The sequence below is a fragment of the Mya arenaria genome, chromosome 16, assembly GCF_026914265.1.
Source record: "Mya arenaria isolate MELC-2E11 chromosome 16, ASM2691426v1".
In the NCBI taxonomy this organism is placed as follows: Eukaryota; Metazoa; Mollusca; class Bivalvia; order Myida; family Myidae; genus Mya; species Mya arenaria.
Window position 1 is genome coordinate 46,484,416 of NC_069137.1, and position 72,089 is coordinate 46,556,504.

Below are 72,089 nucleotides of genomic sequence, written 5' to 3' on the forward strand. Positions count from 1 at the left end.
TTCTGCTGTAGGCTTGCATCTGTTCTAAAATCACATATTCTGCTGTAGGCTTACATCTGTTCTGAAAGCACATTATCTGCTGTAGGCTTACATCTCTTCTGAAAGCACATATTCTGCTGTAGGCTTGCATCTGTTCTAAAATCACATATTCTGCTGTAGGCTTACATCTGTTCTAAAAGCACATATTCTGCTGTAGGCTTACATCTGTTCTGAAAGCACATATTCTGCTGTAGGCTTACATGTGTTCTGAAAGCACATATTCTGCTGTAGGCTTGCATCTGTTCTAAAATCACATATTCTGCTGTAGGCTTACATGTGTTCTGAAAGCACATATTCTGCTGTAGGCTTGCATCTGTTCTAAAATCACATATTCTGCTGTAGGCTTACATGTGTTATGAAAGCACATATTCTGCTGTAGGCTTGCATCTGTTCTAAAATCACATATTCTGCTGTAGGCTTGCATCTGTTCTAAAATCACAAATTCTGCTGTAGGATTGCATCTGTTCTGAAAGCACATATTCTGCTGTAGGCTTGCATCTGTTCTGAAAGCACATATTCTGCTGTAGGCTTGCATCTGTTCTAAAATCACATATTCTGCTGTAGGCTTGCATCTGTTCTAAAATCACATATTCTGCTGTAGGCTTACATGTGTTCTGAAAGCACATATTCTGCTGTAGGATTGCATCAGTTCTAAAATCACATATTCTGTTGTAGGCTTGCATCTGTTCTAAAATCACATATTCTGCTGTAGGCTTGCATCTGTTCTGAAAGCACATATTCTGCTGTAGGCTTGCATCTGTTCTAAAATCACATATTCTGCTGTAGGCTTGCATCTGTTCTGAAAGCACATATTCTGCTATAGGCTTGCATCTGTTTTAAAATCACATATTCTGTTGTAGGCTTGCATCTGTTATGAAAGCACATATTCTGCTGTAGGCTTACATGTGTTATGAAAGCACATATTCTGCTGTAGGCTTGTATCTGTTCTAAAATCACATTTTCTGCTGTAGGCTTGCATCTGTTCTAAAATCACATATTGTGCTGTAGGCTTGCATCTGTTCTAAAATCACATATTCTGCTGTAGGCTTGCATCTGTTCTGATAGCACACATTATGCTGTAGGCTTACATGTGTTCTGAAAGCACATATTCTGCTGTAGGCTTGCATCTGTTCTAAAATCACATATTCTGCTGTAGGCTTGCATCTGTTCTAAAATCACATATTCTGCTGTAGGCTTGCATCTTTTCTAAAAGCACATATTCTGCTGTAGGCTTGCATCTGTTCTAAAAGCACATGATCTACTGTAGGCTTGCATCTGTTCTAAATGCACATATTCTGTTTTAGGCTTGCATCTGTTCTAAAAGCACATATTCTGTTGTAGGCTTGCATCTGTTCTAAAATCACATATTCTGCTGTAGGCTTGCATCTGTTCTAAAAGCACATATTCTGCTGTAGGCTTGCATCTGTTCTAAAAGCACATGATCTGCTGTAGGCTTGCATCTGTTCTAAATGCACATATTCTGTTTTAGGCTTGCATCTGTTCTAAAAGCACATATTCTGTTGTAGGCTTGCATCTGTTCTAAATGCACATATTCTGTTTTAGGCTTGCATCTGTTCTAAAAGCACATATTCTGTTGTAGGCTTGCATCTGTTCTAAAATCACATATTCTGCTGTAGGCTTGCATCTGTTCTAAATGCACGTATTTTGTTTTAGGCTTGCATCTGTTCTAAAAGCACATATTCTGCTGTGGGCTGGCATATGTTCTAAAAGCACATATTGTCTGCTGTGGGCTTGCATCTGTTCTAAAAGCACATATTGTCTGCTGTGGGCTGGCATATGTTCTAAAAGTACATATTGTCTGCTGTGGGCTTGCATCTGTTCTAAAAGCACATATTGTGCTGTGGGCTGGCATATGTTCTAAAAGCACATATTGTCTGCTGTGGGCTTGCATCTGTTCTAAAAGCACATATTGTCTGCTGTGGGCTTGCATCTGTTCTAAAAGCACATATTGTCTGCTGTGGGCTTACATCTGTTCTAAAAGCACATATTGTCTGCTGTGGGCTTACATCTGTTCTAAAAGCACATATTGTCTGCTGTGGGCTTACATCTGATCTAAAAGCACATATTGTCTGCTGTGGGCTTACATCTGTTCTAAAAGCACATATTGTCTGCTGTGGGCTTGCATCTGTTCTAAAAGCACATATTGTCTGCTGTGGGCTTGCATCTGTTCTAAAAGCACATATTGTCTGCTGTGGGCTTACATCTGTTCTAAAAGCACATATTGTCTGTTGTGGTCTTGCATCTGTTCTAAAAGCACATATTGTCTGCTGTGGGCTTACATCTGTTCTAAAAGCACATATTGTCTGCTGTGGTCTTACATCTGTTCTAAAATCAAATATTGTCTGCTGTGGGCTTACATCTGTTCTAAAAGCACATATTGTCTGCTGTGGGCTTGCATCTGTTCTAAAATCAAATATTGTCTGCTGTCGGCTTGCATCTGTTCTAAAAGCACATATTGTCTGCTGTGGGCTTGCATCTGTTCTAAAAGCACATATTGTCTGCTGTGGGCTTACATCTGTTCTAAAAGCACATATTGTCTGCTGTGGGCTTACATCTGTTCTAAAAGCACATATTGTCTGCTGTGGGCTTACATCTGTTCTAAAAGCACCTAATGTCTGCTGTGGGCTTGCATCTGTTCTAAAAGCACATATTGTCTGTTGTGGGCTTGCATCTGTTCTAAAAGCACATATTGTCTGCTGTTGGCTTACATCTGTTCTAAAAGCACATATTGTCTGCTGTGGGCTTGCATCTGTTCTAAAAGCAAATATTGTCTGCTGTGGGCTTACATCTGTTCTAAAAGCACATATTGTCTGCTGTGGGCTTGCATCTGTTCTAAAAGCACATATTGTCTGCTGTGGGCTTGCATCTGTTCTAAAAGCACATATTGTCTGCTGTGGGCTTGCATCTGTTCTAAAAGCACATATTGTCTGCTGTGGGCTTACATCTGTTCTAAAAGCACATATTGTCTGCTGTGGGCTTGCATCTGTTCTAAAAGCAAATATTGTCTGCTGTGGGCTTGCATCTGTTCTAAAAGCACATATTGTCTGCTGTAGGCCTGCATCTGTTCTAAAAGCACATATTGTCTGCTGTGGGCTTGCATCTGTTCTAAAAGCACATATTGTCTGCTGTGGGCTTACATCTGTTCTAAAAGCACATATTGTCTGCTGTGGGCTTACATCTGTTCTAAAAGCACATATTGTCTGCTATGGACTTACATCTGTTCTAAAAGCACATATTGTCTGCTGTGGGCTTACATCTGTTCTAAAAGCAAATATTGTCTGCTGTAGGCTTGCATCTGTTCTAAAAGCACATATTGTCTGCTGTGGGCTTAAATCTGTTCTAAAAGCACATATTGTCTGCTGTGGGCTTACATCTGTTCTAAATGCACATATTGTCTGCTGTGGACTTACATCTGTTCTAAAAGCACATATTGTCTGCTGTGGGCTTCCATCTGTTCTAAAAGCACATATTGTCTGCTGTGGACTTGCATCTGTTCTAAAAGCACATATTGTCTGCTGTGGGCTTACATCTGTTCTGAGCTTGCATCTGTTCTAAAAGCACATATTGTCTGCTGTGGGCTTGCATCTGTTCTAAAAGCACATATTGTCTGCTGTGGGCTTGCATCTGTTCTAAAAGCACATATTGTCTGCTGTGGGCTTACATCTGTTCTAAAATCAAATATTGTCTGCTGTGGGCTTGCATCTGTTCTAAAAGCACATATTTTGATGTAGGTTTGAATAATATCTGTAATGTGTTTGTTGAAACAGATATTAAGAGTTATGCACATTCTCGATAACTGCATATTCTGTATCTTCGGTATCTTCTTTTGAAAATCAGTTTTAAACTTGTAGTCGTACAGCACACATGTTTTTCTTTTTCCTAATTTTAGTGAAATCTTCCATCAGCATTGAATTTATAACTAACAACGCATTTGAATATTACAATATCTTGTGCTTGTTTAAATGCTTTCAGACACGGCGGGATCTCACTGCACGTTTAAATCAGGCCAAACAAGACTTAGATAACACAGAACAGGTTTGTAAACGACTGATTGTTTACATTTAAGTAACGCACGTACTCTACTTTTTCACAAAGTATTTATAGTATTTAATTTATCTTTTTTAATTTTATAACTGAATTTGTGAAATTATGTTTAGGTTATGACCTTGGAAAATATTGTCACATACTTATTTGTTTTCAGTTATATCGTTGGTACTGTCGAACCTCGTTGGCTCGAACTCGCTTGACTTGAGTTCTCGTTTGCTCGATCTGTATTTAAAGGACCAATATTTAGATACTAAATGTATGCAATTCAGCTTGGCTCGAATTTTTAGAGGCTCGAATTATTTTCGCCGTCCCTAGGAGTTCGAGCCAACGAGTTTCGACTGTATATAGTTCTACTATAATAATCGTCATGTTACATGGCCTCGACATATTTCCAGGCAAGGCAGAAACTGAGTGATGAGCTGAAACAAGTGAACCAAGATCTAGCTCATTCAGAAAAGGTGAGACCTCACACAAACAATTAATTGAATCCCAGGATCAAAGGAAAGAAAAACATCGTGAACCATGAAAATCAGTCTGTAATTAAACACCATACATTGGGCTAGTGCCAAATATGTGACCTGTCACGGGATTTTTTACGCTTTAACTTTGCGCACGTTTTTCTCGAAATCGAGGCTATCGGTTTCGGGCCAAAAGTCTCATGACGCGTCACATATTTAGTAAATTTATATAAATGTGATTCGATAAACGCAGTGTCATAAGTCTATGTGTACTGAAAGTATAATTAAAAATGCTATAAATTTCGCTTTGATGCTTTCAGTTAAGAAAAACGAACGGACAAGAGTTACACAAAGCGAAACAGGACATAGAGAAATCAGAACAGGTAGAGTAAAATGCTATAACAAACTTATGTATAATCTGTTTGAGGTTATATTCAATTAAATGATGCTCAAACCATTTATGATGCCAAAGAATCAGAACAGGTAGAGTAAAATGCTATAACAAACTTATGTATAATCTGTTTGAGGTTATATTCAATTAAATTATGCTCAAACCATTTATGATGCCAAAGAATCAGAACAGGTAGAGTAAAATGCTATAACAAACATATGTATAATCTGTTTGAGGTTATATTCAATTAAATGATGCTTAAACCATTTATGATGCCAAAGAATCAGAACAGGTAGAGTAAAATGCTATAACAAACTTATGTATAATCTGTTTGAGGTTATATTCAATTAAATTATGCTCAAACCATTTATGATGCCAAAGAAACTTTAGTAGAACGGACAATATAAACTCAATTAAATATTAAATAAAGTATTTAAATAATGATCTTATACGAAATTATTGTTTAATCTTAAACATAGGTATGAATGGTTTAGCCAGATAATATCCGTCTTTATTTTAGCGAGTTTAACAGCGAAAAACTATATATGAATAGGCTTAATTGTCATGTATATTATATTCATGTAGGCAATTTCAGCAAATTTGTATATAATCGACTTTTCTAGCACACCGGATAGGTATTTCCGGTGAATTCAGCCGTGCTGAAAAACTCCATCTGGCATTCCCCCATGTCAGATGAGTCAGGCGCTGTGACGTAATAATTTCAATTTCTTTTATAATACAAGTTATGTAATCATAATTATGAAATTTAAATATATGAGTTCCATTAACATTAACTTTACAAAAATAAACTTTAAAAAACAAAACAAAATAACCCTTAAAAGACGTAATGTCAAAGGAACTTATTGACGTATGCAGTGAATACAAATTACTGCGCGTCATGACGTCAGTAAATATCATCGCTCGCGCTTTTTGGTGATATGTACAAAAATGCGCCTTTTTTATATATTTTCTTCACAAAATATGTTATTTAATGTATGCTAGCAAAAAAAAATATATCATGTGTGTCCGTTTCGGATAGAAAAATCCGGCCCTCGGGCACGCTGCGTTGCCGGTTACTCGGCAAGCCTCGTTACCTGGCAACACAGGTGCCCTCGGGTCAGATCTATTCTATCCGGAACGGAAACACATGACAGATATTGTTAGTACTAGGTCTAAATACTGATTCTATGTTTCACAAGCAGTAATTCTTCATTCAGGTTCCTGTTTGAATAGGTTTATGTTATGTTATATAGGACCTAAACAACATAAATATGTGAAGTGTTTTATTTACTTTACATATTAATCAGTACTTAAATCGAACATCCGAACCAAATTTTTAGAATGTTCATAGAAGATCTATTTTACAACATATATCTGGATCGTTTTTGTCAGTTACAGCTATAATGTGAAAACAATTAGACCACCGATGTGCATATAATAAGTATAAGCGTGGGCGGGCAACACTTTAAATGATGAGATATATGTTGCTATGTATTATTGCACGATGCTCCTACCTTAAACATACGCTCTGTGTAAGGTCTAAAAAACATTTGGTTCGGTAACCCAACCCTTTCAACGAAATGGGCGCCGAACCTACCGTTTTTATAGTCAGTTTAAAAAAAAAATGAAATACTAAAAATTAAGTGCCTTTCAATATGTATTTTATACCTTGAATGCATTATACAGAAGATGACTTTAACATTGGTCTCAACAAATAATGAAATCAAAATTCTTTTTTAAAGCCAAATAATAAAACTTAAAGCCTACCCTGCCTACATGTTTTTGAAAAAGATGTAACCCTTACCAAACAATTTGTAAGGCCCAGGCAAAGATTTATTTTCACTGTATGACTTTGTTAACCCTATAATGCTTTGTCTAGATGCTATTGGACACTGAGACGGTCTTAACACAGACGAGTGACGAATTGGGGAGAGTACAAATGGTAGGCAACATTTGCCAAAATACAAAAGATATTTTAAAGAGAAGACAGTTTTATCTGTGTAAATAGTCATTGCTTTCATGTATATACTTTTAAGTATGTTGATGTTTACTTAATGTACTTTGTGATATTCTAATAGGTCACACACATGATATTGGATCCTTGTTATTAGATGTTCCTCCTATATAATGGTCGGTAAATCCAATTTCAATTGCTTGTTTTAGTGTTTCTGGGAGCAAGTATTCAGTCGTTTGTTTTACTTTTTTCTATGGGCTTTTAAAGCAAATCTTATGCTCATTGATGGACGAAAATTGTTTGTGTGGCATATTAGTGTTTAGTTCAGTTGTTGTTGTTGTTGTTGTTGTTTTACCAGTCAGTACCAGTCACATATTTTATAGCAATTCAGTATTTTATTTTGTATTAATATGTTTCGTGTATTTGTCAAAAAGTCTCTTGTAATTCTGTATAGAATGGCCATATTTGTTTTATGTGTTGTATGTAACTTTTAGTATGTATATGGATGAGACTCTAATAAAGATATAAACCACTTATGCTGAATTGAAGGACAATACTTGTTAAATTCCTTAATTGATAGACAATTCTTGTTAAATATATGCTTAATTGAAGGACAATTCTTGTTCAACATATGCTTAATGGAAGGACAATACTTGTTAAATTCCTGAATTAAAGGTCAATACTTGTTAAATATATGCTTAATTGAAGGTCGATATTTATTAAATATATGCTTAATTGAAGGACAATACTTGTTAAACATATGCTTAATTGAAGAACAATACTTGTTAAATATATGCTTAATTGAAGGACAATTCTTGTTAAATATATGCTTAATTGAAGGTCAATATTTGTTAAATATATGCTTAATTAAAGGTCAATACTTGTTAAACAAATGCTTAAATGATGCAAAATACTTGTTAAATATATGTTTAATTAAAGGACAATACTCGTTAAATATATGCTTAATTGAAGGTCAATACTTGTTAAACAAATGCTTAATTGAAGAACTATACTTGTTTATCATATGCTTAATTGAAGGACTATACTTGTTAAATTAATGTTTAATTGAAGGACAATACTTGTTAAACATATTCTTAATTGAATGACAATTTTTGTTAAACATATGCTTAATTGAAGGACAATACTTGTTAAACAAATGCTTAATTGAAGGACTATACTTGTTAAACAAATGCTTAAATGAAGGACAATACTTGTTAAATATATGTTTAATTGAAGGACAATACTTTTTAATGTGTGCTTAATTTAAGGACAATACTTGTTAAATATATGCTTAATTGAAGAACAATACTTGTTAAATATATGCTTACTTGAAGGACAATACTTGTTAAATTCCTTAATTGAAGGACAATTCTTGTTAAATATATGCTTAATTGAAGGACAATACTTGTTAAATATATTCTTAATTGAAGGACAGTACTTGTTAAATTCCTTAATAAAGGACAATACTTGTTAAATATATGCTTAATTGAAGGACACTACTTGTAAAATATATGCTTATTTGAACGACAGTACTAGTTAAAAGTAAATGTTTGCAGACTTTAAAGTAACGATAAACGATAAACGATATATTATTATATATTTACACTGATTATTGTCTTGTTTGAAACGCGTTATGTAGTCCAATCATGAATAATTCTAGTTATTGATATATTGTCTGTTTTCAGGAAAGAGCAAAATTACAGAAACAGTTTCTACACATCCAGCAATACCTCAACTGTATGTTATCCTTACAAACGTATTATACAGAATCATTTATAGACAGCGCATGTTTATGTCCGCATTTTACAGTTATTTTTAATGTTATGAATTACATACCTAGTAATGTTTATGAATATAAATTCGAAAAAACTGCGATTAAAAATTAATTGTAAACTATGCGGTACACTAAAAAGTTTGAATATTTAAGCTGTATACCTAACTTGAAAATATCACGTGATTACATCGACTAGCCAATCACGCAAAAAGAATTAATTATACTAGGTAGACATACCTAGTAATCTTTTTTAATGAAAACATACGAAAAAATGCGATTAATTGTAAACTATGCGGCACTTTATTTAGTTAGTTTCAATGCATTGTTCACTTCAATACCAAGGTTATGTCAGTTTTCGACAATTTTCTTTTTTTCTCGCTTTTTCATCATATGGAGTACAGTCCCTTTAAATTCATATTTTGTATCAAAGGGACTCAGCCAACTGGGACATTTGAGATCAAGACCGAAACACACCCGTCTATCGAGATGGTTTTTACATTCCCGGATGGCATTCAGACGGTAATTATTTGTTGTAAAAATCTTTACTTTCTTACATACGTTTTAAATGACAAATGAAATTCAACAAAAAAATAAAATAATTGGTTTAAATTAACACCGTATGTCGTGAAAATGTTTAGTCAATGTCAGGGTAAATCAATACAACGTAGAGCGTCATGTGATAAATATTGCAATGCACTAGTCAATGCCCATCATGAAAGTAAAGATTTATTGCGATATGCTTTGTTTGTTTATTTGAGATTATCAATGTCTACCTACGCCTTTTGGCTGCATTATGGCTTGATTCCGCCGTGACGTCGTCTGGGCTTATATTGGATCAGTGATCTTAATTAAGTCTAAGAAAAATATAGCTAATTGAATAACTTATTATTAAAAACTTAACTAGTTAATGATTAAATAAACTTAAGTTGCATGTCGAACTCTAACCTAGTAGTTAAATTGTGTTGAAAATGTTATGAGAGTGGAGTGAATGTTATACCTAGTCAAATCCAGAAATAATAAGACTGGTCGAAACATAGTAAAAAAATAGATATCAAGGTGCGATACCCTAGCTGTTTTCGAAGGGACCTCTTTGTTCTCTAACGTGATCGATGTAAATCAGTGATACACGGGATACAACTTTCCTTGGTTAAACCAATACTGAGTTCACATTTTCAAGACCACTATTCTTTTAATGCCGAGCGCTAGACATAGGAGCTAATGGTAAGATTATTCAAACATCTTTTGGTTTGACGTGGCCGGTTTTTGACTCCATGGTCTATATCGCACACAAAACAAACATCTTAGCTTTCATTTTTTTGCAATCATTTATGCAATACGCTTGTTAAATATTCAATAGATTGCATTTAAATGCCATTTAGCTACTATTCTAATGTGTTAATTTAGACGTAAACGATACGCCCGAAGACATTTCGCAATTTAAATAAAAATATAAATGTATTTTGACATATTGAGATATGTAGCATTGTGTTCTTTGACGTTTCTTTTACCAATGTGTATATTCTATATTAAAGGGGCTGTACACCAGCTTGGCACCATTTTTTTCTGGATCGAATCTCAGTGTGAAGAAACCTACCGAAGCTTATCCCATGATGCAATTTGTCAATCTTAAGACCATTTATTTCAATATGTGAGCAAAGCTATGTTCGATCAAGACTAAAAACAGTTACATAAAAAAATCTGCGCTTAAATGACCCTTGCCATTTCGTGTTAATTATTTAAATTTCTCTGCAGAATAAATGATTAATTAAACTCGAATAATGGTTGTAAACTTCACGTTTAAGATTACATGTAACAAGTATTTACACGATATTTAAACGGAATGATGCATTATATAAGAGTACATTAATTTGTTCATGATCAAATCAATTAATGGATTTCACAATTTATTATTAAAATTAGAATGGTGTTTTTCATTGCTGTTATTAAAGCTTTAAAACCAATGTTTCAAGGGGATTTATTGTCGTGTTGATTCGTTATAAGATGCCATGAAAGAGCTGTTTAACATCTTGAACAGCTTGCTTTGTGTAATCATGAAACTTGGTAAGCAAAAACAAAATCAATTTAACAATGTATTTGCTGTGTAAAAACATATTCACTTGACTGTTACAAAAGGGATGTGGGATTTATTAAAATAGTTTGTATTGGTAATTCGGCTTTTACATGCAGTTCCAAACCAGCAAAACAAACAGAGCCCTTCGTTTCCACGAAAAGCCAACAAACTCATCCTGAATCTTCAAATCAAGAGTTTGATAACTTTTCCCTACTCCTGATCTAATACAGTCGCATCTACGTGACTCCATTGTTACATTAGGAAACATGTTGATCGTGTCAGGTGTAAACCACACACACACACACACACACGCACACACGCACACACACACGCACTCACACGCACACACACAGACGAATACACACCCAACCCCAACACACAAATACACACACACAGGCGAACACGAAATTATGCACGCACAAATACATGCACGTACGCACTACAACTTATATGTGATGTTAAATGGCAATGGAAAATGTCCAATATAATGCATGGTATTTTTATACAAAGTTGTTATATCCATGTCATCATGTTCGACATCGCGCTTCTGTACCCTAATTGCAGAGACACCATCCTTCACACGGTAAACCGTACAAAGGCGGCACATTCGTAGGAAATTTGGACGGCGGCAAGGAGGGTATGGCCTTATGTATGATGTTGAAGGCGGCGTTCAAGGGTGGACAGATGTTCGCTGTGGGGATAAACGGGAACGTTGTTCTGAATGGCATCTCGCTGTATAAGGATCGAACGTGTAAACGTTATGGGTTCGTATTACTAATTAGTCTTTAATCAGAAATGATTTGCAGCATGTTCAAAGAATGTTAAAAGCGATAGTCAGAAGAAGGAATGTATAGTGTATAGACATGGAAAAGAATTCGTATTTCTGGTTAGTCTACAGTAATAATATGCAGCATCTATACAGCCAGTTAAGGGCGGTAGTAAATAGAAACATTTATGAATGGCGTATAACATGGTACTATAGTTTTGGTAAACATGTTTAGTTTTACATGATGTATATATTCATATTTTAGTAGAGTTAGTGTTAACACTTGAAGTAAACGGGAAATAATATTTTCTCTTTTACAATTTGGCAGCCGTGATTGCTGTCCTTGTTTTGTGTTTCATTCGAATATTACAGTCCTTATTTACTCCTAGTGTAACGGTGATTTGTTGGAGGATGAAAGATAAATCCAGGCAATGTTATTTTTTAATTATTCAAAGTTTTTTTGTAAATGAGGTCCATATTTGTAACGTTACCGCCATTTGGACTAAGTTCACAAACGTCAGTTGAAACATTTACCGTCTTGATTTTCCTGCACTGCCCGTCATGACGTGCTTCTCGCCAGATTATTTTTATGTGACAGAAAAAAAAACAGTACCATACATAGGTTAGTTTATGCATGTTTAACAACACAGACACTGACATTCCATACATCGCCTTTTACCTCCATAGCTGTTGATGTTGAGAAATAAGGCATATGAGATATAAATGATTTGTTATTAAAGTTCGATGAATTATTCTAATTTTCGTTTCTTGATTATTGTCTAGTATACATTGATAGGAAAGCCTTATCAGAATCATGTCAGAAATACATATTGGGCTAAATATTGATTGTCCAAATATATAAAAAAAATAATCACAGGGTCTGGTACCCGATCTTATAACACAAGATGTGGGCACAGTGTATTTTTAAGACATGAGGACAAAGCAACATCACTGGGTCGAACTTAAGTATTCCATCCTATGATCCTCTATGGCACACTGTTGTTTTTTATGCTTAAAATTAATATTTATTGCAATGTAATGTTCACACTATCATATTTTCTTAACCAACGTTTGGCTGAAATGTTTTCGTTTAAATTTCAAATGCCTTAATGATATGTTGTAAGTATCAGCAGTTAGTTTTATTTGTACATTATTAACGAAAATATTCAGTAAATGTGGCCCGCGAGTCATCCATTTGGCGGCCACAATTAGGTTACCACAGAAGTTAACTGTTCATGACTATACGCTACCTGTAAAGTTGTACTTCAACTTTTATTTTTTGAAGGCTGCCAACTCCTTTGGCTTACCTTGAATACAAAGAGAAGGTGAAAGCCGAACTGGCAGCCAAAGGCATCACAGAGGCGAACATAGATCAGACGGGGACACTAGAAGAGACTTTCACTATCGATGGTTAGTAACTTGCATACGTCTTATGCTATAGATATTCTATCCCCAAAGGGTACTGTTCTATATTCAGATAATATGCATTTTGGTGTTGTAAATTACATGACATACCAGCCTGTGGTTTTTCTCCCTACCAGCTATTTCACCTTTGTGCCTTTATTGAGTTAAGTTTTGGACTGCTTGTTTACTAGGGGAATATAAAAGGTTATATTTAACTATTTATATAGGCATGTATTGGTTTCATTACGAATGATGAACTAATGGACCAGTTTACATCTATATAGGATAATTTAATATCTTGAAATCATTTTAAATTATAATGACTTAACTTACCTTAACATACCAACAATTCCCATTATATTGCATCTTTGAGATATCAAATAAAAACATCCTTGAAAATACAATTTACATGTAAAAAGAGCTGATTTAGCTGATTTTAGGGCCTTTAACAGTGCAAAAATGGGTTCGGAATGCCACTGTTAAATCGTATCAAATGTTTGCGCAAAAAAGATTGACAAACATCTACGAAAAATATTTTTTCACATTATGGACCAATAAGTTATTGCATCTCTTTTTGAAAAAAAGACGACAATTTAACTAAGACTACCATATTAACAATGTATGGTTCTTGGTGATATCTTTTGAAAACTAGAATTAGCAAGTTATACAATACAATAACGAAAACTAGTGGATATTATGCATATCTTGGTTACATAAATGCAAATATATTTCTGAATTGCTGAAATCACCAAAAAACCAATGTACATTGTAGACTCTTTTGTCACAATATAAGATTCAGTTTGTACACATTCATATTCGGAATAATGCAAATGCTTTTTGATTTGATATCTGATAAAATCTTCTTTCGTTATATTTGCTCAACTCCTAACTACAGATACATTATGTTGCAACGGATATATAATTATGCTTGCTAAATATTGAACCTCATAACTAAATAACAATGATTTGTTTTTTTTAGTATATTTATAAGTTGTGTTGATATATATTTATTTTTTCTCAATAATTATTAAAATCTTGATTCGATTTTGTAGTCCTGGTTGGTTTTGTTTGTGTCGCCAACAAAGTTGTATACTGCCATGTAACAGTATTTCATAACAGATGTAGAAACTTTGTTTTATAACGTTTGGCAGTTTAAGAGAATGCCATGTAATAGTCATTAAGTGGATGATATAATGTTTATTTAACTCTATTTCATAGTCATGATTGCAGTACATAAAACATGGTTGATAACTTCAGGTTTGTCTTCGCTCGAAGCTGAATTTGGGGTCTTCCATGAGTTGACAGTGGATTTATATGTCAGACAATGACATTACAGTGGCGAATGAAGAACCTTAATGTATATTACAAACAGACATACGTATATTGTCCGTGGAACACTGCTTTTGATATATGTCCCAATGATCTTTTGCTAGATCAAAATAAGCGTGTTGTATACGATGTTTTACGTTGTTGTTTTACTTATACTAAGAACATATGTTACAGTCGTTTATGGCTTTGGCACATATATTGAATTATTGTTCATCACCTCCATCCCTTAATTGAACTGACTTTCGGCAATGGCGGTTATCATCTGATAAATGTTCGGATCGCAATTCCCGCAAAACAATAATATATAAAAAATGTTCATCTTTTTATTGTTGGTATTGTCTCAGTAAGTCCCGTAAAATCTAAATCAACATTTTAGAAAGTGTTAATTTATGATATGTTAAGTGAAGTGTTGTCATAATTGTTTCAATTTTACGTATACAAGTGATTTCAAGTTTTTGAACTTTTCCCGCGTTATTGTGACGTCACTTGACAAAATGTTTCCGGTAAGAAAGGATTACTGAAGAAATTTCTTAAATGAAATGAAGTAATGCTTTAACAATTCTTGAATGAAATAATGAACTTTTGGTAATAATATAAGTAATGAATTGCGGGTTTTATGTCATTATGGGGAATCATTATTTTATATAATTACAATAGTTTTACGCAATTGGACTGGTCGAGGTACATTTTAGTACTTGGACCAGCCCTTTTTCGTTCATTCCCCGATAATGACATCAATTTCGCAATTAATTCCGCTAATGCATTGCTGTTAACAATCATAGGTCCGATTGTTTAGAAGACTGTTAAAGTTAGCAATGTCGTTAACGTCATCGTTATTAACTTTCTAATCGTGATTGCTCTGGATGCATTTGTGGACTGCAGTATTTCTAACAAAATTTGAGACAACTGTTACATCTGAACTTGATTATATCTAAATACATGAGGACATCATCAATTAGTTAACGTTTAAAATTCACCAACGATGTTGTTAATCACGTTGTTAACTTTAACTAAGTTCTGAACAATCGGCTCATTAATACTTATTACCATTCCCTTATATCTATCCACGTAGAAGATTAATTACACTCAAACATATCGGATATGTTTACATTGTTCTGTTTGCAATGCTCACATTTTGAAAAGTTTTAATGTTTTATAAAAAGAATACAATGGAAACTACTGTCACATGAGAAGCTATCAATACCTCAACTAAGACCTTGTCCGAAGACTCAATACATAAATCTGAAAACATAATCCACGACATAAACATAGCGCCCCAAGACAAGAAATAGAGATGTGTACATACATCATGATGGGGTCACTTCTGATTAAGGTTCAGTGAAAAAATGATTTTATCTTTGCCTTGCACATGACATAAATATGATTATTTTAGGATATATGTTGTCCCAATTGTTTGGTTTTGCGCGCATGAAATAGCTTACATTACCCGTCAGCTCGTTTATCACTGACCGTTTCAGGGTTGTAATCTCGGCATGTGATATAAAAGCTTTTAAGTGCATGAATGGTCGAGCTGTGATGTTTGTACGATTAGTGTATCTCGTTCGATGTATTTTAGGCCTTAGACTTTGTATGTTAAGTAAGCTGTTGCTTAAACGTTTGACTACTTGGCTTGACCCTCAGTTTCTATTGTTTTATCACAATTTTTTAAAAGGCATTTCGTGTTAAGCGCAACCTACTGTAGTAATGCACTACGGGCAAAGTTGTAGATTTTTACGTAACAAAACAGTTTATAGCGATATAAACAACTTCACGGATATTTGTTGTACAATGAGTTGTTTTTAATGATTAAACATTATTTGTTAAACTAAATGCAATGCAGTTATTAACATTTCACCTTTACTGCATACATCATTCTCTAGGTACTTATCACTTATACATTTTGAATGTTTAACTTGTATCTGATACCTGTTTTATATACGTCCAATCATAGTACTGTATTAACCGGTTAAGAAATGATACTAGTATGTAATTGCAAAGAAAATGTAAAGCCAACGTGACAAACCATGTTATTCAAAACAAACATACTTTTATGCTATTTATTACGATATAAGCCAACTGGATATAGGATAAATATTCTGTTTTCTTATCTTAACTTAAATTGTACGAGGTGCAGTCAAAAAGTTCCCGGACTGCCTTTGTACTTTTGTCATTTTTGGGATTTGAAAAAATAAAATTGCATCAAACTAAAGCAGAATTTATATTCTACATGACTGTACATATATTAACTTTTAATCACACATAAAACAATCATTTTTTACATAGCAAATTAACATAACTCACACTGTACGGATCACTTCGTACGGAAATGACGCACTGTTGACGTTCACTAATGAAATTACGTCAATGTAGGCGCTTGTATGCTAGTCAATGTGTTCAAAGTATATTGCCCTTGAAATTCAATACATTTTCTGTGCCAATCTACCCACTTTTAAAAATGTCTGCGTACCACCCCTTTTCGCAGTTGCTTCATAACCGCCGACCTGACGCCAATTTTCATTTCTTCTGCCGATTCAAATCTGATACCTTGTAAGTCGGCCTATAATCTTGGAAATACACAATAGTCCAAAGGCGCTAGGTCGACACGACAAGTCCGATAATGCAGTCTCTCATACACCCAAAAATCTATTGTTAGTAATGAGTCTTCAGCCAGAAGTGCAGGAGCATTGTCTGGATGAAATATCAAATTTCGCAGTCCGGGTGTTTCTTTCCCATGAGTTCGTAAGATGTCTCTACACGTCTTAATTGTCACAAACATATGTTAACTCAATGTGAACCCAAATCATATCATAAGAAATGCCTGGAATCAATTATAAATAAATAATTGTCAAAATGTTGTGTATATTCCCATGGCTAAATCCGACACATCAGCTATATCATTGATCGATTTCCGCCGATCTACGAAAATGACACGCCGCATTGTGTCGAACTGCCACTATCCTGTTCCATTATTGTCAGTTATGTCGTCACGACCGTCCCGAAAATGCTTGTGCCAGTCAAATATGAGTGTCCGGAAACATTTACCAGATTTATAAATTTCCATGCGTCATTTGGTTTCATTCCCGCTCTCGCAAAGTAGTTAATGACTGTTCGTTGCTCCGTTCGCTCGGATGACGTTGACGTTTCCACACCGGCGATATCTTTCATGGCTTCAGACAATGCATACTTATTCAATAATTTGTAAGCGATGATGTTTGTTTTGGACGTATGTTTAGAAAAGACGTTAGTGAGACGTCATGTAAATTTACATGATGAAACGGCGCCAAAATATTGCATTTATAATGTTAATAATAGTGAAAACAATTTCGTAATCGGTGATAATTCAAACTGATCCGTAGCGTAGGTTATATACTACAATGAACATATTTTTCTATCAAAATATGGATGCTATGTAATTAATTCTGCTTACAAAATGTAAAAATGTTGTTAGGATATATGTGTGACAAGTATCGTCATAGTCAGACGTCAAAAGTGTGCAAAATATAACCAGTCCGGGAACATTTTGACTGCACCTCGTACAATATTGTTTCGAAAGCGAGTATTTTTCATCGCAGTCGTATACTTATTATCCTGATATGGTGTTTAATATAGTGTAACTGTTTCAAAATATAATTCCTGAATTAAGTCATTGCAATAATGAGTTTCCAAAAATGGATGTGAATTATAAACATGCTTTGTATTACTCGATATCATGTCTGTATTTTCAAATTTACATATTAATCGGAAAATATATACGAACATATAAAACATGCTTAGCTTCTAACTTGACCTTGAGATATTTTGCCAATGTCTTACTTTATTAATCTGTATCTCAACGGTTTAACATGTCCCCATCGTGTTTCTAATATACAACAATACATGAAAATATAATACCTCAGTTTTAAGGCGTCAAACACCGGAGGTATATGTTTTGATTCCCAACACCAAGCAGGTCATATCAACGACAGTATAACACAACATATTTATAGTGGTGTGGAAGCAACATACTAAATCTGGGCAAACTCAGAACTAGTTAGGACTGAAACAGTATTCACCACTGTTTTGGTGCATTATGCTATAAATGGCAAGGATTAAAAAGAGCTAGTTATCTCCTCCGTTATTCCTGTTGTATCATACTCATTTTGTATCGAGGTGAATCAAATCCAATCACATATGAAGATTTTAAGAGCAGAGGCGGGTCCAAGCATGGATATTACAGAAGGCGTAAATTGGGAACACAGCTCAGAGTGAACGTACAAATAAATAGGCGGATTAACATCCGGCTATATAAAGACAGCTCCATACGGAGCTTGTTATTTAAAAAAATGATACTTGTCTTGTTTCTAAAATCATACTATAATTTCAATACCTGACAATGCTGAACTTCTAAAAAATGAATGTGCTGGTTATAGACGGTCTAAAAGATATCGAACTTTTGACATTTTTGTTTTCAGTTCCGTAGGCAGATGATGCTCTTATCATCTTACTCTAATGCTTTGATTAATTTTGACATAAGCTTTAATTTACCATTACCTCAATTATCTTTTCTCCGAAAGGCCTCAGCAAAAACTAGGTTCAAACTATTAGCTGATGAATGTCCTTTGTATAGAGCGTTCATCAATGTCAATTACCAGATACAACACCAACAATATATATATATATTCATTTGTAAACTGATCAAACTCATCAAGGCATCAAAGTTCAACCTCCTCCATACAAAACTACATTGATACGCGGTACTCGATTAGTATCCACCAATCCAGAGACTGCTGAATCGATTTGAAATGGCAACCGCTTTATTAAACACTCAAGAAAAAGATACTCACCCATTTCAATAAAGCGGTAAACACATTCTCTCGAGTAAAATACCGGACTATGTTACTCTAGCGTGATTGAGAACCTTTGTCTTTATGACTATGATAACCAAAACGATATGGAACACCAATGACAATGTTTAGAACATGTGTTTTTTAGAGTAATAATTCGACTATAATTTGTAGAATTTACCAAACTCATGGTTCAATGACAATAAGATGTTTTATTTTATTTAGATATAAGTTTATTGATTAATTTAAATAGTGTACGAAAGCTAAAAGACAAGAATGTGCCATATAGGCGGTATTACAAGCTTATATAGCCATTAAACGTACATAAATGATCTAGATGTCTCAATTTAGTAAGTCTTATCTTTGATCTTACAGCGACTTAACATAACACACTTGTCAAGGTTTATTTTGACAGGATATTTAAACCAAAACCTGGCGAAACATCATTTTTGTTTCACGAAGTCGAATGCGCTCAGGATAGTTGTAGCTTAAATCGAAAACAGACTGGTCATGTGAATTGGAGTTGTATAATCCGTTCAGATTTTTTGTTACACAATTATTATACCACCAGCCGCCCTTACTAGTTTGTGCACACGAGTATCGACATTCATCCATGTCCTTGTCGCTTGCACTAAACGGCATTCCATTTTCGCCATACGTTTTGTCGACCATGGTAAAGTTTCCAGACACTGAAAAAAGTGCTCATTATCGGTGATGTAAAATCAGTGACAAAATTCTGCTGTTCTTATGATATTTTATTTTAGGTAAACGAATTTCAGATGTATGTTTTTGTATGGGAATGTACATGTATAAGACCCGAATAAAGAATAGTAACAACTGCATTACCTTTGCTTAGTTAGTTTATAAGTGATGACCTATGCATAAAGAAGTCTAAATCGAATTCTTAAACACAATTTGTTACAGGAACGTGACCAATCTGAACGAAATGCCTCCTAAGACAGTAAGCCATTAGTATATTGGCCTATATTGGCAGATAGCCTTAAGTTTCTATCATAATTTCATGCCAACCTTTCCACAAAGATTGGATATATTGATCACAGACACCTTTAAAGAGCAGAGTATAAAAACTAATATAAGTTACAGAAAAAGGGTGTGGATGTCAATGTGTGCTCGTTTAACGTTTATTTGTAATATTTCGCATTACAAAACATCAATGTTTTCACTTGAATTGAATACGAGTTTGAATAAACATCTTAAATGGTGCGAATATGACATTAAAAGAAAATGAAGACACAAAATATACTCGCACTTAATAACTCTATTTGAAGTGTGTATACAAATGGTTTCTAATATATACATACATATACATGTAGTATATATGTATCATGACCAAGCTTCCCACCATATTTGAGGTTCTTGGCTATCAGCATTCTTCATTTATAAATCGAAGACGACAACATGACGACCTTGACCTTTTATCATTTGATTCCAACACAGGCTTCAACGGTGGTCTTGACACCGGGAACGATGTCCCTATGCCTAAATATTTGCAAATGATCAGAAAACGTGAAAACGTACGGACTGCCAGACGGACATACGATCTCATTATTACATGCCGGTCTTCGGGGACATATAACGATTAAGCATAAATACTTACTTGCATTATGTAGCGTCCTAGCTCCTAGATGAAGTGTATAATTTGAGCCCTGTTCAACTAGAAAATCCGAATAAACTTCAAAAGCCTTTGTGCCATTTACATCCATTATATCAATTCGAAGTTCATTCGTTCCAACGGTTGTCAATTCATTAACGTTTATCAAGCCTACAAAGATAGAGTACATGTTATAAAGAGTACATGGTAGATATAGAAAGAATGATTTATAGAGAACATGTTGTTACGACCATCGAACGCAGCAGAGATAGAGACACCAGCAACAAACTTCAACAACATCGTATTTAGTTTTCTAACAGTTCACAAAAGTAAACTAACCGCAGTAGATTCGAGTTTCCAGTGAACTCCTGTTTTACTGACAGCTCCAAGGCGGTAATCCATTCATTTAACAGTAGCAATTTGGATGAAGGTATGGTTTGGTTGTGGTGTTTTTATTTGTGTATTGTTTTTAATGTGTCTTGGTGTTTGTATCTGTGTACATGTTGTTAATATGTTTGAATCTATAGTTCATTGTCGTTTGGGAACATGCCTTGTGCCTTTTACAGAAAATATTTTAAAAAATGAAATCTAGGCTTGTCCTTTTATTTTTCATTGTCTTATTACCTAACCAGTGTTCTCCATCAGCGGATCCAAAGCCATTTTCATAGTCTTGAAATCTTTTGTAGAAATCAAGAGACCCATTGAAACGCCTTTGGAAAACCTAAACAAAAAAACACACAAATGTTTCTATCATGAACGTAAATTTGATATTATAATGCAAGATATTTAACACAACATTATTCATCGGGAAATCTCTGTTCAAGTGGGACGATACCTGAAGAAATATCACTTTTTACACAATGACAAACTATTGTGTGTGACAGTTCTTACATGGTTTGTTTATTAATTAAAGATTTCAAGAATGTAGCTCAATAACAATTCATATCAGTTAATCTTTTTGCTTATTTCTTCTGAAATATAAGAAATTTCAATATGCAATTAAACTTCTTAAGAAAGTTATAAAAATTACAGTCCATCCACCGCCCGCAGTATCCATATTGCAGTAGACTTGTATGGATGTCCTCGTCACGGGTGTTGAAATGGTAAAAACTCCCGAGGAAGCTCCGGTCATCCTATCCCGGATGTCAAGACAGTTTTCAACTATCAAATGATTGGGATTTAATGTTTTAACGTATGTTTAAATGTTTTAACCTGTTGAAACAACGTTTCGTTAAATACAAAATACGTCAGCATTTTACGAATATTTTAAAGTACCGCTAGGACGTCTTCCGAGTCAAAAAAGTAATAAACCATATAATTAAGTAATTACTTGGACAATTTCGCCGTCTACAACTCCGCCAATCTCTATCGTGTCCATCACATTGTTGACCTAACAAAGATGGCGCGGGATTGTTGCACTTTCTGTCACGTGCTGTAACACCAAACCCACACGTGACCGGACATGGCGCCCATTGTTCCCATGCAGACCACATGCCATCTAAAAAGTACCAAACAAACTAAATACAAAAAATCAATATGAAAGGTATCAAGCATAGAAGCGTTTACAATTTACCTGAGTGGTGGTTAAATATGGAATATATTAAGCTAGTTTTTCTAAAATTGATGAAATGATTCTTGGCGAGTTTTTATAAAAAATACACATATTCAATAAAATTTGATTTTGAATGACCACGAGTTTGGTGATATGATGATCATTAGCTTGATTAATACTGCTAGTATATATACAACGTTCTCTCCTATTTATTTATTACGTCATTCCGATCTTTATAACGCTTCAGATACATATTAAACATGTTTAATGTCGTTATTTGTTTTAGTATGATTGAAAAATCAGTTTGCAAATTTTCTTTTGATTGAGTATTATTGAAAAGGTTTAAGAACAGGTCTTATTGGAATAAAGTTAAGGTTCTGGTCCCAATATTATGAAAATACTTAAGTCAAATTTCAATCTCAGTCTCTACTCATTTTTCCAAATTACAGTATGACATTTAAAAAAATGTACTAATACAAATACTAATATTTTACTATTTTTAAAGCGCATTCTCACATGCATTATGTTGATTAACATGATTGCTCAATATTCTAAAAAAATATTTCTACAGCACAAAATGTATTTGAGTAATACTGAAAAAAAATATTTGGACCCATGTACAATTTTGCTCTTAGTTTGTTTGTTTTTTATAAAATATTGACCAAAATATTTCTCTATATCACCATAATGAATGAGGGAACACAATTTTAAAAATGGTAAAACATTTACAATTTTGAATCATATGATGCTACATAGTTTGATAAAAACAGTTGAGACTGAGATTGAGATTGTACTTGAGTATTTTCGTGATATTGTGGCCAGGTATTGCTGGAAGAAGGTTTCATACCTAGTATTGACAACAACAAAGGTGGATATCACATAGGGTATCAAATTCATCTAATAAAAAACAAGGGTAGTGCCATCTTAATATTTGTAAGCAAATCACAACCTTACGAGAAAAAAGTAACACTAATATTCATACTTGTACATGGGCGGGAAGTGCAAATTTTGCTTTCCTGCGGCTTGCCAAAGCAGTGGTCACCAAATCGCTCCGGTTTTGGATTAGTGCATGTCCTATCTCGACTGCCAATGCCAATTCCACAGGACACCGAACACGATCCCCATGGTAACCAAGTACTCCAACCACCGTGAACTTAAAACAGATACGATTTTTTCTACCATAATGATACTTTAATGCTTAATAAGTCAGTTAGTTCATATTTTTATTCATTTCAGGAACCATTTAAGAAAAGAAAAGTACTTGTCGAGTAGGCGAAAGTCATGATTTATGCATAGAACAATCTAGAACATTTTCAATCACATTTTTGCTCCACCAATGAAATACCTGATTAAACAAAATACATTACGATATTGTATTGAAGAATGCAATTGGGTCAAAACATCCAAGAGATAAAGCCATTCCAGACCGCTATGTGGTTAACGAGTCAATGTATTGACCGTTGGTAAATTGAATACTTTTGCGAAACTGAGGCAATTCTGTTGCACTTTTACACACAATTACCTAAATATCAGTGAGGTACATTGTTCTATAAAAGAGAATATAGGTATTGTTAGATATCAAAACATACCAGGGCAAGGTTCGCGGTCGCAACGTTTATATTCATTGGCATCGCCTACACAGTCACTGCCGTTGTTCTTTGGTTCCGGGTTGGTACATGTTCTCATGCGTGTGTTGTTGCCTTGGTCGCATGTGACGTCACATGCAGTCCATTCACTCCAGTTTGTCCACTGACCATCTGGAAGTAACAAAAAAATCAAATTTAAGCCAATATGGGTTTCTTGTTTCTAATGATTGCCGATTATCTGAGGCTTTAGTTTCCTTTGAAAACATAGTGACGCAGTGGAGTCTGGACATTCCATTACGAAGGCTTATGTTCTGTTAATTCACGGACTGTTTTGTTCAAAACATTACCATTACCCGTATTATAATTTCTTTATACATATGTAAAATTAAGCTTTGCAAAATATTTTGACTTACCAACTGGGCAAATTCCACAAAAGTTAGGACATATCTTCTTTGCCTCGTCGATATTATTGCAAATTCCAAAATGAGTGTTAGCCCGCGGGCAATCAAACGATTCGTCGTCTTGACAAGCAGAGGCTGAAAATGTATCATGATTAAATATAACCTGTTCTCACAAACAAACTTGAGTGTACTTTATGTATACAACATATGCAACGATATATCTAACAAAATCGTATAATAGTACGTATATTCATGGGGTAGTTTATCATACTTTGATAAAATTTACCTTTTGCGTTTTACCTTTATTAAGGATTGTTGGGATAAGAGTGAGGTTTGTGCATATAAACTGGTTTAAACTCCCAGTCAATATACATTTTACTGACAGTTCCAAGGCGGTACCTAACAATTCTTGATAAACATAACTATTTTTTATATAAAGTATGTATGCACTGTGCTGTTTGTGGAGTTTTGTGCTGTTCTTCTAGGTTTCTTGTTTGTGATTTTGTGTTATATATCTTTGGCTTTTGCCCAGTGCCACTTAACAGGGTTTATGTTTAAACTTTTTGCCACTGAGGTTGTTTCTGTAGTTTTTTTCATAAATATTGTATTTAAAATGTTTTTTTTTGTAAATAAACAGAGGTACAATTATTTACGTGGCAGGTAAGAACACAAACGGATGTTACACAAATCGCTGGCACAACATTCGTAGCATGCCATGGTTTGACGTTTGCCGATTATACCGGGATCTCTTTGACATAACTGAAAAGAGGACAGTTGTAATTACAGGAGTACAGTCAAACCTCGTTGGCTCGACGCGCTTTGCTTTATTGCTTCCATGGCTCGATCATATAGAAGAACACCTAACTCTAATCATTACTAAGCAGACAATTTTTTCAATATTTATTTTAAATTAGAAGTGTATGCAAGGCTTCCGTTGACATATCAGGGAATAATATTATTGGGCAATCTTACAAATACAGATCTCGTGTTCTGAGTAGTTAGACTATCTAATGAGTATTTTATTGTGAATGAGAAGAATTCAGTTTTTGACGGTTCGTAAACATTTATATGAGTTTCTCGCTCATTCTTTTTTTGTCGAAAGCTTATTGAATCGATTGTCCGATATGCGTTGACATGTATTAATTGATATTGATATTTATGATAATTGCATTTTAAAATCGATGACTTATAAGACCAGCATGGTATTATTGATACGATCTAGTATTATGTGTTCTTGTTTAGTAATAACAATAAATAATCTTACTTACCGCAAGGACACCTTACAAGTATATTCTCATTAAAGCTGCACTCTCACAGACTCAACATTTTGACAATTTGTTGTATTTTTTTGTCTTGGAATGAGCCAATTTTTGCGAAAATCCATGGAAACCAGTGATATAAGACTGCTGACAATAAAAAATAGATCGCACATTTTTATATTTGATTTCAAAAATGATGTTTTCTGCATTTTTCTTAAACCGTTAGTAATGGTTTAAGCTATAAAACATTACTTTTCGTACGGAAATATGAAAATCTACGATCTAATTGTTTGTCAGCAATCTTATATCATTGGTTTGTAGATATTGACGCAAAAATTTTCTCTTTCCAAAACAAAAATATAAAACAGTTGTAAAAATGGTAAATCTGTGAGAGTGCAACTTTAATAAAAATACTCTTGTAAAGAGTGGTATTTGAAATAAGGTTTGAGACAGCTGTTTCAGCTGTACTTGTTTGATATAATATATGAATCCATCAAAACATACTCCACGTTTAAAATATAACAATAATGCAGCGATGAAGTTTTTAACGTTGTTACTTCAACAAAGGTCCTAACAATCGGCGAATCATGTTTGCAGAATCTTTTACATGTACTATGAAAAAAAATACTTGTAATGTTTTAAATAGTATGATATTTGGGTTTGTCATAGAATAATAATTGTTATAAATTAATTGATCGTAACCGTCGATTTCCATCAAAGCAAATGCAAGTAGATTGGATATATACCTGATTATCCATACATGCCAGTGTAAACGTCTTCGTTGGTCCTTGTGAAACAAACGTGGAGCAGGACTGAAAAAAGACATATCATCATTCCGTGATCATATTACAGTCGAACCTCGTCAGTCCAAACTCGTTTGGCTCGCTCGAAGAATTATACTTTAGCTCAAACTGGCAGCAAGTGGCAGCATTTCTGTTACTGAAAGTAACCATTTCTGCTTGGCTGGACTTTTCCGGGACTCGTAGTATTAACACCGGTCCCTGGGAGATCGAAAGGACGGGTTCGACTGTATGTTCTTCTCCTTTAGACATATATATTAAACAACGATTGTGAAGAAAGTTACGATTTCTTAAACCAGGTCATTCTTGCTGGCACGATGTTGTAAGAGAGTGTGGACTTGTGTTGTCAGGGAAACTGGCGTATCTGGAGAAAACCCATTTATCTGGCTCGGTGACCTTTGGAATCAAACCCAGGTCGCCTTGATGAGAAAGGTGGCGCTATTCACTGCGCGTACCGGACAACTTCTCATTTCTTAGTTGCTAATTGTTAATGACGGTATAGAGTTGAATTGGTATTGTTAACGTACCTTATCTTGGTTGCACTGCATGGTTTAGTAATGCACTCCGATCAGATAAGAGAAACGCCATTTACAGGTGAGGAACGTTCGAATACCGACTGATAAGATTTACAGACGAAAAATGCCAGATCTCGGTCATCAAAAAAACGTTTAACAAAGAAGTGTGAGTTATGGTTATTTAATTTTAACTATTCTGTACGCAGTTTTTGACCTATTGCACTTTTCCAATACTACATGCGACATTAAATGCAATAATGTTAGTACAGAAAAGTTGGGTGTAAAATATATTTTGTACCTGATGTTGTTTGCACGTAACCGTCTGATTGCAATCCGTTATGTTCGGTGCGTTGTCGCAGGAATGACATTGCAAGGCACCTATAAAATTGAACATTATTATGCACTTAATACATTGTCATGATATCTCAAGTGTCATTTATAGTAAATGTCAGCACGGAAGGCTAAGGTTATATATTATGATCAGCTACTGTGCGTCGAGCGAGCTCGTGTTACTTATTACTTAATAATACAATGGAAATACAGAGACAGTCCAAATAGTCAAAATACAGAAAAAAAAAACCTGTTAAAAGGCGCAATGCCCAAACGGCAATAAAGTTGAGATATAGACTTTTAACATAACAAACACAGGTAAAAGCACTACAGACAGGCAACAGGCGCTTCAAATTAGACGATAAATTAGTGGATTGCCGCCTAGGAAAGGTCCGTGAAACACGAGTTCAATGTAACACGATTCTACTTAGTGCTTTAAATAGTTTCTCGGTCATGAACCGCACCCCAACATTTTAAAGTCATTTCAAAGTTAAAAATTATAATCCTTATCAAGGCCACCATTAACATGAAAAAATGACGAATGAAAAAAATAAAATAAATTGATGAAGTGATTTCAATATATCAACGGCCTGATACAAACGTACCCTTGAATAGATCAAGCCGAAACAAAGGCGCTAGCTCTTAAAAGGTACAACAAAATAGTTCAAAGACAGACATCTTACATACTTTCACTTTGTTACATTAAATTACATCGGGAGTAAGAGGTCTTTGGCCTAACTGTGTGCACCACTCTATCATTAACAATGCTCGCAAACCAACAACCTTCACTGAGTTGGAATCTCAAAAGACTTACCAACATTCTTCGCACATATCCATATAATGGTTATTCCCACCAGTATTGCTGTCATATTCTAAGGCTCAGTTATTACTTCTGAAAAATATGCACGATTAGAAGAAGGAAAAACAGCCTGATCAAAAAACATTTTAGGCTTGGCCATTTTGGAGCTAAGCAAACTTTAATAAAAGTATTCACATTACCCGTGTTTTCAAATTTGTTGAAATATTTCGTGTATATCCGCGGTTTAGCGTTTAGGAAACACACACACAGCTTTGCTGCATAATTAATATAAAATGACGAATACAGATAAGAGTTCTACATGTGATGACGACCATATCGCCGGTCTTTGATAAACTATACAGTTTGCAAGGCACTAGCATCGTGTTCTATTTTAATGTGCAATTCATGTAATGACGCAATACATCGTTTTGCAAACATTTATGTCGTGACATCCGATCATTTCAGATGTGATGTAAATGTAAATAGGAAAGCATATGTACACCAGATATTTCCCTTTAGGGTTATATGTTCGTTTATCGTACTGTCGACATAAGTGTCATATTTGTTAAATGCATACAACTATCTAATCTTTGCCTGTAAAAAGACCAAAAAAAATCTCATTTGAACTGATTTAAGACTGAATCCTACGTTTACAGACGCTTTATTGAGATAAAGCCTTTTTCCCCATTTTCATATATTTATGTACAATATATCTTCATTGAAACCATCGATTTGGTTTATTGTAGAATTGTTCATCGACAAAACATTGAGGGAGAAGCCCTAAAGTAAACAATTCAAATATAAGCCCTGTTTAAAGGCACGATGCAATTTGAATTTCAGTACGTGGATGGGGTATTTGTTATGTACCTTTTTTGTTCCTTGAAGGTTGTAATATATTTAATTCGGTTTGCTTATTCTGCTTAATATTTGCTCAAAGCTACACAGAGCTGGAGGCGATAGTGGAGTTAGCCGACGATAACATCACAGGGACGAATGCATGTACTGTAGGAATGTTGAAAACAGACGTTCACATTTTCCGTGTTTTATCATTGGTCAACTATTTTGAATAGTATCCATCCCAATGGCTTCGTGTTTTGCGTGTTGTAAATTACGTTTTATATATTTAATACACTTTGAAATATCAACGATACATAGTGTTTACTGTTATTTCTATTGATGACAAATTCCTACATGCTATAATTATTTTTTGTAGACAAGTGAACGTTCCAATAAGTAATAATCCATAACAAGATCAAATGTAAGTCGAAGATATTTGTTAAAGAAAGCGGAACAAGAATGAACTACTCATGCATTGTTAATAATACATTCTAAACGTGTATTCATACACTTTTAGTATGTATAAGACGAAATATGCTACGTAAATGTAAATTATTAATTAAAATGATTTTTTAAGCCATTATAACTCAGCATTTTTTATTAAGACAATTGTTCTGATTCGTTGGTAGCTGTTCCTATGATGTTCTGTTTGCAATCCTTCGTTTAGTGTCAGTAAGGCATTCATCGTGTGCATTCACGGGATTTATTGTTTTATGTTGTTTGTTGACTGGACATGTCCATATAGTTTCCATAGTATTATTGATATGTTAATACATTATGAAAATGTTAAATCTTTTCTTTATAATTAATAATATTTGATTGTTTTTGTGTTGTCGTTGATACTTATGTTCAATAATATTTCGTTTTAACATAGTATTATGTAATTATGGAATGCTATAATAGTCCATGCGTTAAGTATAGTACATAAAAAACCGCTTAGAAGATATAAATACAAACGGAGATAATTCATCAGAAATATATGTTTAGATTGTCCTAATTAGATGCATACATAATGCGAAAGGTAAAATGATTTGTAAAAAAGATACAATCGAAACTTCAGGCACATGACAGGCAGACAAAACCTCAACTATGACATTGTTTAAAGTTACATTACTGACAGAATCTCAACGAGAGATACATAATGCCAAAAGACGACAATAAACAAATATTCGCAAACACAATGTGTTAATTTTTGTTATTCAACGCCTAAGTATACTAAAATACATTAACATATTTTGTGCAATTAGCTCACTTGCCAGGCAATCCGCATTCAAAGGGTTATATTGGAATAAAAGCTGTTCAGTGTGAAGATGAGTTCGTACCCTAACACCCCAGTTAACTAGTCTTTCGTTGACTCCTACTTGTTTTAATACCGAGGTTACTTCTAAACCTTTCATTGTATTATTAAAATTTCAGCAGAAATAAGTTCGTGTTATGTGCAAATAGCAGTAAAATACACAATACGCCAAGTTGTAGATTTTATAGGTTACAAATCAGTAACGAGCCATATTTACATGTACAATCACATAGCGATTAGCTGCAAATTTTGTGTATTCATTTACCAATACTTTACCTGTTATCTTATTCTTAGTTATTAACTTGTTTTACTTTTTTAGCTCTTATTGTATCAGTTAGCTCGATAAATATTCATAACTTATACATTCGAAACACAACAAATATAACACTTTAGTTATTAACATTTTTACTAAGTGTTATAGTGTAGCAATAAACGATAAGTAAATAGTTTATATTTGCAAATATGTAAATAAAAAGGGAAAAACTCGGCATAAAAATAACATATTGCAATGCCGTCTATTAAATTAAGAATTCATTAGTTAAAAGTCAAACGAAACATGTATTCCGATATTGTTTAGTAATTTGTACAATTTTGTTTTGGACGCACTGTTAGTGTAGCTGTTTAATAAAACAATCCTTGAATGTAGTCATTGCCTTAAGTTAATTGCAAAGATGAATATGGTTTTATTGAATTTATATTATGTTTATAGTGTAATTTAACATATTGAGTCAGAACACAAAGACGGTTATGCGGAACATGTTTGTATTCCAACTACTGATATGTGTCCAATGTGTAAATGTATTGATCAGTTTTTATGCGGTTTGACATGTGTTCTGATATACACTACATGTAAATTACAACCGTCAAACATTTAATGTAAAGCATAGGATACCGGTGGTAAAGGTTTTATATCCTTAACAACTTGCGTCGTATCAATGGCAGTGTTAAACTGTAGCAGTTAGACTCATTTTGGTTTATAGGCAAATGTGTTTATTATATGCCTTTCAATTTCTTTTTCCATATCCAACAATACAAATACAGTTTGCCGTACTTTCACTTTGTTAAAAAATAGCGTGACAAAAAACACGGTAAAAACTGTCAATATTTGAATACATAAAATTATCTTACTTTATTCACGCTCCAGAAGCACGTAAAATTCAGGAACATGGTTCTTCAACAAAACATGAGTATAAGCACGAAAGAGAACACTTCCAATCTATCTAGACAACTAGATGTAAGCCATTTCGGAGCTCATAAATTAGAATTAGCATAAACATGAACAGCTCGCCAATACAAGGAAGAATGTGAATTCGCGTCATCGATAAAAATAGCGGCTGACTCACGAAGTTCCCTCAATTCTGCATATCATGATTGTCAAGAAATGGCCGCGTTACGTCTACAGGAAATGACGATTAGTGTATATTCGTAAAGTACCGTTTATTGTTGTTGTTTTTTATGCTGTGAAATTGATTATTTTCGTATTAGCAATTGGTTAATTTTGCTAAGATATATAAATATTGTTTTCTTATTTTGCTCAATAATGTGAATTCTGTAACTTCTGAATTCGTTTCGCTGTAGTAGCCTCCCTTGACTTCAATACACAAAAGTACGCCACAAAATTATTCACGCAAGCCATTCCATGTTTTGACAGTTTGCGGTAAATTTAAATCAAATTGAAACCGAAAAATAAAAAGTAATACTTAGATAAACAGGTATATAATAAATGGAATATTACGATAAAATCATTTTCTGGTAACGTGCATCACGTCTCGTTCGATGAGTAAACATGTATCCGTCTCGAACTGCAGTCTCGAAGGATATGTGTTTACACACAGAACTCGACGTCATACAGGTCACCAGAAAAGTGTCCTGTCATAAAATCCGCTATGTAACTAAGCAATGGTTCGGGCTGGAACAATGTTCTCCCTTGTTTTGGTTCATTATACAGGAAATGTGAAGGAATCAAGCGGTACATATCACAATGCTAGGTTATCGCCTAAACTCACCCTGTTAGTCGTACCCCACACTTTTTGTGTCGGACTGAATCAAATAAAGACACGTGTGTGATTTTGCAGGGGCGAGTCCAGGATTTTGCGTAAGTGGGGGCGTTACGTGGGGTCTCAACTCATGGTTAAAGTCATAATTAATTGCTGGGTCAGCAATAAGCTATATTTAAATAGGATAATATAACAAATGCTATAAACAAGAATTAGAGCTTACATGTGTAATGCAGGCGTCAATAATGTTCTTGTTGATATTGGAAAACAGTTTATTTGTCATGGTATATTATTTTGTGGAAAAGACGTTGTTTCCGCCGAATTCTTACAAACAAGAATTCAGTGTTCATCACTCCGAGATTTCATTTATTGCCTAACAGCCAAAGACACGCACGAAATTTTGCAACGACGACGTGCCCATTGCATTTGATATCACTGTTTTTTACAATGCATTAAGGGCCGGCAGCGATGCAAAAGTGGGTGGGGAAGGTCCAAAATTAAAACGTTTAAAAACATGTTTTATTAAGTTTTGAGGAACGATTTTTTTTGGGAGTGAATTAAATATTCTTTGTGACATGTGTTTGGTTCGTTAGGAGTTAATCACATTTTACAAAAGAAGATTTCAACAGATTTTAGATCAAAAAGCTTTCACATTGTTACGGAAAAGACTGTCGACATTAGTACTTCGTTTTTAAATTGTTAATTTTTAAATTGTTAATTCACTACGCTCACTTCCCCCATTCTTAATCATGCAGATTTAAATTTATGTCATCTAACTATTGCCTAATTATTGAATAAATGTTTATTTTTTTTTGCTTTAGTTTGTCTACCTTCAACGTTAACCTCAATGAGCTGTATACAATTGATTGATAGATGTGACCCAAAATGTTCTATTGATCAGATACATGTCATGCTATTAATTACTCGACGCTTATTACCTGTGCACAGATATATCTGGTAGAGACAAATGGAATAAAGCATGTTAACATCTAATCAAATGAAATAATTTGTGATTTATTTACCGTTGATTTTTTCTATAAGGTAAGGTTAATATAAACAGATGGTTATTTAGCTTATGATAAGGATCACTCTGTATTGTTTTATGTGTACGTATTAAATTTCTTTAGAAAAAGTAACGTTAACATTGAATTACACGCAAGGTTAAATTACTTTTTTTTATTTTTATATTGCCCAATGATTAGAGCAGCGCGGCGCAATGTAAAAATGATATATGATATAATAGAAGATTTTACGAGTTTTTAATATGAAATTAATTTTTATTACTGATTGACTCCAACTTTTCATTTCCGTCTAATGTTCGCTAAAATCACTCGTCCTATGAAAACATTTTTTATCACTTTCATAAAATGACTGTTACGTTAATCATTATAATTTGAAGATTTGTTATTGTATTCTTTCGAAAACAAGCTATAATATTACACCAATAATCATGGATTAACACATTTAAATATTATATTCTCTACAGCTTAATTTGGACTCGTGATATTGATATTAGATGCAAAGACAATGCACACTTGCTTTGTATATTGAATATCTCATGGTTCATGTTCCATTTGAGATTGACTGTATTTGTATTTTGTATTTTTGGTGTATGGCGTGTATGAAATCATTTGATCAGCGCGCTGTTTGTAAAAAATTAACCGTGCACGGGACAAGTGTTTCATAAACAAATGAACCGCATTAATGTAATAGTCAATGATCAATTATACACTTAATTTGCAACATTTTAATGTGCATAATCAACAAAGTCATAAACGTTTCGAGGACATCTAAATGTCTCATATATTCGGCTGTTTTGCACAGCGGCGTGGTGTCCAAAATGGCATTTTATCAAGTTCAATAGATTTCAGCGCAATAAAACGTCATTGAAACTATCACAAGCGTTATCCGAAGATGTTGCTTAAATCGTATAAAGTTTAAAGGATATGCGTGCATCTAAGCAAGTGCACCAGCTGTATAGGTGGTTATGTAAACGAAATAACTTAAGATCTGAATGAAATGATTTTTTTTGTATTCATAGACGTTTTAATTTGTGATAAAGTAATACGAACGAAATCTCATAGCAATGAGTATGCTCTGATAGTTTATCATTGTGTTCAACGAAATTGTTTCACGAAGTGGCCGACAACAGTTCTGAAATATAAGCCCCGGTTACATACTACCAATATCAATTGCGCTCAACTATAGGTACGTGAAATATATTTTCTTCAGATGGTTCTCCCAACATTGACTGAATGTAATAAATCAATCAATAAATTATTTAAAGTAAAAACCTTTAGGTGAAAACGAAGTTTTTATTGTTGAAATGATATATAAATGTTTGAATTTACAATTGAACCATTATCATTTACCTTCTACTTATATTTTGATAGATATTCCAAACTTACCTGCCTGCTTTTAGATTTTTACCGTACACACTAATGTATTCAAATCTTAAACTAACTCAGCTTAATAGGATTTCCTACTGCAAAATTATAATTGATATAAAGATACACAAATGTATATGCCTTAAACACACAATGCAATAATTATTACAAAACATCATTTTCCAGAATATAATATATGAAGTACAAAAAACTAGACAACTATAATACAACTATAATATACCATACTATTCTTGTACCTGGTTTATACATTACATACTCAAAAAACCAATCTCTCAACATCTATAAGCTGTAGCACATGCACTTTTAAAACCGTCTATACAACAGATCGTTTTAAATGCTAGATGTGGAAGCATATCTAGTTAGCTATGCAAACACACCAATGAGCCAGTTCCAAATGTATAATGTCAAGTATATGCTAGCCATATATATAAATAAATGCAAAGTTTTATGCAGTTATTTGACAAATGTATATCGCAAGCACTTATTTCAATCGTGATTCCTCTCAACTGTACACATCCTGTAATTAAACAATTATAAAGAAGTCAAATTATGAATAATCAAATAATGGATCAGATGGCATATATGACGTTTACAAAGCCTATAATACATATATATTTTGATAAGTATTTTGCACAAAAACATATCTCATCAAATATCATTCGCCAGCAATGCAATATCTGGTTGTCTTTATGCCTTGTAATCAAGTTTGAAAAGCTTTATATACAAATATTAAACAATTAAGAACAATACGTTGATTAATTTTATTACTAATCAATATTAACATACAAATAAACGTCTTCTCTGTATTGCTATCTTCTGCTAGTTAAATTGATGTATTGTACTGAATTGTAATACTCCAATCAAATTAATGTTAACTTGTGTTCATAATTGAACGAGGAGTATTGTACCTTTTAAAGAAGTTCAATATTTTAGACCCTTAATTATTCAGTAATGTAAACTCGTGTTCACAGAAATACACGGTTAGTATTGTTCCTCTGAAGCACTTCGTGTTGTTCTTTCAATGTTCGTATTTCCAAAGTTTGTTTTTATTTTTTTCACAAACAACTATTTAACCTAGCAAATAATTGTTATGTAGTAAGTAATTAGTTTCTTCGAGTACAGACATTCGCGTGCTAGGATTTTCCGAACGTTCGTCTGCCGCCATGCACCTCTTCTATGTTCACGTGTCCATCGCAACCAAATTATAACTCCACTCTTACTCCCAAGTAAGGTTTACCACAATTAATACACTTTTTTATTATACAAAACACTATGAATAAATGTCGAAAACAAAGGTTCTTATGAAGGATACCGAGATAATTTCGACAGAAATGTGCAGATAATACGCTATTTCTACCTTATGACCATGCCGTAAATATCTGGTAATTCACATACATTGTCTTAACAAGGCATAGTAACATTTTATCTGCTTCTTATTTTAGCCAAAAAATGTGTCCTTTTTTACAAGATTGTTCACCTACACATTATTTTGCTTTTCTGGACTATTAACGGTTATTGATCCAGTTTTTATTCTGACAAAATCACAATTGTTTACTGTAAAGAATGTTAAGTTATTGCTTGCTTGATCATTTTAATTCACTGTGTCGACACATGTCCAGCCGAGAGGAGTGAGTCGAACAATTATTTCGTCTTTATAACCCCATACTTCAACAACAGATGTAAATCACAATAATCAAGTCTTTATTCATTTCAATGCCTTATACAATTATTTCTTTGTTACTGCTATGCTCATTTAAATCAACTGTCCAGTTATTTGCATTCAACGGCATTTTCATACTCCCATGTTGAGGTTGAAACTCAATCTGCCATTGATAGTACTGTTGTCTGCAAATATAAAGTTCTGATGCAATGTCATAGAACTGTTTCAAGTGCTATGATGCTGCCTGTACATTCTGTATTTGCAAATACCTGTTCAAAGCTTCTTATATGCGGTTTTAACCCTGTTTGTGCAACAAATGATGGTGCGTTTTCCTTTTCATGTCATATGCCTGACGTGCGTCCACATCATTTAGAACAGTAATAACAGCCTTAACACCTATAACAAAGTCTTAATTCATTGTGTATGTGCCAACGTATACTCTCCGGCAGTTCATTAGAAGTTCGCGTTGACAAATTTAACATCGTGTTACTGAAAATGCTTTATTGTCTAAAAGACTCAAAGTTTTTTCTATTTGTTTTCTCTGAAAAATTGCTCATACGGTTTCACATGCAACGTGTAGTATTCTGATTCTTAATTCAGCCGTTTCCTTAATGTTTCAACTGATCCCTCTTCACTCGACTCGTATGTCATCCTATATTATATTGTAAGGATTGTTTGTGGCATTACCATAGCTTCTAAAGACACAACATAAATAAAATGGTCATCACTTTCTACTTCTTTGAGGATGATCACCGCACTTACCAAAAATGCAAATCCCGCTATGCTTTGAAAATGTTTGTTTGTCATTAGTAATTTAGTCTTATCAACTGTCGTTAAATTCGGAGTGTTAAAGCCACATGTACACCTTCATTATAAAATGAATTGTTGACGGATTCAAATTTATGCTATACTAAAACATTTACGTTTCAGGAAAACCGTGAGTTCAGCTGATCTCAATCGTCGTCCTTCGTCGATCGAAATGACTCAACACAGCAACAGGTAAGTATTAGGAAAGAAAGCAAAAGAGCATTTGAAAATGAAACATAAGGCTTGGATAATTTTGACCAAAAGAGCACAATCTGAGCAGACCTAGTAGAATACCATTATTCAATGCTACATATAAAAAAGTAGACTCTCGGTTTGCCTAATGGTTTGGCTTAGTATTATTTTAAAATTGCCTTTTTTATCGTTGCCATGGCTACCAGAATTCAGAAGTTAATAACTTGAGTATAACTCAAAGAACGCTTTCCAAAAAACATTTCTGTGAAGTTTGATTGATATCCAACCACTCCTTTTAAAGAATATAGCAATTTAAGCCAAATTCTGAGTCGAGACTAACAAAACACATCCAAACAGTATTTTGGCATAACAGTTTTATCTACTTAAGCATATGTATTAGGCGAGATTTTCGTTACATTTTGTTACTCGACAACGATTTAACAAAACCATCAAAACGTCCTTCCTTTAAATCAGTATGATAACAATCTATTTCATTGGGTCGTCCGTATCGACTAAACGATGTTTTATAAGTAAACTAAACAGTGCAAGAAACACGTGTTTTTCTTGTGTCACAGTATGTCCTTTTTGATGTCTCTTTTGCCTTATTCTTAGTCTTATCGCTACAATAGGAATCTGGGTTAAATTGTAGACGACTTGTCCTTTCCCCGTACTTTTCTTGTTGTTGTTTTTAACCAGGTTTTCGACGAAAACTGGGTTATTAGAATGAGGTTGTCGTTGGGCGGGCGGGCGGTCGGGCGGGCGTCAAACATTGGTTTCTGTTCAATAACTTTAGTTAGCATTGATAGATATTGATGAAACTTGGTGTGTAGGTAGCTTATGGAAAGAGCTAGCTTAGGATTGCTTTTGAAGGGGGGTGGGTGGTGCTAAGGTCAAGGTCACTGTAACTTGATAGATATTGACGAAACTTGGTGTGTAAGTTGCTTATGTAAAGAGCTACCTTGGGATTGCTTTTGAGTGAGGAGGGGCTAAGGTCAAGGTCACTATTACTTAAAATAGAAAAATGGTCAAGGTCACTGTTTCTTAAAATAGAAAAATTGTTTCTGCCCAATAACTTTAGTTTGCATTGACCGATATTGATGAAAGTTGGTGTGTAGGTAGCTTATGTAAAGAGCTAGCTTGGGATTGCTTTTAAGGGGGATGGGGCTAAGGTCAAGGTCACTGTAACAAAAAATAGAAACATGGTTTCTGCCCAATGACATTAGTTAGCATTTATATATATTGATGAAACTTAGTGTGTAGGTAGCTTATGTGAAGAGCTAGCTTGGGATTGCTTTTGAGCTGGGAGGGGCTAAGGTCAAGGTCACTGTAACTAAAAATAGAAAAATGGTTTCTGCCCAATAACTTTAGTTAGCATTGATAGATATTGACGAAACTTGGTGTGTAAGTTGCTTATGTAAAGAGCTAGCTTGGGATTGCTTTTGAGTGAGGAGGGGCTAAGGTCAAGGTCACTATTAATTAAAATAGAAAAATGGTCAAGGTCACTGTTTCTTAAAATAGAAAAATTGTTTCTGCCCAATAACTTTAGTTTGCATTGACCGATATTGATGAAAGTTGGTGTGTAGGTAGCTTATGTAAAGAGCTAGCTTGGGATTGCTTTTAAGGGGGATGGGGCTAAGGTCAAGGTCACTGTAACAAAAAATAGAAACATGGTTTCTGCCCAATAACATTAGTTAGCATTTATATATATTGATGAAACTTAGTGTGTAGGTAGCTTATGTGAAGAGCTAGCTTGGGATTGCTTTTGAGCTGGGAGGGGCTAAGGTCAAGGGCATTATTACTAAAAATAGAAAAATGGTTTCCTACCAATAACTTTAGTTAGGATTGACAGATATTGATGAAACTTGGTGTGTAGGTAGCATGTGAAGAGCTACCTTGGGATTGCTTTCGAGTGGGGAGGGGTTACGGTCATTGTCACTGTTACTTGAAATAGAAAAATGTTTTTTGCCAAATAACTTTGGATAGCATTTATAGATATTGAATATACTTGGTGTATGGGTAGCTTATGTAAAGAGCTAGCTTGGGATTGCTTTTGAGGGGAGCGTCTCTTTTTGATAAAAGTAAAGATAAAGACATACAACAAATTAATTGGCTATAATTTCTGATTGCCCATAACAAAAACTTGGCTTCCTCGCATTGCGGCGTTTCTAATTTTTAATTGCGATATAATTAATTACAGACTACATCCATCTATTGATTTGGCATAATACTATGATATGACATAGTATGTTTGCTTTTTTAGGCAAACACAGCCGACATCGATGCCCTGCTCTCCCGACAAACATTTGTTGAAAATGTTAACAGTGGTACCTAAAATATATTATAACTCTATTTGTGTCTGTTTACAAACGTACAAAGTTTCATAATGGCCTAATATAATGTTATTCCAAAATCACTTTCCGAGATAATTATTGTACTTAATAATGATATCCAATCTGCCAATTTCTAGCGATATCGATTTTCAATCCATCAATATAAGGTACATGTGTATGGTACCTTTGCGGAAATTAACCAATCGTTATAATAATTATAACATGAGTAAAATTATACAATGGCTGAATGTAGAAGATTTGTCGTATTTTCAGGTAATCACTATCGTAATTGCGTCGGCTGTAGTAAGTTAAACAACCTTCTTCGTACTAAACAATCAGCAAGGCAGCGAAAAACACATCGGTGAGCGAAACATTATTTATGTGTGTCCTGTTGCGTCGTAGGCCGGGCATACAAAACATGTTTGGTGTCCCCGAAATAGCAAGTGCTTAAATCTCATAATCAGGAATAACAATCTAAGTTCATGTTTGTCATACTGTCACTGAATGTTGGAGTTGAGAATTTAAAGAATGCTTGACAAAGGTTATTTCAATAGTGCTTTCTTTAAGATGATCGTAAAGGATGGGACACCTCTTCCACTCCCACCTCGTATAGAATATTGAAAACAAACTAATGAACGACCTTCACATGTTGTTACATCTCTCGCTCCCTACTCGTGTAACATATTGAAAATAAACTAATGAACGACCTCCACATGACGTTACATCTCCCGCTTCCACCTCGTGTAACATATTGAAAACAAACTAATGAATGACCTTCACATGTCGTTACTCCTCTTGCTCACACCTCGTATAACATATTGATAACATACTAATGAACGACCTTCATATGTCGTTACATCTTCTACTTCCGCCCCGTGAAGCATATTGAAAACAAACTATTGAACGACCTTCACATGTCGTTTCATCTCCCGCTCTCACTTCGTATAGCATATTGAAAACAAACTAATAAACGACCTGCACCTGTCGTTACATCACCCGCACCCACCACGTATAACATATTGAAACAAACTAATGAACGACCTTCACATGTCGTTACATCTTCCGCTTCCACCATGTATAGCATATTGAAAACAAACTAATAAACGACCTTCACATGCCGTTTCATCTATCACTCTCACCTCGTATAATATATTGAAATCAAACTAATGAACGACCATCACATGCCGTTACATCTTCCGCTCTCACCTCGTAAAATATATATTGAAAACAAACCAATACACGACTTTCACATGTCGTTATATCTCCCGCACCCACCTCGTATAACATATTGAATCAAACTAATTAACGACCTTCACATGTCGTTATATCTCCCGCTCTCACCACGTATAACTTATTGAAAGAAACTAATGTACGACCTTCACATGTCGTTGCAACTCCCACACCACCACGTATAACATATTGAAACAAACTAATGAACGACCTACACACGTCGTTACATCTTCCACTCCCATCCCGTTAACATATTGAAACAAACTAATGAACGACCTTCACATGACGTTACATCTCCCGCTTCCACCTCGTAAAACATATTGATAACATACTTATGAACGACCTTCACATGCCGTTCGTTACATCTCCCGCTTCCACCTCGTATAACATATTGATAACATACTTATGAACGACCTTCACATGCCGTTCGTTACATCTCCCGCTTCCACCTCGTATAACATATTGATAACATACTTATGAACGACCTTCACATGACGTTCGTTACATCTCCCGCTTCCACCTCGTATAACATATTGAAACAAACTAATGAACGACCTCCAAATGTCGTTGCATCTCCCGCTTCCACCTCGTATAACATATTGAAAACAAACTAATGAACGACCTACACACGTCGTTACATCTCACACTCCCATCCCGTTAACATATTGAAACAAACTAATGAACGACCTTCACATGACGTTAAATCTCCCGCTCCCACCTCTTATAGCATATTGAAAACATACTAATGAACGACCTCCACATGTCGTTGCATCTCCCGCTTCCACCTCGTATAACATATTGAAACAAACTAATGAACGACCTCCGCATGTCGTTGCATCTCCCGCTTCCACCTCGTATAACATATTGAAACAAACTAATGAACGACCTTCACATGTCGTTGCATCTCCCGCTTCCACCTCGTATAACATATTGAAACAAACTAATGAACGACCTTCACATGTCGTTACATCTCCCGCTTCCACCTCGTATAACATATTGAAACAAACTAATGAACGACCTTCACATGTCGTTTCATCTCCCGTTTCCACCTCGTATAACATATTGAAACAAACTAATAAACGACCTTCACATGACGTTCGTTACATCTCCCGCGTCCACCTCGTATAACATATTGAAACAAATTAATGAACGACCTCCACATGTCGTTGCATCTCCCGCTTCCACCTCGTATAACATATTGAAACAAACTAATGAACGACCTCCGCATGTCGTTGCATCTCCCGCTTCCACCTCGTATAACATATTGAAACAAACTAATGAACGACCTTCACATGTCGTTGCATCTCCCGCTTCCACCTCGTATAACATATTGAAACAAACTAATGAACGACCTTCACATGTCGTTACATCTCCCGCTTCCACCTCGTATAACATATTGAAACAAACTAATGAACGACCTTCACATGTCGTTTCATCTCCCGTTTCCACCTCGTATAACATATTGAAACAAACTAATAAACGACCTTCACATGACGTTCGTTACATCTCCCGCGTCCACCTCGTATAACATATTGAAACAAATGAATGAACGACCTCCACATGTCGTTGCATCTCCCGCTTCCACCTCGTATAACATATTGAAACAAACTAATGAACGACCTTCACATGACGTTCGTTACATCTCCCGCTTCCACCTCGTATAACATATTGAAACAAACTAAAGAACGACCTTAACATTTCGTTACATCTCCCACTCCAACTTCGTATAACATATGATATTAAACTACTGAGCGACCTTCACATGTCTTTACGTTTGCCTCTCCCACCTCTTATAACATATTGAAACGAACTAATGAACGACCTTAACATGTCTTTACATTTGCCTCTCCCACCTCGTATAACATATTGAAACGAAATAATGAACGACCTTTACATGTCTTTAAATCTCCCGCACCCACCTCGTATAACATATTGAAAACATACTAATGAATGACTTTCACATGTCGTTTCATCTCCCGCTTCCACCTGGTATATCATATTGAAAGCAAACTAATGAACGAGCTTGACATGTCGTTACAACCCCCGCTCCCACTTCGTGTAACACATTGAAAATAAACTAATGAACGAACTTAACAGGTCGTTACCTCGCTCAGGTGAACGGTCGTTCAGTTTTAACCACTTCTGAAGCGCACATGGTGAAGGTAGTGTGTTTGTGTATATAGTGCGTTGTTCTCACTTTTCAGCTGGGGTTGTATTTAATATTGGTCCTAATTTGATCTTCGAACAATGTAGCTTATCAGATTGCTTGATATATATATATAACTGACCTATACAGTGGATGGATTCAATGAGAAATGATCATAAGATTGCACTAAGATGCCTTTTGGATTCCACGCCTGATTTGTAGGCATTAGGTGGTATTAAATATGCAACTATGGTCATTTTTATGGTCATATATCAGTTTGAAAGGAACTGCCCATTTGGTCTTCCATGCGTTGTCAATCATAAACTATCACGAGAAAAAATAGTGTGCTTGTTTTTTCGGAAATACATGACATTGTAATTACATATTCATCATAACAATTACAAATTTAACAGGATGTGAACCTATTGCGGCGCCTGAACATGCCATCGTAGATTATCCACAAGGGAGGCTGTCAACTGCAACGTTTCATTGTGAAGTTGGATACGTACCGACTGGTCCAACTATTAAAAAGTGTTCCACAGATGGAATATGGCTGCCTTCTGAGTCACTGACGTGTTCACTTACAGGTAATTTAGGTTTGGCAGTATTACAAAAGTACCGTGCTTAGCTTGACAATTGTTAAAAGGGACATAATACGGCTCGTGAATTAGAGACACCTACTCACTATGTTATCACACCGTTTTATTTTTCTACATATTCAAATGATCCGCGGATACGCATTTTCTGGTCTTAACTAAATAGCATGACTATATTCAGGTCTACAAATGTCCTTTTGAAATCTCTAAATTCTATATTAAAGTACAAGTTTTACTTTCCTTTCTTTGAAAATGAAGTCTCCAAAACACAATTTACAAACGGTATAGTTGCCTGATATTTAAGAATTTAACTCATTTTTTTCAGACTGCGGTCCTCCCGACGTTCCAGAAAACATGCATTTCAAGTTGACAAACTCCACACGGTTTGGAAATGAAGCATTGTTTGACTGTTCGGCAGGACATGCAATCCAAGGCCCAGAACGTAAACGCTGTTATGACACAGGAATATGGGAACCAAATGAGTTAAACGAGTGTATACCTTACGGTACGTTCAATAAACTGTAATAAGCAATCTTCTTGGCACCAGTCAATAGTTTCCATTAATTGGAACCGAAATGCGAAATATATCACAGATGATAATTATAATTTTTTTTATCATGTTTCGTTTTCTAGTTTAACTTCGACATGGCCATACCGTGCAATTGTAGGTTAAACCCGCTATGTCGAACTCTGTTATCTCGATGTTCTTTAACCTTTTTCGAATATGATGCGTTTTGAAATACACTTTTTGCTATTCTGTTTTATCGAATATCGGTTATCTCGAAATAATATTTCCGACCAAACTACATCGACATAGCAAGTGTTGATAATTATTTCGTAATTGCCATGTTTTAGAGAAAACAAGTTGATATAACTATTGAATTAAAATATCCGCGCATATAGGATATAGTAAATAGCTATTTTTGGAATGTACACATAATCGTACTACGCAAATTCATACATGTGAAATGTCTTGTTTGAAAGACTCATTGTCATCTTTTGGATTGATTCCGTGTATTTTTAATTAAGGGCGAAGGTTGTGTGGTTTTATGAAATTTTCTGTATTATCAAACAGAGTGTGGTGAACTAGTATATCCAGACAACGGCTACATTATCTCAAATGGAACATCATTTGACAGTCACTTAGTCTACATATGTCTTCGTGGTTATGAAATACAAGGACCGTCATCGTTAAGATGCAACGAAACTGGACATTGGTTCCCAGAGGAGGACACTTCATGCATTCCCAAATGTGCGTATATCAAGCCCCAACATCACGAAAATACTTTAAGTCAAATCTCGATCTTAGACTCAACTCATTTTACCATATTTAAGCATAGCATGATTCAAAATCTTGCATGTTTTAATTCTCTTTGAAAATATATTTTAATGGAATGTGTTGATTAAAAAGGCCAATAATAATTAGAAGAAAAAATATCCTTCAGTTAAAAATAGGCTTGAGTAATTGTAAATAAAAAAGGATTGTACTCAAATACCTCTTTTCCTGTTAAATATTTTTCTATTGGAATTTGACCAAAGGTATTAATCAACTTATTATATGATAAAATGTGGAGCGGATTTAAAGGTGTAATCATATATATGACTTTTAATAAACTTTTAATGTTATATGGAGAGTTGGGATGGGTTTTAGATTGAGATTTGACATAAGTATTTTCGTTATATATTTAAATGTTTTGAAATGAACTCTGATGAAGCTCTCTGTATGGCCATAAATATGAGCTACGTCCGATAAACAAGATAACGAGAAATTGTTTATACTTTTTAGCTGGCAAATTGGACCATATCGTCTTAGGGACTTTGTTGCTGACCGAAAGTTATATATTTGTATTACCCAAATCATATTTCCAAACTGGTACATTATATCGAAAATGATTAATAAGAGCATTTTGAGTGTCTTGATTTATTTTGTTTTCCCCCTCTTTTACTGAATTTAACAAACTTTTGTGATTCCTATACATTAACAGTCATTTTAATTTGTTATAATTAGCTGATTTTAAGCACGGACATCTTGCCCCGATTTCTCGAAGACTCTTTAGCTTAACTCATTTCAGTATCTTATTTCATTTAGCAAATTTACTTATTTCAATATGATGCTTTGAAACAAAAATTGGTATATCTTATTTATCCCAAATGTCATATCTTTTTAAAGCCTCAAAGTTATTCTGAAAGGCATTATAACAAAATTTATACCAAATCAAAAATAGTGTGATGCGCTTGATCCTGTTATAAGGGATATAAGATGTCTGGACAAATTGGGGCCTGAATGTGCTCAAATACTGTTCCAATACGAAAGAAATACTTAGCACTATTAGGTTTAGGTCTAAATAACAGGTAGGGATGGGACACCATTCTGCTACGTTCTAGCGCTAAGCTTTTCATTACACCTGCTACGTCTTTTTGTTTCACACAGTCAATTTTTGGAAATAAGCATTACAATAATAATTATACATAATATGGACACTATATTAAAATACAGCTATGTTATTCATAACAAGATATTAGTATTGAAAGTAGTAACAACACATTCACATTAGAATTGAGCATTGACCCTTGCATTTGCCCAATTAAGGCTCATCCGATGCGCATCACAAGTGTCCTTACTGGCCTAGCACCCTAGCCTTTTCAAATCCTGGTGGGAGCTCTGACTATCACAATAATCAGTGCCTCCGATCATAATTGGTTAGCTATTACATAAACTAAAGTTTTCAATTTTGCCAGGTAGACAAGTATATTTCCATTCCTGGTATATGTGTTGTTAAAATGACTTCGAAAAGTCAGAAATCATTTACTTCAAGCCGGTTGTTTGCAAAGCCAACCTGTTGCAAATAGGTCAACGACATGTGTCTTAATTGCATGAATACGATTGATAGATTCAATATAAAAACAAATACATCTCAGCAACAATATGATGACATAGAATTTATGAAAAACACACATTTAACAGCAAAATAGCAGCGCGCTCAGTCGAATTCAATAGTGCGAACGTTAAGAAAAGGTCGAATTCTTTTAATGAAAGTAAACATTCACGATTGGCTCGAATTTTGCGAGGATTGAGTATTTTCACCATTCCCTGGGTGTTCGTCAACGGGGTTCGACTGTATAACGATATATTTCAATTCAATAACAAACATTTTGGCCAATCAAAAACATTTCGTTTTTCTTATGTTAAAAGCCTCCAAGAAACGTATACTTAATTTTAAAGCACTGATTGAGGATCCATGTCACAATATGACCATCCAGCCTCTTGGTAACCTCACCCAAAGGCATGTAGGATACAACAGTTCTGGCTCAGAATCCATGTTGTGTGACAGTAAGTTGGATGATGGGTGGTATTCAATGGACGACTTTGTGATAACATCATCAACAAAAGGATGCGGAACAACAACATCGTGGTTCAGAGGTGGTACGTATGGATTCAATATCAACTATTCGAGTTGCAGTAGGTATATAATAAATTCAGACAACAGTCAAATTATGAGTAAAGGCCGTTTAAATTTACCTCAAACGTCATCTTAAAATAACGTATGAATATACAGGTTTAGGGTTAATAGGTGAAGCTTTTATTCTTTAATATGTATTACTCACTACTCGAGCGTAAGGACATAACAATGCTGTACTCGTATTACTGGAATTCGCAAATCAGAGTAAATGACAATTCAAAGTGAAATTAGAGATTCATGTAAATCTATGTAGAGATTGTCAAAACTTATTCAATGGTAACTCTGCACCTAAAACATAAATGATGATAATTTCCATTTTCTTTCATGTTTTACGATGAAATAATGGGTTTTATCAGAGAAATAACAACAGTGAAAATATCAATTTGATATATTTACTGCAAAATGAGAAGTGAAAAAATCAACTTTCAGAACTACTTTTAAAATCCTTTATCAAAACAGAACACTCCACTTTGAACCAGAAAATGTTTGCAAAAAATGTTTAAAATTTAAAGAAATGTTAAATAAATTTGAATAAATATATATTTGGAAATTAACAAGTAACCGTTTATTACCGGTTATCCCGTTTTTCAAACGTTTGTCTGCATCTTGAAACTGAGCAAATGTTCGAATATTTGCTTTCAATGACTACCTTTAAAGACGAACTATTATGTACTCTTACTGTGATATTTGATCATTTTCTATCGCTCTTAGAACTCACATTGTATCTGTTATAACAAGTCAATTTATGTTATATAACGTATGTTACTTTTATTACACTTTAGATATTGTGACCGTTAAACCCAAAGGGTAATGTGCACATGTTTGTTTATATGTTATTACTACTCCGTTTGTATTGCGCATGCCACAATAATAAACGATTTACTTACTTATAAATCACCGTTATATTTTCATAACCACCGCAGAGCATGAACATGTTTACATTGCAGACGAGTTGCCAATTGATATTAACGTCACCAAGGATATCAAGGTCTGCAGTGACTCATGCAGCAGTTCTTTGGACGTTAAATGTTTACGATGTGGAAATGGCAATTACATATTTCAGTTAAAACATCTGGAGACGTGCTTCTCTGCATATTGTATTGGTAAGAGGCATAATTGAAATAAATGAAAGGGAGTCCCGGTTTTTAGTCACCACGACCACCACCCCCACCCCCACTCCTCCTCCGACTTCTCCACCCCTCTCCAATCTCCAACAATTACGGCACACAACATTTGAACACAATAAAGTATTAAATCCAGGTGTATAAAAGAAAACTATATATACCTATAAAAATGAAAGGGGATTTCGGTATTTACCAGGATTCTGGGATTTTGGTAATTCCACCGACCGGTTTTATTGTATATACACGTATATATAAAATTTACCTAATGAAAAATTAACCCCATGTTTCATTTCAAACGTTCATATTCAAAGCTGATAAAAATTAAAAACGTGAATCGGTTAAACCTCCAAAACTGCTGAGGCAGCATTTCAGTATTCACAAATATAGTTTCTTGTCTTTCTTATGTGAAATCCATGTATTGTATGAATTCTTATGTGCTTTTTTATTTCATACTTAAAGAGATAAAGTCGACCGATCATATTGGTAAGTTTACTATGCACATTTAATCTGCTATTCCTGATACATTTAGCATTGGCTGTAATGTACGTACGTTCTAAATTTAGGTTGTAGGCCACTGATCTACAACCTTTAACACCACAAATCGAAATCAGGTATCGTTAGGTTTTTCCTTTTTGACACGACATCGTAAAATAATTAATACAACAGGGTTATATAGTGGGTGTATGTGTTATGCGGTATAAAAATGTAAATAAACGGATCACCTTATACCAATGTTTTATTTAAATTGTAAGCTTCATGTAAATTTGAAAGCAAGCTGAAGATTCTTAAAAAAACGTATTGGCAAGAAACAGATGGAAATAGATCGTTATAAATAAATACGCAGAAAATTAAAACTTGCTGGCTAATAAACTCTGACCTTCTACAAATAGTCAAAACGTCCTAAGCCTATATCGGTTTTCATTTAAGAAACTTTACACTACCAATACTCTTGTGAGATGAAAGCAATTTTCATATATTTATATTTTGTGGATTCATTTTTTATTGAATGTTAACATAATGGTCAAATAACTATATAATCACGCCTGTCCATCTACTTGCAGCATAGTTAAATGTCAAGAATGCTCTCAATATAACCCGTCCATTTGCATCCCAGATTGTTTTCAAATGAATGATATTACTTAGACTTAGGAGATAAGCGAATAGCATATCACGACGGAGCGTATATCCGCCATTTCCTGTAAAAGAGCTTTATATGATCGAAACAAATCGTATTTTTTCGTCGCACTCATGCGATTATGTACGATGCTCGCTCTATACATATATGTATGGTAGCACCTATAAATTATGGTCACACCTTCATTCGGAACTTTTGGTCTCTGACAACAAATTTAAAAGAGTATGTATATGTATGAAGTGATTTTAAAATAGTCTAACACAGAATAATAATCTATGTTCACCGCCAATTTTACGAATAAATGAACAGTTTGCATGTACTTCAAAATATAAACTTCCTATAAGTGTAATTACCAACATTGTAATCAAACTATAACAATAAAATAGCGGTACATAACAACACACTTACTGTTAACATTTAACAACACCTTTTAAGGGTATGCTTATTGTTGTGTTTTATCTCTTGTAATTAGTGTTGGTATACATATCACTACAACTAAAACAACATTACCATTACATCTTTTAGAATGTGACATCCTGAAACCAATAGCACATGGAAATTTGGACTATTCTGCCAGTGGCAATTATAACAGTACGGTTATGTTCACGTGTGATTTTGGATACAATCTAAAAGGACCATCAAGTAAAACGTGCGATGAATTTGGAATATGGCAACCTCGGGAATCAGTTGACTGTATCGTAGTAGGTCAGTATGTAAATGTTAATATACGTAACATGCTTATATGAATGTATCAAAATAGAACTGCGTGCGTATGTTATATCATTCTGTCGATTCGTATCTTTAATAGAATGTCCATCACCTGACAATCTTGCGAACGGCTTAATTTATACTACAAACGGAAATAGATTCGGGAGTGTCATAACGTACACATGTAATAGAGGATTCGCAGCAGTGCCATTTTCATCTCAGACTTGTACTGGAAACGGATTTTGGAAACCAATCGGAGTAGCATCTTGTAGGGCGAAAGGTAAGAGTTAAATGTCGAATTACTTCATGATAAGTTCAATGAATCCGAAAGTAAGGCTTACCTATTAATATGTTATACTACTTTTAATCTAACTTTTAAACTTTACAATGAGAGTTCAAAATGCACATTTTGTTTTTTATAATAGACATGATTATAAAACCACTTTAAGTAACTTATCTAAAGCTTTATTGGATAACTACAGCTTTATATATAATCTATATATGTATACAAATATATATATATGATGAATCCAATTCCACTTGATTGTCAATGATTTTCATTTTAAGCGATGATTGTCACATGATTAGTGAAACTTTTGTCGGTTGGACATCTATGCATTCTTATACCAGTTTGGTTTGGTGTCATATCAATTATTAGGGCTTAATGGTAGTTCATCTTCTGAATATTGCCTATAACTAGTTGTTTGTTTGTTGATATGAATTGAAACACCTCAAATTTCTATAGAAAATTGGGGAAAAAACAGCGTTGCATCGTTTTGAAAAATAATGTGTAGATTGAAAGATTGGCTAAGTATGGCATCATTAAAATACAAGCACATCAAAAATACCTTACACAGTGTAGAAACAGAAAAAAAATCATTGTCTTTTATTGCTAACAACTATTTTAATTTCTTCATGTCAAACAAGTTATATATAAATTAACGTCACTTACTTGCTTGTTTACATATTTTGTGACCCGTGTTGACCTATGTGAAAACCCCTTTAATTTAAAGTCTCCTGATTACACACCCTGTTACCTAAACTGATCAAATATTATTGCTTTAGACTGTGCTGAGATTATACCGCCATCTTTTGGATTCATGAACTATACAGACGGTACAAATCTAGGAAGTGTGGCTTCTGTGACTTGTCTGAAAGGCTACAAACTGTCCGGAAAATCTACACAAATATGTGAGGATCCCGGAAACTGGGTACCTTTGCAGTTTACAAAATGTGTACCAATAAGTAAGTATCGAACAAATTATCTCCCTTAAATGATTATATAAACATTATATCGAAAAAGAAAGTTATTTCTTCCATGCTGTTCTGTGAAATATGGAGTTTTTTCTAACAAAGGAATGTCAACAGAGATTTTCTCACCGCAAACTTAGGCGTGAAAAGAGAGCTGTAGGAACTAATTGTTTAATTTTTTGTAGTTACATCACCTTGAATACAATTGTGTGCTTCACGTTTGAACAAGATTACGATATCGGCGATTTAAACCGTGTTTGACCAACTCAAAACATTTCGTAATGGGCGTGCCAATGGTATTAAATGGTTATTCTTAAAAAGGGGATATTTAGAAAATTAAATTTAAATACCAATACATCTTCAAGAAAGCATGACAAGAATTTTGTTTTGTTGATTTCAGTGTTAGATTGTATATTATTTCACTCGTGGACATATGTTGTTCTATGACACTCGAGAAAATAAAATAAGATCGGAATGATCAAATATCCTCTAACCAACAAAAAGGGATAATCTGAGAAACACCATACATATGCTGTTGTCGGGAAAAATTGTCATCTTTGAAAGGATTTAGATGAAAAAGGGTTACTTCGTTAGTGGTTTCATTATCTTTAATTATAGATACCACATAAATGGAGAAAATTAAGATAAATTTGAATAAGAAATTATTTACATGCTCGTTAGATAGATAACGATACAATTATAGGTCAGCACATTATCATCAACTAACTTTTAAAGATGCACTCTTACTCCCAAATAAGCTTTAACACAATAAATACAAATGTTCTAATATAACAGAAAGGATAATCAAATGTCGGAAACAATGGTTCTTATATGAAGGATAGCGAGTTTGATTTTAAAGTTGCAGAAAAAGCGGCATTTCTACCTTATGAGACGATAGTAGATCATAGTAAATATTTTAGAACTCACCAATCATCTAATAGGTTTGCGTTTTCAGCTATGAAATAGACAGTTACAATTTTGTTATCAGGAATTATTACTTTCCATAAATGCATTATTCAGTTAGCAGTAAAAGGTTTATCACTCAAATTCTATGTTTGTCGTGCATGTGTATGTATTGATTTTAAATAAGAGTGTCACTTTAAAGTAAAAGTTAATATTTAGTGGAAGAGTGCATGTATTCGCTTTGAGGTTCGTTGTGATACTACATTTATAATAATCATAGAATCCAGTCAAACGCTAATTATTTACCATTTCGTTGCCTTATTACACCTTTCAGATTGTAGTTTGCTAAAAACAATTTTAAATGGCGAGATTACAGTCAATGGGACAATATTCGGAAGTACTGCACATTTCTCTTGCAATACGGGATACGAAAGGTACGGGCCAGAATACATGCAGTGTTCTGAGTTCGGAACGTGGATACCGAATGAGACAACAATGTGTATTTTAGGTATGCATTCATGAACATAAACATATGAAAATTATTACTTACAGTCTAAATGTACGTCATTATTCATATATAATCCAATTCTATTATATAATGTACCTTATTTGGACTGTTCATCTAACCTATTTCAAAATATGGAGAGCCAAAATCTGACAAAATTTATTGTATGATTTTTATTGTCGATTTGCAGTGTATGCGTATGCCAAAGGACAACTGTTTAACTTTATAGGAATGGTGATATTGATGTTTCCCGGCACATGTTATCCGACAAACTAATAGTTTCTTTATCAAACAATCTTTTCTGATTGATTGTTTAGTTGTTGTCGTTTTTTGCGCAGAAATCGTGAAAGAAAACAAATATGCTACTACTTAATAGTGAATATGAGAGTTGTTCTTAGCCATTGAATGGTTGATGAAGTGTTTCAATCATTATATGAGAACACAAAATTCTTAAGGTGTCTTCTCTAATTTTCTCAGTGCGAGCGGAGAACTATTTCATTTTGTTCCCATATTTGAATAATACTAATTTATTTCTTAGGACTTTCCGGATCTCCGAACATATCTCACATGCATGCAACAATTAATACCGGACTTAGAAAAAATGGAAATGAAAGTGAAGTTGAATTATATTGTGAACTTGAAAATCAGACCTCTGACAATTACTACTTTACGGTCAGTTGGGGACTTTCAGAAAACTCCATTTGGAATGAAATTGTGTTAATATCAAATCCGACGGTTTGGGACAACAAAGAAAACTTTCGACAACTCACTGCTCTCACATCGTCGAAACTGATCGAAAAGGGAATCAAAAGCTGGGGATTCAGCGTAAGGAATATGCATGAGTCATGTAGTTTTCAAATATAAACTGATATCTAAGTTTAGTAATGTACTCATATTTACGACTTACGTGCTGTTCTATGTTTCTTGTTTGTGAATTTGTGTTCTATGTCTTTGGCGTTTGCCCATTGCCACTAAACCGGGTTTATGTTTAAACTTTTTGCTACTGAGCATGTTTCTGTAGCTTTTTGCATATATATATTACAGTAAACTAAAAATCATATGCCTACAGGGTTTGATACAAATAAACGTCATTAATATAGCATATGATTGTTGTTTTTTTACTTTATGGGTGTCTGATTATCGCAGTAACAAAAGCGACTCTGGTTGAATTTCACAAGATTTGCGCATTTGAAATTTGTTAGGTCACAAAACCTGAGAATGAGCTGTTCTCCAGATTCCTCTCACAACATAATACTACATTTCTCGCAATTTTATCGTCAAATGTAATGGTTAACAATAATTTTTATCTAATGAATACATTAATATTTTGCAGATATCTTGCCAGGTAACAGCAAGATATAACCAGTGGTCAGACGAGGGACCCCCGATTTTTAGTAACGAAAAGTTTTGTGGAATCAAGGTTGGTAACATTCACATTTTTATATTTTTAAGTTAATAGTTATTTGTATATCACATAATTCGTTTTTCCGTTGAAATGTCCATTCCATTCTAAACTAGGTTATAATAACACAGAACTCTGAAAACAAATATCTGCCTTTATCGCGTACCCGCAGACGCTGAAGTTACGGCAAAGAATGACATACCGGACATTACTTATGCGTAGAGCTTATTAAGTTCCGAACAGAAAGTCTGATCGGTGAAATGAATACAAGTTTCAAGCAGCGTCAATTTAAACTGATAAAATTATTTTGCCGTCTTATCTCTATGTAAACACAACAAGACAAAACCAACAAATGATTTGGCATCATAGGCAACCACGGTACTTTCTTCCGACGCACCTCATACAAGTACAAATTAACAGGCTTTACTGTAAATCGAATCAAGTTCGAATCATAAAACCAAAAACAACAACAAATGAACAATAAAATTGATAAGGACTTAGACAATTTTGAAAAAAGGCGTGATGCGAGAAAACTTGGGAAAGGAGGGATTACATCCAGTATCAACTTACTCTCAAACTAAAATAATAATAAAACATGCACATATGATAAATTAATCGCTCATTCATCCTATATACTGTATCTGTGCTAATTAGCTCATTATTAAGAACAATTACCGCTAGTAAATGACAGTCTACGAATTCATCATGGTTGGGCGGTTTGCGGAGATTTTAACGTACTCGCATCTCACCTAGGCGACCCGGGTTCGGTTCCCGGCCTGGGTGCATGTGTGTTTGGTTTGTGATCACCAAGCCGTACCAAACGTAGCATCGTGCCAAGGAGAATGTTTAATATATCGTAATAACTCTATTCACAATCGTTGTAAAATATATAGGTTTAAACTTAACTACGAATTCATCCGTCGCTCTGATAATAAAATCCATATAATTATTTCAATTCATTAATAATGACAACATTCGTTTTAACATTCGTGATTTGTGAATAAAGTATTTCATTTCTTTTTTCATAAAACGTACATAATCAATACGATAGAATTCCAGTACATTGGTAACAAAGGTCAGAACAGTTACCTAATGCTTTTGTAAGATTGACATATCACGCAAAACATACTTATTTACAACGGTATCATACAAATGTTTTAAAAGACAATTCTTAATATTATTTATACAAATAAGTTACATGAGCATAGGACGCCTAGTAATAAGTTCATCAACTCACTCTTTATAAAAATGATACACAACATCAATATTTTTAAACGGAAAGTCAAAATATAAGATAATATACACCACACTTTTCACATTTACGAGCATCTTTTAATAATTGATTAATAATTGTTTCCGCGACAGAGTTTCTTTGCAAGCAGATGGCTTATTTTCCGTTTTTTTTTGTCCACAACAGAAATAAGAGTAGCGGTTCAAATAAGTTATTTTTTAGGATGTCGTATGATAAATTTTCTAAGCAATTTCCTTTTTGTACGTAATATAATAAAACTCACAAATAGTTGGAGATAAAACCAACACATTAGGTTTGAAAAAAATAATACGAATATTATATCATTTATTTTCATTTTGAAATAGTTCAGTGTCAAATGTCGTTAACTTAATGATAATAATATGTTCTAAGTATGCCTTCTTTAAAGGTACACAACGAAAGCCTGAACATCTACAACTCGGAAATAGACACTTTATATATAGAACTCACAGTCCCGTTCAAATGTTGGATGTCAGTGCCAGCATGTACTATCGAATTAAAAATATTTTTTAACGACACAACAGACTCTTGTGAAATTCCTGGTGCCGCGAGGACTTACCTATACGAAGCTAATCGTAGAAGAAAAGAAGATGTCGGCGAACTGGAATATGTTAGTAGTCAATGTACCCTCAGCCTACATTGTGGTATAACCTTATCTGAAAAGGATGTCGGCAAACTGAGACGATTTCATGTTGTATCACGGCCAGGGTCTGTATCGTACCCAATGGAAGTATTAATTCCAATGCATCTGTCCATAGACGGAAACTTCGAAAGCGACGGATTATTTCAGAATTATACACCAAATACAGTTCAGGTAATGCAAAAAGTAATATATGTTAAGATTAAGTATTAAACCAATATGTTCTCTCAAAACAATAACATAACATCTTTGGTTGTCCGGTAAGCGAGTGGTTAGCGAATTCACTTTTTACCAAAGCGACTCGGGTTTAATTTCCAGCCTTGGCGCTTGAGGAAATTGTTTTAAAGTATATAATGTTTTAACTGACATAGCATATTGCTGTTGTCGATCTATGTATTGACACACATGTATCTTGACTCGGTATATATATATATATATATATATATATATATATATATATATATATATATATATATATATATATATATATATATATATATATATATTAAAACTACAGAGACATGCTCAGTAGCCAAAAGTTTAAACAAAAACCCGTTTAGTGGTACGGGGTAAACGCCAAGAAATAGAGCACAAAAACAAAAAAAAACAATAAAAAAACAAGAAACATAATACAACACCACAGAACTCCACAAACAACACAATGCATATATACTATGTAAAACATAGGTATGTTTATCAAGGATTGTTAGGTACCGCCTTGGAACGATCAGTAAAATGTAATTTAACTGGGGGTTTAAACCAGCTTATGTGCACAAACCGAACTCCTATCCAAACTATCCTGAATAAAGAAAAAAAACGTAAAATGTAACTCTTATCAAAGTTTGCATTACCTTGAGGAAACTTGATAATACAAATAATATTAAACTAATAGGCAAACACCTAGAACTTCAATCATAAGAGATCACAACTCTATCTGCAGTCGGGGTAATACAATTCAGAGCACCTAATGCAAGAACTTTTTAAAGATACGATTCAGTCATTCCTATTGTTGTGCTTAATGCCCAGCATATACATGTGTTATCAATAGTTTGAAAACATTTAACGAAACTAACCACACATACTTCCGTTTTAAATGTTTTACCATTTTAGGTACACGTTTCTACCGACTATTCAAAACTCCAAAACAAGATTTGTTACTCACACAACGATCCACACATGAAAACGTTTGATGGCCTGTAAGTATAAGTTTAAGTATAAATACCCTATAGAATGTCAACATTCATTAAAAAGGTAAAGAAATTCAATAAATACTCATGAAAAATGCAAGGATTTATTATGGTTTTACACTTTAAGTAACGTTTAAATTGCATTAAGAAAGGTTAGAAATACATGTTCTTATTTATTTATTTCTGATATGCCAGTAAATGGCCTTATTAAAAAAGAAAATATTATTTGCGAGAGTTATATTACCAAATTTGTTTAGTGCTCGTCAAATGCATAATTAACTTTGTGAACTAAACATCACGTAATTCAACATTAGATTATATTTGGTAAAATTCACAGTAGCGCTATAAATCCTAAGTGACAAATACGAAGACTACGAAATGGTATTCTATATTATCTATACCGCACATAATCCATAATCAAATAGTAATCACATTGTATTCATTGAGGGACAAAAACGTGTATAACAGAATCTGGCTCAAGTGGGCAATTATTAGCAAATTTAAAATGTTTTTGTTAATGGACATGGGGACATTGATATTAAATGCGGTACATAAAACGCATTTCTAAATATGTGAAAATCTGTTAACAATTTGTATGAAAAATTGAGTTTTAAACGAATTCATTTCGTTTCAACCACTACATTTGATAAGTTGGGAGTTTAAGGTCATTAACATTCACGATCTCAAAGGAGCGCCAGATGGTGGTCTACTAAAATGACATCCTTTCCAGATGAACATTTTTTCGTTTTTTAAAATAGTTTTGTGACGTGATCATTAGTCAGTATTGCTTATAGCTTATTGAACAAAATTAAATATTTACAAACATATTGACTTGATCAATTTGTTCAAATTGATATTTTTCTTCTCTTTACCATTTGAAAGGTTATCTTACTTAAATGTTTTAACTCGAACGTTAACAAAACATATCAATTGTGGCCAACGGGGAAAATGGTTTTATAATGCATGTTTTCTCATATAAAGTTGGGAATGTGTGATATGAAAAGTTATATTTACTAGGCAAAAATGAAACGTGAATTGACCTTGGATTACTTTGAATACCGATAAATGGATTTTGTGTACTGTTTTAATGCATTTTATTAAGAAATTATCCAAGACTGAAAATTCTCACGTTAATTCCTGACTTACCAAGTACAGTAAACCATTTCACCCATTCTGTAAATGAAAGGATACGACCGTAACCGGAAACAGTTTATCAAATGATGTCACATTAATGCGGGAGAAGATCAAACACTTCAAATCACTTTGAAATGTAAAATTGAAATACTAATGGCAACAATACATTTGAAATAACATAAATTAACACTTTCTAAAATGTTGACTTATTCTTTACGGGATCTACTGACACACTACAAACAATGACAAGATAAACAATTTATGTATACTGTTATGATATGATTAGCGATCTTAACATATTGCGTTCAGCAGATGATAACCGCGATTGCCGAAGGGCAGTTCATTTAAGGAATGAAACATGAGGTGTAAATATTAACTGAAAGTTTTGGTAATATTTTTTTACAAAATGACAATCAACTAGATATATGCGGCTTTTTGTGATACTATATATATTTTTTGCCAATGGGGAAACCAAATAATTGCGAAATATTTTGTATAAACGTAGATGCCTTAAAGGGGCAACATTCGCTGCCTCGGCAGCGAGTAAATGGGGGGGGCCTTATTGTAAATTCCCTCAGCTATGTACCTGTCTGTTAAACTCAATGTTCTATCTTTAGCACACACATAAACAAACAGGGCTGATCAGAGCAGACGATGTAATCCCCACACTACAATCTTTTATATGAAATAAAGAAGACCAAGCCATCTTTAACAGATGTTTTCTTTGAAATGATCGTTTTCTTGTTCCTGAATGGCATTTTGTTATTTCGACTAAATCTTTTTTTCTGTATGGGACATCCCTCTCTAATGTTTAGAATCAACATTCTCATTCCAGTCCAAAATAGCAAGGTTTATTCTCAGTCTGGAATCCAAACCTAATTAATTTGTCAACAAACAATAATAATGCTTTATAGAATGCATCCACAACCCTAGTACAAATTAACCTTATTGTAAACGAGTTCAGCAAGGAAACAATTCAGATAGTGTTGACACCTTTAATTGGTAATTAAATGTCACTGGCTGGAATCTGGTTTGTGTATTGATAACTGGAAATCAAATGCACATTTTGAGTCAAAAAGGAGGGAACTCAAACACAGTTATACATGAACATTTGCAAGACATAGAACTAGGTACTGCCTTCCTTTAAAATAATAACTTTGGGCAGAATAAGAAGACTCAAAAAATGGAACAAAATAATTAGGACAAAGATATACATATATAGAAAGCGAAGGAGCACTTAACATTTAAGCAATGAGGTTCATAAGTATTTTTTTAAAACGATAAATATGAAAACAATGTTACATATTTAAACCTGGGAATGATTCACCAGACTTATTAATTACGTAACGCTTCAAATGGAAAAAGTGTTAATATCTTAGAAAACAATTAGACTAAAATGTAGCATATGAAGCTGATGATATCTATCAATAAGTTTGGGATATGCAGGTGGAATTAAAACTTATCAAGGTTTGTTCACTTTTGTTTCTACAGTATTTGATAGTGAGGCATGTCGTCTGCTAGGGATGTAAACACCAGCACGTGGTAATGTTTAAAACGGAGAGTTCATAACCCCCAAAACACCAATTAGCCACTCCCCCGGCAAATTCAAATTTTCAATCTGACAGTTGGATTTTTTTTCTCAAAGTCATGTTTCTAGTAATGTTTCAAAAACAAATTAAGGATTTTTTATTTGTTTAACCTTCATTCTACATGCCTGCAAAGTTTTATGTCTCAACTTTTTGTAAGCATTGCATAAATTTGGAAAAAGTGTCCCTGATGTGAAACATGCATAAAATTATACAAAAGCTTGCCCCAGTGCCACCTGGAGGTTTATATAGTCCTGTTACCCCTTTAAGTCCAAATCATGATTGCATATGCATTGAATGTGGTCGGAAATAGCGAATGTAAACCTGAACCACCAATAACTTTCCCCGCCATTATGGCTCACATTTATGTGCATCTAAGAACCTTCAATCCTCTGATATTGATTTTAGGTCGTTTGAAAATCACAATCCTGGTATATTTACGTTGTACAGAAACACCGAATACCGCCAGATGGTAAGTGATGGGTATTATTATCATGTTTGTTTCTTAAAATGACTTTTTGTTCATAAATTTAAAATCTATGACAATTTCAACTACACGTGTATAATTCAACTTTTGAACCCCAATTATTAGCCATGCCTTTTTCTTATTAATGGAAGAACACTTTGAAAACATTTGTTAAAATGAAAAAAAGGTTTAGTGATGAAGGGTTTAAAGAAGAGTTAGTCAAGTTGTTTTTAGCTTCTTGAAAGGAAACCATTTTGAGTGTGAGCGAAATATGGCTTGCTGTGCCATGTATATCAGTTCACCAAATATCCCCTGTAACCTTTCTATCACGTTATCAAACAGTTTTTAGTGATCAATTTATGGAAAATATTTTATTTGTTTATCGTATTCTGAAAAAAATGACGCAACTTTGGTATAAAATTATTAAGTATCTTAATTTCATGAGCATGCTATTGTTCCATGGCTTTAACATTAAAATCTTTGATAACAATAGGCTGATCATTTTTGCAGGTGCAAATACAAACTGCTCTTTGCTACGGAGGACAACCCACTTCGGCCGTACATGTGCCCGTGTTCTGTAATTGTGGGGTGGTTGTCAACGCTGGTCGTGATGTGTTCATTGCAAACCTGTGCGTTCCTAACAAAGTACTGGACATTGGATTTCGAACCTGTCACGATGGTATTTTAGAGGGAAGAGTGAAAAAGCTTTCGAACGTTAGATTCCAGGTATATCTGATCATTGCTGAAACGAAGAAAATAATCTCGTGGATTTTTGCAGATTTGGATTTCACTCGGCTTGCGCCTTGTGAATTCCAAATCTGCAAAAATCCACTCGAGTGAATTTTTTACCCCACCCATAACCTCGCAACTCCGCACTTTCAACTTCACCACTCGTGAAAATATGTATATATACTCGAAAAATAGAACACGATCTTTAACTGAAATCAACAAATATCCCCAATATATTATAATACTTGCTTTCTATTTGTTTCTGATGTGGTGGTTTCATGGTTTTATTTAAACAATCTTTGTCCTTACATTCTAGCTACACTTACCTACGGGAACGATAGTTGAGATAGCGTTTTTTTGAACGTAGACATCTATCCATCTATTTATGATTATGAACAAACAGAGGGCCTTTGTGCATATTTTGACGGCAATATTGATAATGACGTGCCATCCCATCTTGAATCAAACAATATAAACACAACTGCGGCGCTTGCTTGGAGGTATATTCAACCATTTATTATATCTGCAAATACACTAAGCGAATTGCAAATATCTTGTTTTAGCCCATCAAAGTGATGACGAAATGCTGTTACTCATGCACTCATATTATGTTTATCAGGATTCCACAGAATGAAAGTCTTTTTGATTCCGACAATGACGACAAACTTCTGCCGTGGGAAGATCCACACAGAACATGTACCTGTAACAACGATGTTGAAAAATGCGAAGGGCCCATTTCGAAGATTTGCAAATTTGAACCGGTGTTTAATGATGCTTGCACTTACAAAAAACATAGAAGATCTACCACACATTCGCATATGCTTAGTTTCCGAAGCAAGCAATTTCAAAATCAAGGCCCAGTACACCCACGGAGGTACAAGGTAGGCATCTCTGACGGTCCCATAACGCATCGTTATAGTGTGCACGGCACACATCCGTTCATATATATTCCTTACATATCAGTGCTCTCATGACTTGGCACAGTGTACCATACTTTGTTATGATCAGATACATTGTGCTATACTTAATCATGTTCCGACACAGCTTGATATACTTAATCATGATCCATGTCTTAAAAAAGTGTGTGCGCACGTATTTAAGAAGAATAAATATAGATCTTCGTGTCAAATGTGGATTACACTGTTTTTAGTTTTGTCAAATAATTTATATTTCTAGCGGAATTTAAAGGCCTTCACGAGTATAGACTATTTACATGCCAGGGAAATGTGTATGTCAATTTTGAATGCTTCAGTATTCAGAAAATGTGCAAGCGTCCCAGGTTTAGATTTTCTCTCGGAAATTGAAGACTGCGTTCTAGACACACAGGTAATGCAATTGACGTAACACAATTATGAGCCAAGCTTCGCCTGCGTACTTGTTGCAAGTTGTTTTTCAGAGGGGATCAACGGAATCCGTTTGACTATACCTCCATTTGATATCATTATTTACGGACGAAATATAACGCTGTATAGCTCAATTGAATGCATAAATGGCAACAGCAAGTGTTTCCCACACACCTCCTTGTATATTTAACAATGAAACGAAAATATCATAGTAATGACATCACAGTCCATCTCCAAACACTTTTGTATATATAGCTATTTTGCCTTTAAAAGATTTTGACTGTTATTAAAGAATTTGAATATTATACGTTTTTTAGGTATTTCAAAAGCCGTTCATTACGCTTCATATATGCATAATGCGGATTTGATTTCTGTAAACTGCTTCTACAGTAGATGTATTGGTTTAATTCCAGGCTACTAATTCGCTTCAATGGGCATCTGTTCATCTAGAAGCTATACAAAATCGATGCGTACAAGAAATCAAAGCTAAAACCATACATAAAACTGAAGTTTTAAAGAGTGCTACAATTTGGATAAATCAGACATCGTATACCAACGCTTCTCATGATAGTATTGTAGATGAAGCAAGCAAACAAGCAAATGCTTTCAAAGAATCTATTTTAAGCATCGCTTGTCCAAACAGCTGCAGCGGTGCCGGAATTTGCGAGAATGGTACGTATATTTCCATTCAATTTAGTCGGCAAAGCAAATAAAATAAACGGGTATTACAAAGAAACACAATCAGAAAATTGCTGTTTACATTCACTACATCACATTGTGTCAAGTTTTATGGGCGTAATTTATACGCGTGCATTATTATATTTGTGTGCCAGTATGTAACTTATTCTGATAAAATTTTATAAATGAAACAAAAACTTCTAAGTGGTGCAAGCATTAATTGTAGGGACTTGCCACTGTGTTGATGGCTATATAGGAGAGGATTGTGGGATATTGAGGAATCAGGTGCCTTCTCTGAAAGGGGTTCAGAACGATGGTGTATGTGACATAAATGGAGGTGATTGCAGTTCCATATCGCTGTTTAGTTACAATCTTGCAGATACTGAACTCCTTACCTGCAAATACAACTTTTTAAAGGTATTTAATGCCAAAACGATGTTACAATTTAATCATGCATAATATCATTTTGACCACATTTCAGACCATTATTTCGTATACAAGTAACAACAAACTTTGCTTAGAACAAAACCATTCAATGAACTATTTTTTCATATATTTATAGCTCATTACTTAATTGCATTCTTTTAAAAAAATATGATCAACACGTATATTTGATTCATGTATTGCCATAGGTTTCTATTGTTAATGTGTATTTTTAACTGCACGACTGGAATTTTCCAATATTAGGGGTTTAGAACGCGCAAAAATGGCGGTTGGCCTCAGGTACGAATTACTCATTTACTTATAGCACATACAAACATATATTGTGGTATGTAACCGTTAAATAAAGACAATATGGATTGACCCGTTAATAGTTCGTCCTCTGTAATAGTTTTATTCTGAAATCCACTTCTTATTCCTCAAGAATGACAAACATATCAGAAGAGCCTTAACTGATCAACAATTGATCATAAGATTAAGTCAAGATTCAGCATGGCTTTTATGTAACGTCTAAATGCATCAATGCAAACATATTACCAAATTACTTAATCGTACATAACTAAACGTGTTTTCTGTCTTAAAAAATCGAAATGATTAATAAATATAAAGAATAGGTATGGTCACATATGATATTGTGTAAATGCCGAGAGAATATTGAGTAGCTTTACCTGTAGTTCATATCTTTAAAAGTCATTACCAAATACATCTTCAACTTCATCCGCACGAAATATCTCTTTTTCCTGCTTTTAGTCTAGGTTGAATCTAAAAGTATCTGCGATAAACATTTTACTTTAATTCTACACTTTTTATCTGGCACATAAAGGTGAATGTCCCAGAATGATACTATGCCTTACATACAAATATGTGACTGTTTAATTATGTGTGGACATATTATTTTTAGAGGTATTTCGGATTAAAAAAAAATCCGCAAATGTCAGCGTTTGTGAATTATAGATGACGTAAGATATAAAGATGCAATGTCGGTTACACGTTACCAATACGATACACTCGGTTTGAGTTATCTTTCGTATACAACAATTGTTGCTAAGTTAGTGTTTAATAATTGACAAATAAATCGATATTATACTTCTTAATTAAAAGAACATAAAACAGTTAAAACAAAATGACAGCACATGTTTACATTCGGATTGTTCGGTAGCCGGTCGAGTGAGCAATGCGCCGATCGAATCAGATGAGATAGACATTTTCGAATGATATTGTTAACCAGCAATTATATACACACTACATCACCTAAAAGATCGCTCATTTTCTGACGTAGATGTTTATAACATACGCGTACTTAATGTCATTCTTTAACAAGCGCTGATTGTGCTCCATAGTCACCTCCAGCCGATGCCCGGGTGCATTCGCAGTATGGTGTGAAAAAACTAAGACACGATTGAGTTCGAAATAAGAAATGATAAATAGGTGTGAAAAACCAAATCGGGACCGTAATATTTACTTCGGAATAGCGATTTCAGAATGAAGACCAACCATTTAATTAAACAAAGGAGTTAGATCGGGACCGAAAAATAATTTCGAAATAACGATAATTTCGGATAAACGGTGTTAAGAATAGCGGTGTTCAACTGTATTTAGTTTGCTTTTAGTTTAAAGTAAAGTATATGCCATTAAAAAGAGCATATTATATCTTTGAAAAATGAAAATATCTTTCGAGGCACTCGACAGTACTTAGTTATCCGTTATTTGCCTCAATGCAAACTTCTATTTTGATTCTTGGGTTGATAGATGCCATGGACCACTTGAATAATGTCTGCCCCGTTCATGGATCAACATATATTGTTTGCCCTGTCGTCCAGTCAGTCAGTCGGTTAGTCCGTGGGTCACATTTATTTACTCTCAATAGCTGAAGATCCATCGGGTCCATGAACCTTATACTTGTTTTAGCCTTTGCCCTACATTTTCAGCCAATCAGGGGCGCTAGATGTTTGAAATGGTTAGATTCGTAGATGTAATATATCGTTACTTAAGACGTCGCTTTTTAATTAAGTAAGTTGCTATAACTGTGAATGCTCATAAAGTCAAGACTTCACTTTGCATACGCCAGGGTACAATGATAGTGTCAACGCTGATTTAAATGGCTTTACAATATCTTGCAGTAATTCACAGGTCTTATTGACAAGAGCACGACTAAATTTAAAAACCGATGCAATTCAGGAGGGGTTAAGTCGGTTAGAATTTGTTTAGTCATTAGTCCGCTTCCTTACGTATTATTCACGTAGTAATTACTTAATAAACTAAAATATACAGGTGAGCTGGTCATGGCTAAAAGATGTCCCCTATAGGTCAAGGTCGCAGTGAATTTCAGGTGAAAACGATTTGTGGGGGTGACTTTAAACTAAACCATTGTTAAAATGCATTCATTTGTATGTTTAATATATGACAGATTTTTAAAATGATTATATTTTAACCAACTTATCAGGTAACACAACTGGGCATCTTTCCTACGTCCTACTCCGAAGTGACAGTGCGTGCAACAATGGTAACGTACGAAGAAGTTAAATGTGAATTGAAATCGATGCCTATCCATGACAATATGACAGGGTTTGATGACGAAGGCATGGTCATTGCATTTGGATACCAAGTCTCAATAAACAATGATGCAGTTTCATACAGTAGACAAGAAAGCATAGTTGCATTTGACAGCCACTGTATTGAAGTTGACAGTCAAGGAAAGCCATCTGGCATAAAGGCATGTGTTACCAAATAAATGATAGGTTCATGTATTACGTAACTAAATGAGGCATACGTTTTACCTTACCCTACATAGGCATGGTATAGATTAACAAACAATAGGCATTTGTATTACCAACCTGAAGATAGGTATTATCTAACAAACGTGCGTATTACCTTACTACAACTATCATGCGTATTTCATATATGAATATGAGCGAAAATATTACATGCTTTAAGTAAAAAAAAATCTGTTACCCCAAAAAATATTCGAATACGTCTTATTTTACTAAAAATAGTCGTGCGTATGACAATGTTATATTTATATGCATTACCTTATTTAAGATAGTATAGACGTTTTATTAGCGTATTTATTGCCAATTGTAATATAGATGTACCTGTTAACTAGCTTTAGAAGAAAGGCACTTGTATAACCTTAACTCATTATTGAAAGATATTAAAAAGAAGGTAAGTTACCAAAATACGATGTAAAGTTGCTTGTTATACCTTTGTGGGGAATTATATGAATGATTCAATCTCGTCCTCTTATATGGCGTCAATGACTTATTATTTGGAAAATCGTTACACTTATTCATTAAATGTTGCGTATCCTTATAAAATATGTTTTAGAAACGTAGTTTTGTTTGTTTATCTCTAGGATGGATTTTGTACCATAGACGCGATATGCTACAATGAAAACGACGAGTATGGATGTATGCGATGCGAAAGGATGGGGAAGAAAGTACAATGGGTGGAAATCAACGGTACAGTCTATCGAAAATCTTATAATTATTTAATAAGTACGTAGTGATTTACCACTACCAATTACCACTTAAACTAATGAAGGTCGCTGGTATTATGTAGCATCATTGCGAAAGGACTGCTGATTTATAGTTTGAAACTTTTTTTATCAAGTATATCGATTTTCCCGATAATAAGTTGGTTATTGTATTCTTTCAAGTATATCGATCTTCCCTATTATTGGTTTGTAACTATACTCTATCAAGTATATTGATATTCCCGATTACTTGTTTCTAATTATACTCTATCAAGTATATCGATATTCCCGATAAAAAGTTGGTTACTATACTCTATCAATCATATCGCTTTTCCCGATCAATGGTTTGCTACGATATCATCAAGCTTTTCGATATTCTCGAATAGGTTTTATACTATATTTTAAAGCATATCGATATTCCTGATTGTTGGTTTGTAGCTTTGTTAACAAGCATGTCGATATTCCCCATCATTAAGGTGTAATGTCAGTTGTAACTATACTCTCAAAAATTGATACTCCCGATTGCCTTCAAAAGTTTGATTTCCCGAGTATTTGTTTGTAACTATATTATCAAGCACATCGATATTCCCGATTATTCGCTTGTTATTGAATCATCATTCATGTCGATGTTCCTGATTAAATGTTTGTTACTATATTATCATGCATGTCGATATCCCCGATTATATTTGTGTTACTATATTATCATGCATATCGATAAACCCGATTACATATATTTTACTATATCATCATGCATATCGATATTCCCGATTATTAGTTTGTAACTTTATTAGCAAGCATATCGATATTCCCGATTATTAGTTTGGAACTTTATTAGCAAGCATATCGATATTCCCGATTATTTGGTTTGTTACGATACTCTATCAAGCATATCGAAATTACCGATTATTTGGTTTGCTACTATACTCTTTCAAGCATATCGATATTCCCTATTATTGGTTTGTAACTATACTCTATCGAGCATATCGATATTCCCTATTATTGTTTTGTTACTTTACTCTATCAAGCATATCGATATTCCCTATTATTGGTTTGTTACTATACTCTTTCGAGAATATCGATATTTCCTATTATTGGTTTGTTACTATACTCTTTCGAGCATATCGATTTTCCCTATTATTGGTTTGTTACTATACTCTATCGAGCATATCGATTTTCCCTATTATTGGTTTGTTACTGTACTCTATTAAGCATATTGATATTCCCGATTATTAGATTATTACTATACTCTATCAAGTATATAGATATTTCGGATTATTGTTTTGTTACGATACTCTATCGAGCATATCGATATTCTTGATTATTTACTAGCTACTATATTAAAAAGAATATCGATATTTGCGATTATTAGTTTGCTACTAAAATATCAAGTTTATCGAAAGCATATCGATATTCCCGATTATTATTTTGTTACTATATTATCAAGCGTATCGATATTCCCGATTATTATTTTGTTACTATATTATCAAGCATATGGATATTCCCAATTATTTGTTGGTTTGTTACTTTATTATCAAGCATATCCATATTTTATATTTTTATTTGGTTACTATATATTATCAAGTAGATCGATATTCCCGATTATTAGTTTGTTACTATATTATTCCGCATATCGATATCCCCTAGTATTAGTTTATTACTTTATTACCCAGCAAATTGATATTCCCGATTAGTAGTTTGTAACTAGTATCAATCATGCCGATATTCCCAATTTTTAATTTGTTACTATATTATCAAGCGTCTCAAAACACTGAAGTGTCGGCCAATTAATGTTTTTTTGAAAAACAAAGATTATGATTTATTTTAACTGCCATATAACAGTAGCATCATAAGTAGACTGATCCTGTAGATCTCGATTGCTTTCAGCATAAAGCCATTGCTTTCCACTAGAATATTTAACTAAATAAAAGAAAAGCTTTTGAATTATGTTGTTCATTCAAGCGATGTTTTGGTGTTCTCAAATTGCGAATTTAATTGACTTGTAACATAAGCCATTTACAGAAGAGGCCAAAATAAATAAGAACAAGGCAGAAATAATGGTATCGATGATAATTTCATCAAACCAACAAAAAAAAAGATTATAAGTATCTTCCATGGCCGAGAGTGTAAGATAGGTTCATTCCGACCCGAGCGTAGGGTGTTTTGCGGAAACGAAGTTTACCGAGTTTCCGCAAAACACCCTGCGCGAGGATCGGGATGAACCTATCGTACACGAGCGGCTATGGTAGATGCTTTTTCTTAAACAAAATTAAGTAAAAATGTTGATTTTTTGCTGGAACTCTTTTGTGCTTAGTGAAAATATTTGCGTACGGATATGCGATAAGTCGTGGTTGTCATGGATATTCGCGCAGTGATTCAGAGTATGTAAATGGTCTAATAGGTTTTAAAATAGTTCTAAGAAGCGTGAAGCATTATATCTTGAAAGGTGCGTGAAAATTGCTTTCTGGTGACATTTGAAGCGAGAAATAATTAACTAGCGTTCTTAATATTGCCACAAGACAAGGTTTCCATGATGCGCTACAGACGGGAGTCTTAAACAAGGGAGGTAATTACAATGTGGCGACCATTTAAAAGAAGTTCCATACGGGCATTTTATCTTCGCCCGTGGGCAAGATAAGAATTTCTAGCATGGTTAAACTAATGGATCTACTTATCTGAGGTGGGAGAAATCGTACTTTAGTACTTCGGGTGGTTGTATATGGAGAGTGAACTTGGATAAATTCATGCTACATTTCGTTCCAGATTGTATCGATTCCATAAACCAACCAGCATATTCTGAAGACGAAAATGCTCGTGACCTCCTTAAGATCGTGTTAGCCGTTGTTGGTACACTCTGTACAATTATTACCACAGTTATGACCATTGTATTGAAATGTTGTGAAGCAAGGTAAGACAAAATTACTATAACGTTCATGTTTAATTTAATGCCATATGTTTTAATATATGTTTATTTGCTACATGTGTACGGAACGGGAAGAATAAAATTGCAATAATCTAGAAGCTTTCGATGTAAGCAAGTTACTCAATTAACACGATATCTTTAAAATGATCTTGCCACGTTCAACACGTTCATATATGCATTGAAATTTACAAAACATCATCTGTGTAATCAACGGTATCAAAAGCTACTTTTGTTAAGAATGAAGGACTGTGTTATTGTGAAACATAATTGATCTGCCAAGATTTCTTGTAAAACTGCTAATAAGGCATTTCGGGTTATTGCTTACAGCATGTTTTCGTATGATTTCAGTAAGAAAAAGAAGGACGAGTCTTTTAATTTGAAAACAGGTAAATTGATCTTAGATTATTGAACTGAGTAATGTGTTACCATGAACTGATACTTTGTGTACACACTCATGTCCACGACAACTGTCTTGCCTATTATCATAGCATCAGATGTTGGTTAAAACATTGCTTTTGAGATACAGCCGAAACTCTCTATGTCCAACTATGTTTGATCGATGTCCTGGATATATCGAAAAAATAAATAAAACTTGCTATTGGGTTAAGTAAAATATAATATTTTGCATTTCGGTCTTACATAATCTTCGTTATCTCGAAGTTATTCCCGAAGTCCCAACGAATTCGGCATAGCGAATTCTTACCCTAGTTTTCAAATGAAAGTGTATGTATCAATTAACTAACTATTATGATCTTAGTAAATATTTGTTGTATAAACTTTTTACATGACTTCTCTTAACCTTGTCTTTTGGTTACTTTTTGCAGATGCAAAAGTCAAAGATGAACCCAACACTGAACATATGAAGATAGATCATGAACAACACTCGAATGATACCACATCAGAGCCGATCCTAGAGACACCAGTTACAACGACAGAGCAGGACAATGACGCGAATGATATACAGTCAGAGGATGACCAACACACGAATGGTAAACAGTCAGAGCCTAACCATGACACGAATGGTAACCAGTCAAAGCCTGACCATGACACGATTGGTATACAGTCAGCGCCTGAGCAAGAAACGAATGATATCCCACCTGAGCCTAAACAAGACCCAAAGGTTGTGACGTCGACTCATAACCATGACATGAACGATATTGAGTCAGAAACAGACAATCGGTCATTTGCCATAAGACATTGGAAGATAATAGCTATAGCCTTCGGTCTGGTGTCTGCTGCGGTGTTTGTTGCATTGATCGTTGTTTATGTTACAGACAAAAGGTAAGTTATAAAACGTTGACTTTATTTCATATGTTCAAAAGTTCGAAATACGCACCCAGTTTCTGTGTACATGTGATATTTTCTCCAAGGTCAAAATTTTGTTTAGGTCACGCTAAATTTATTCTTTGATTAACTTAATCGGACGAATGGGTTTTCTGACATGAAACCCCTGCATTAACGAAAATCTGAATGCAGGATGGAATCACGTTTTCAAAGACTGAACTTAATAATTAATAATGCTCTCTTCATGAGTTTCATTGCTTAAATATGCTCTTTCTCAACGCGATATTTGTTATTGTACTTGGTTGTTCTCTGTTTAGTAAATAAGTTGGAACTTGATCATTACCATAAAATCAATGTTGGCGTTTCCTTAGCAAATGGATGCACATTCCATTTTGTTTGGAAGACCATGAAAATAATATTATCAAAACATTACCTCCATGTAAATGTGAGGATAAAACGTTTTGTTTTACTGAGTGAAATGTTTTTGCGAAGTGGTCCTTTTTTGTTTATTGAATGAGAGTACTGATATTGAGTGGGTCTGATAATAGAAAATAGTTGGTATGGTGCTAATGCATTCAACAACATTTGCTGTTATTCAGATCACATATTGTATATTCTGACCGTTTTTATTTGAATGATAAAAAGCAATTGCTGGCGCCTCTTCTTTGTGCTATCAAAATGTATTGCATTGGTGTAAGCTATATACCCATCTGGTTCCACTTCCTTAGTCGATGCAACCTAAGAAATCCATGGAATGCAAGTTTAAAACGTATATCCAATGTATTCATGTTCCTCATTTATCTGACACAATATGACAATTGTTGTTGACGTATATGCTTTGTTTTTTTAAGCGATTCGTCTCCGACACTGACTGATGGATTAATTAAAGGTATGATAATTTTTGAGGGACATATTCTAAATAATAGCATTTTAATATATTTGTGTTAATTTATTACAAAGAACAGATTGTAGAATTGACGTGCAGAAATGTCTATGTTTTGAGTTTGAACTCTATAGCT

The 72,089-nt window shown here is 34.1% G+C and overlaps 1 protein-coding gene and 2 long non-coding RNA genes across 3 annotated transcripts; 2 read left to right on the forward strand and 1 right to left on the reverse strand.

The window, feature by feature from the left end:
- The first annotated feature begins 4,893 nt into the window (after positions 1 to 4,893).
- On the forward strand, positions 4,894 to 9,203 carry LOC128221892 (uncharacterized). The gene is made up of 4 exons (XR_008259018.1): positions 4,894 to 4,948; positions 6,836 to 6,898; positions 8,596 to 8,647; positions 9,115 to 9,203. It is a non-coding gene; the product is annotated as an uncharacterized LOC128221892 (long non-coding RNA).
- Positions 9,204 to 18,258: 9,055 nt separating this feature from the next.
- On the reverse strand, positions 18,259 to 28,216 carry LOC128221726 (uncharacterized). The gene is made up of 13 exons (XM_052930326.1): positions 28,132 to 28,216; positions 27,947 to 28,024; positions 27,101 to 27,180; positions 26,234 to 26,299; positions 24,912 to 24,987; positions 24,241 to 24,363; positions 23,831 to 23,998; positions 23,224 to 23,394; positions 21,720 to 21,850; positions 21,314 to 21,410; positions 20,696 to 20,860; positions 19,659 to 19,766; positions 18,259 to 18,290 (listed from the first exon to the last, which is right to left on the reverse strand). Exons 2-13 carry the CDS (start codon positions 27,999 to 28,001, stop codon positions 18,259 to 18,261), a joined length of 1,272 nt encoding a protein of 423 aa, XP_052786286.1. The 5' UTR covers positions 28,002 to 28,024; positions 28,132 to 28,216.
- A 19,733-nt stretch (positions 28,217 to 47,949) lies between these two features.
- LOC128221908 (uncharacterized) lies at positions 47,950 to 49,826 on the forward strand. Its single transcript, XR_008259028.1, has 3 exons — positions 47,950 to 47,995; positions 48,476 to 48,499; positions 49,677 to 49,826. It is a non-coding gene; the product is annotated as an uncharacterized LOC128221908 (long non-coding RNA).
- The last annotated feature ends 22,263 nt before the right edge of the window (positions 49,827 to 72,089 follow it).

Bases quoted from the DNA above. Each gene is read 5' to 3' on its own strand.
- LOC128221726 (XM_052930326.1), bottom strand. From the start codon at position 28,001: ATGACAGCAATACTGGTGGGAATAACCATTATATGGATATGTGCGAAG. The intron at 21,411-21,719 runs GTAATTTTTATA...TTTTTTGTTTAG, and splicing joins CTGCGGGCGGTGGATGGACT to GTTTTCCAAAGGCGTTTCAA. The intron at 19,767-20,695 runs GTAAGTATTTAT...CACTTTTTTCAG, and splicing joins TAGGACGCTACATAATGCAA to TGTCTGGAAACTTTACCATG.